Below are 72,089 nucleotides of genomic sequence, written 5' to 3' on the forward strand. Positions count from 1 at the left end.
CTGCTCCTACCTTAGGGCAGTGCACTTTCTGGCCCCTGTGCCCAGAATGCTTGTCCCCAGGCCTTCTCATCACTCATGTCTCAGCCACATAGCCTCCTCAGAGAGGCTTCCCCCACCTTCCACTGTTCCTTAGGTCTCCCTGTTTTGTTCCTTTGCAGGATGTAACGCTATGTGAAATTATCTCATTCATGTACAAATATTCAGTAGCCTTTTAGCTGGGTACATGGTTTTACAGAATAAAGACAGCTTTACCAGCTTCCCTTGCAGCTGGGTATGGTTGTGTGCCAAGAGGTTGTAATTGTGTTCTATGGCAATTTCTGGAAACTTTCCTAGATATTTAGCTGATGCCTGCCCTTTGCCCATCACCCTTCCTTCTCTATCCTGCCACCTGGAAGGCAGACATGAAGGCTGATGCTGTGGCCTCCATCTTGGAACATGAGAATGGGGGCCACACCCTAGGGATGGCAGAGTGGTGAACAGTAAGGAGCCTGGGACCCTGAGAGCTTTGTGGAGTCACTAAACCAGCCCTGAACTGGCTGTATCTGGACTTCATTCACATGAGAGAAAAACTCCTCTTTTGTTTATTACTGACTTTTTAAAAATTAAGTCTTTTATATTATGACTACATTTCTATGCCCCAAGCTGTAATATCTAAAATAAAATATAAGCTAGAATGAATGCTGGTCTTTTAAAGTATGGTTTATAGAGCTTGATCAACTCTGCCCAGGGTGTTACTTGGAGTTACCGGAATTGCCCTGGGCCAGAAATGTTGTTAAGTGCTGTCAAGTTGGCTCTGACTCACAGAGACCCTGTGCACAACAGAACAAAGCACTGCCCAGTCCTGCGCCATCCTCACGGTCATTGTTATGTTTGAGCCTGTTGTTGCAGCCACCATGTCAATCAGTCTCATTGAGGGTCTTCCTTTTTTTCTGCTTAACCCCTACCAAACATGATGTCCTTCTCCAGGGACTGGTCCCTCCTGATGACATGTCCAAATTGCAGGAAATGAAGTTTGGCCATCCTCGCTTCTAAGGAGCATTCTGGCTGTACTTTTTCCAAGACAGATTTGTTCATTCTTCTGGCAGTCCATGGGATATTCAATATTCTTCACCAACACCATAATTCAAATGCATCAATTCTTCTTTGGTCTTCCTTATTCATTGCCCAGCTTTCACATGCATATGAGGCAAATGAAAACACCATGGCTTGGGTCAGGTGTACCTTGGGCCAGAGAGGGGAGGCCATTTGCCTGAAGTTACACAGCAGGGGAAGGACAGAGCTGGTTTGACCCCAGGGCCCAGGATCTTAACCCCTGTCATGCATTGAATTATGTCCCCTCAAAATATCTGTCAACTCGGCTAGGTCATGATCCCAAGTATTGTGTGATTGTCTACCATTTTGTTATCTGATGTGATTTTCCTATATGTTGTAAATCCTACTTCTATGATGTTAATGAGTTGGGATTATTGGCAGCTATGTTAATGAGGCAGGACTCAAACTACAAGATTAGATTGTGTTTTAAGCCAATTTCTTTGAGATATAAAAGAGAGAAGTGAGTAGAGAGACACCTGGACCTTATACCACCAAGAAAGTAGTGCCAGGAGAAGAATGTGTCCTTTGGACCTGAGGTCCCTGTGTTGAGAAGCTCCTAGACCAGGGGAAGACTGATGACAAGGACCCCTCTCCAGAGCCAATAGAGAGAGAAAGCCTTCCCTTGGAGCTGGCACCCTGAACTTGGACTTCTAGCCTCCTAAACTATGAGAGAATAAATTTCTCTTTGTTAAAGCCATCCACTTGTGGTATTTCTGTTGTAGGAGCACAATGTAACTAAGACAACTCCCAACCCTCGTTTCTCAGAAACTCTCAGCTTGAGGTGTTGTCCGACTTCCTCTGGGGTGTGACCCACACCTACTCCCCCTTTAGGCTAAGACATTCTTCTTTTGTTTCTCAGGGGCCCCCAGAGCATGCTAGAAATGTAAGAGGAGACCCCAGGTGTGGGATCCAGTGGAGCTTAAATCCTGGCTCTGCCGCTGGCAAGCTCTGCACCTCGGGAAAGACCCCACCCTCTTTGACCTCAGTTTCCTCATCTAGCAACATCCCCCAGGTAGAGCAGTTGTCCAGCAGGTTCCCTGAGGTACTGTGTCTAGAATGTCTGACACCTCAAGAAAGGCAGAGCTACACCCCACAAAGTGGAAATTGCTGGAGCATAGGTGGTGTCATCAGTATTAAGAGGAGTTGGACTCCCTAGTGCAAACTTTGGCATCAATCCTGGGTTCAAATCACAGCCCCACACTTAACAACTGTGTGACCCTGAGCAAGTCACTTCTCCTGTAGTAGCTCTCCTGAGTGTCCTCGTTGGAAAATGGAGATTCATTCACGCATTCAACAAGTATTTACGGAGTATCTCTTCATACTGGGCCATTGCCAGGGGCTGGAGATTGGGCGTAGAGCAAGAGGGACAAACTCTGTCCTCTCATGGGTTGAGATTCAAGTGGGGAAGCCAGACAGTAAAGAAACAGATAAGAATGTAGCACGTAGGATGATAATAAGGAACACAAAGAAAACTACAGCAGGGTGAGGGATTCAGGTGGTCAGGGAGGCCTCCCTGAGGAGGGGACTCTGGGGCAGAGACCTGAATGGTGTGAGGCTTGAGGTGTTGTGGCAGCTGAGCCTGGTCCATCGTAAGACCCTGTAACTATTCATATGCTGAGATCTTCCTCAGAGCCAGAGCCACCAGCTCTGGGTCCTGAACACCAGCCCTGTGTCCTGAACACCAGCCCAGGGAAGACTGAGGGAGCTGGAATCTTAGCTCCCTCCTCTCCCACCCTGAGGACCCAGTCCATCAGCAAGGCTGCCCATGTAGCTTCTTCTGTCCGTCCAGCATCATTTCCTGCCCAGACTGTCGCAGGAACCCCTCCCTGGCCCCCTGATCCTGCCCTCACCCCCTATAGTCTGTTCTCCCTTCTGCATCTGTATGAGTTTTCTATCACTACCGTAACAAATGGCCACAAACAAGGTGGCTTAAAAAACAACGCACATTTCTTCTCTTGTAGTTCTGGAGGTCAGAGATCTGAAATCAGTTTCACTGGGCTGAAGTCAAAACGTCAGCAGGGCTGGTTCCTTCTGGAGATTTCAGAGGAGAATGCATTTCCTTGCTTTTTTCAGCTTTTATAGGTTGCCTGTATTCCTTGGCTTGTGGCCCCTTCCTCCATCTTCAAAGTGTTTTACTCCAATCTATGTTTCCATCATCACTTCGCCTTCTCCTCTTCTGCAGCCTGAACTCCTTCTTCCTCCTTCTCATAGAGAAACCTGTGATTACGTTTAGGACCCCTCCAGATAATTCAGAATAATTGCCCAATTTCAAGATCCTTATTTTAATCATATCTGGATTACCCTTTTGCCACTTACGATAACATTCACAGATTCTGGGGATTAGGATATGGACATCTTTGGGGAGCCATTATTCAGTCTACCAGAGAATCCAAAGAGATCCTGTTAGAACCTAAATCAGATCCTGTACCTCCTCTGCTCAGAATCCTCCCATGGCTCCCATCTCCCTCGGAGTAAGTGCACAGCCCTTATGTGGGCATACAGCCCTATGCATCTGTGTGCTCGTTACTTCTCCAACCATGTATCCTCCCCCTCTCCCCTTCTCTTACTTAGCTCCAGCCTCAAACGCCCCTCTCCAAATGGCTTCTCACTATGCCTCAAACACTCCATGTAAGCTCCTACTTCAGGGCCTCTGCACATGCTGCTCCCTTTGCCTGGAACCCTTCACCCCATCCTTTTCCCGAGACTGATGCCTCCTTACCCTTCAGGTCTCACCTCTTCAGGGAAAGCCTTCCCAGACCTCTGAAAACAGCCCCTCCCCCTCCCCACAGTTGCAGCCAATGATCTTGACTGTATATATTTTTTTTTTTGTTTTATTGTTCGTCTTCCCCACTAGACTGTCAGCTTCTAGAGGCCCACCAGGGACTGGGTCTGCCTTGATCGCGGTTGTGACTCCAGCACCAAGGAGAGTGCCTGGCACCTAGGAATAAAAAAACAGTAACCGTGGCCTTTGAGTCTATTGCGACTCATAGCGACCCTGTAGGACAGAGTGGAACTGCCCCATAAGGTTTCCAAGGAGCGCCTGGTGGATTTGAACTGCCGACCTTTTGGTTAGCGGCTGTAGTACTTAACCACTACACCACCAGGGTTTCCTGGCGCATAGTATGTACTCAGGAAATACTTGCTCCATGAATCTGTAGTGGTCCATTTCCAAGTGTACCTCGGTGCTGCTGCAGAGGGTCAGATGCAAACTCATTTAAAGGCACGCCTGCATTCCCAGTGGCCTTTTGTCTTGATCTGTTTTCTCAGTCAGTGGTGAAAACAGCGTCTTCATATGTAAAAGATGGTGAAACGTCACCCGTTGGAAGAAAGCAAGGGCTTAGAAGGGTGTGGAATGGAGGCCAGGGTCTCTTGAGGACAGGAGTAGCAGTGGGGTCTTATGGTGAAGAGCAGGAGCATGGAGAGGCCACTTGTGCAAGTGATGTCCTCTCTCTGCGCCTCAGTTTCCACATCTGTAAAATGGAGATCATAAAAGAACTCACCTCATAATAGCAGCTCTCAGTCTCAGCACTATTGACATTTGGGGCTGGTCGTGTCTTTGTACTGGCGGGCTGTCCTCTGCATTGGAGGGTGTTTCATGTCTACCTACAGGATGCCAGTCACACCTGCCCACTTGTGACAACCCAAAATGCCTGCAGACATTGCCAAGTGTCCCCTGGGGGTCAAAGTCGCCCTTGGCTGAGAATGGCTGCCTCACAGGATTCTCCTGGAGGATTAAGGATGATGCGTATGTAAATCTGGCCCTTAGGAAGTGGGAGCTGCTATCATGCTGGCCTCGTGGTGAAGAGGATGGGCCCTGGCATCGGGTGGCTGGATTGGAATCCCGGCTCTGCCACTCCTTAGCGGGTGGCCTCGGGCAAATGGCTTCAGATCTCTGAGCCTTGGTTTCCCCACCGGTCAAGTGAAATCATAATAACACTTAATCTCTTGGGATTATAGGGTTAAATGAGTTCATCCATGGGAATTGTTGAGGACCATGAGTGGGACACAGTAAACACTCAGTAAACAGGAACTCTGATGATGATGATAAAGGCTCCTGGAAAAAGTGCGAGCAGGAGAAAAGGACCTTTACCTTTGAAAGTGCTACCTGGGACCCCAGGGTGTGTGCCTCTGCCTTTGTTGAGGACACGCAGGCATAGCCGCCCACACCCAGGAAAGGCAGCTGGCTTCGTCCCTCAGCCTGGCTGAACCATTTAATAATTAAGCTGGATAAGGGGTGACGAGGATGGAAGGCCAGCAGTGACCAGGCCTGGCCTTGTTTGGCTTTGGTGACGTGATGTCCCGGGATCATGGCCTTCTCGAGCCCATAAACAGGGGGTTGGTCCCCAAGACTGGCAAGGCCAGGTCAAGGTCTGTGTTGGTGGCCTGAAGCCCAAGTCATGCAGGGGGTTGGAAGAGTAACTGTGGAACAAGAGGTGGCTTTGCAGGGGTCAGCTCCCCCCACACTTGTCTGGGCACCCCGTTTCTCGCTTTCCTTCCCTACTCAGCACCCTCTTCATTTTCACCTCCAACTTATTGAGCACTTGCTACCTGCCAGGCTCTGCAAAGAACTTTCTAGGGATTGTCTCCTTTAACCCTCCCATCCCCCATCACAAGGGGGTCCTGTGCCCCTAAATGAGCCAGGACTGTCCACTCCACTGTCAGTGTGTGACTCCGCTGCCCAGGGGAGGAGTCGGAGGCTCTGGGGGTGGGGTCACTGGCTCACAGGGGTAGAGCCTCACCCCAGCCCAGGTCTGGGATCCCCAAGCTCTTGCACTTAACCCACCTCCGCTGCTCATAGCTCCGCCTCTTCTCTCTAGATCCCTCTTCCCTTTTCTCTCTCTCTGGCTCTGTCTTTGTCTGAACATATTTCTGTTTGTGTTTTTCTTTATCTCTGTGTCTCTTATTTTCTGTCTGAATCTCTTTTTCACTTTATCTGTCTCTGTCTCTCTGTCTCTGTATTTCTCTTTACTCCCTGTCCTCTTTGTCCCTCTGTCTCTGTCCCTTTCTCTGTATCTCTCTCTTTCTCTGCCTCTGTCTCTCTCTGTCTCCCTGTCTCTTTCTCTGTCTGTCTGTCTCTCTCTCTCCCCCCTCCTCCACCATCTCCCGCTGCCTGCCCCGTCTCGTGGCCCTGTCTCCCCTGCAGCCAGCCCTTGTCCCGATGCCAGCACATTATGTCCCTGGTCAGACCTTGACGTCAGGCAAGGCCTGGCAGGCGGCCATGGAACGCTGCCGGGCAGGCAGAGGGAGTGCTCAGCTTCCCGGTCCCCACTGTAGTGGCCGCCTGCCCACCGCCCACGGCGTCCGAGCCTCGGAGCACAGCCTTTCAGTTCTCCCGGCCTGGCCTCAGCTGGCCCGAGAGTGGACAGCACCTGGTGGCCGCCTTGCCTGTGAGCCTGGACTGCAGGTCACCCCTGCCCCCTCAGCCACAAGAGACAACTCCTGCCACCACCCCTCCCCCTCCCCACCTAGAGGAGAGATGAGAGACCTGGGGTCAAGACCCACCCTGCCCCTCAGGCCTTTGGGGAGGGTCAAACCACACAGTGGGCCTGCATCCCCAGGAAGAGATCCTGGCCCCGGCAGGAGCCCAGTCGGCGTCTAAGCCAGCTGTCCTCAACAAGAGGAGGTCAGGGAACTCTGGGGGTCACAATGACGGGGACCACAGCTGGCATTAAACAGGCCAGACCATAGGGGGACAGGACAAAGGAGCACCCCACCCAAAATACAAATAGTCCCCTGCCAAGAAATTCTCCCAAGCCCAGTTGGTGTCAGACCCCATCAGAGCCTGAATAAGTGGTTTAAAAAAATGCGATATTTCTTGTTTGGTTTGTTTGTGTTTTTCCCCTGATTTTCAAAGCAACGGAGTTTCCTGAATGAACATTTTTAGGGCACCCAAGCATCCTAATTTAAAAACAGACGTTGCAGTCAGACAGAACTGGGTCAAATCCAGCTGTGTGACCTGGGGCCAGTGGCTTCACCTCTCTGAGCCTCTGTATCCTCAGCTGTAAAATGACGATAATAAATGCACACACCTTAGAGGGTTATTGGGAGGATTAAGCAAAACAGTGTTTGAAAAGACAGGATTTTGCCCAATATACAGCAGTCTTTTTTCTTGTTCTTATTTTAAATATAAAGGAGTTCTGGTGGCACAATGCTTAAGTGCTCAGCTGGTAACCAAAAGTTCGGTGGTTCGAACCCACCAGCCACTTTGTGGAAGAAAGATGTGACAGTCTGATTCCGTAAAGATTACAGCCCTGGAAACACTAAGAGGCAGTTCTACTCTGTTCTGTAAGGTCACTGTGAGTTGGAATCAACTTGACAGAAATGAGTGTTTTTTTTTTTTAATTTTAAATACAGGAAATATGTTGTTGTTAGGTGCCATCGAGTCGATTCCGACTCATAGCAACGCTATGTACAACAGAATGAAACATTGCTTGGTCCTGTGTCATCCTCACAAATTGTTGCTTTGTTTGAGCCCATTGTTGCTGCCACTGTGTGTAATCCATCTCATTGAAGGGCTTCCTCTTTTTCTCTGGCCCTCTATTTTACCAAGCATGAAGTCCTTCTCCAGGAACTGGCCCTCCTGATAACATGTCCAAAGTATGTGTGACGAAGTCAATAATAAAGGCCATGTAGAGAGAACCACTCTAAGATTTTAGTGGAAATTCAGCTCAGTTACATGTTTATATTTATATCCTATGCTTGCCTGCTTTTTCTTCTAAATCTGTGTCATAAAAATTAAAACTAACTCAAAGTGTTATTTTTAAGTATCTTTCCTTTTTTTTTTTTTTTTTTAAATAGGGAATACATGCACATTCAAAGGTTCAAAGGGTGTCCAGTGAGAAGCAAGGCCCTCTCCCACCTAGTCCCTAGCTTCCCTTCCCCAAAGCAAACACGGTTGCCTGTTCCGTATGTGTCCTTCTTTCCTGGTCTTAAATCATCTTCAGACACATGATTTCCAACCCTTCTGTTCACTTTTTTTTTTTAATTCACTCAATTACAAAGCATGGCATTGTTTAAAAAAAATGTGAACACACTCATAATCAGAAGAAAGGGGAAAATAAGGAAAAAGGAACCCTCTGAAACCTTACTACACCATTAACATTTTGGAGCACATCCTCACAGACTTTCTCCATTACAGGATGTACGTGCACATTCTTGTAGCACCAGGTATCTGCCCTTTTTGGCACTGACCAGTTTGTGATGATTTATTAGTGTACTGATTTGACCATCATCTGCCTTCCCCACTCTGCAATGAACTCCAGGAGGCAGGGACAGCCATGTCTGTGTCCCCAACACCCAAGAGAGCGCCCAGCAGGTAGGTCTGTAATGAATGTTTTCTGAATGAATGAATACGTGAATACTATTCTGTGACCTATTTTTTTACTCAACATATCGTGTATATCTTTCCACGTCTCTATGCAGCGGATCTTCATTTTTCATGTCTGCACAGAGGCACCACGATAAACATCTTTTTGATGCTGGCCAGAAGCTTCTGCCCCCAACTGGGAAATTCTTTTTCCAGCACAGATCTCTTAACAAATTCCATATGCTCCACCCGCGCCCCAGCCCTTTGGCCATTAACTTTCTGCCTGACACTTCACTGGTTACATGGGCCCATTGTTTTCCGGGACAAGTCAAGATTTACTGTCTGTCCCTGACATGTTTTCCCAGAGAAGCTTAAGAGCGAAGAACTCATCCCCCGCCTCCACCCTCCTTCCCCACTTCTGCCAGTTAAGGGTTCTTAGAATTGCTGAGGTCGGAAAACTCAGTGTAACTCTTGCCTCCCTGGCTGCCTCTCTGCAAAGGGCACACACTAAGCTCATTCCCACCTCAGGGCCTTGGCACTGGCTGCTCCCCCTGCCTGGAATATGCCTCCCTCAGATATTTGCTCTGCTCACTTTCTCACCTGCTCCAGGTCTCTGCTCAAATGCCACCTTCTCAAAGAGGCAGGCCTTCCTTAGCCATTCTTTCTCAATTAGCATCTCCACGTCACTTATTCAGTTTTACCTCCTTCATCAGACATTTATCACTACCAGATATGTTATGGTGGGGAATGGTATTACATTGCATTGTATTGATTATATTGATATTTTTGTGTTTTCATGTTTATCGGCCAGCTCCCCAATTGTGACATCAGCTCCCAGAGGGCAGGGACTTGTTCTGCCTTATTCATGTCCCCAGCAGCTAAATCAACTCCTGGAGGATTGTAGGTGTTCAGAACATGGGTTGAATGAATAAAGGTTATGTGCAAGATTCCAAGGTTCCTTCCAAGGCCATCATTCATTTATTCGACACTTATCTATTGAGCACCTACAGCGTGCAGGGCCTGTCTAGGTGCTGGGAACACCAGATGGACAAGGCAGACACATCTCTCCTCTTGAGGCTGGGCAGCGGGCAGGGAGACACACGGACATCAGATGACAGACAACATCCAGATGGCCTTGCTGGCCTCAGGTGGTAGTGCAGGAATAAGACTTGGAGTCTGGTGGAGGTGGGCCCCAGTGCTAACTCGGCCCTTTGCAGAGCTGGGTAAAGTGTGAGGGGGGCACAAATGAGAACGGCATCATCATTATCTTTACTTCTCCCTGTGGCTCTCTCACCACAACTGGACGAGAAACAAACCAGGGATGCTGGAAACCCTTTCGCATTCCTCCCACAAGCCCAGTATTTCTGGCTACCCAGCACCTTGTATACACCCTTTGTATCTTCAGGAAATTTCTCACCGTAGGGGTCCATACCTGCCCAAGGTAGACACCAGAAAACTTGCTTTCCAGCCCTTTCTTGCAGCTTGAGTGCAGGCATGTGACTCAGGCTTCATCAATCAGACAAGGTGCAGGAGAGACGACCTGGCCCTGGAGGATGCAATGGGAGGGGTCCTTGGCCCACCTTAGTAGTAGGTCTCTCTGGGCAGCCCTTCCCTAAAACTTGGGCCTTGCTCCTGGCTGTGTAGCCTACAGCCCTGACTCTGTGGCCCATCCGAGGACTCTGTGAACCACCCAATGACTTTTAATAAACTCATCATCGTGCAAACTAACTAGAATGGATTCTGTTGCTTGCAACTAAGATCCCCTGACTGACAAACAGATCATCCCAGTGCCCTAAGCTTTGTGGTTAGTGACTTCCTATCAATATATTTTATTCAAAAACTACCAAGAAATGCCTACCACTTGACTCATTTTTGACCACTGGAGGGAATGATTTGGAAGGTCAGAATTGTCACCCTGGCTTCCCCATGAATCCTCACATCCCCTGCCGAGGGCCATGATGTCAGCTGAACCATCTGGAAAGCGGTTGGTTGAGAGCTCTCAACAGCCTTAAGAATGTCCATGTCCCTCCTGTGGAATTCTGTCCAAAGGAAATAACCACAAATAGGGAAAATGCACGAAGATGTTCGCCAAGAATTATTTATAGTGAAAGACCAGAAATGACCTAAACACTGAGTGGTCAGGGAATGGTTAAGTGAATTAAAAGATGATTCCTGAAAGAATATTAGAGACAATTCCTCCAGTAAAAAAAAATAATAATAATTCATGTAATACTTACGATTACACTCCTTGAGTGTCAAAAAAGCCAAAATAACAGTGGTTTCAATGAGATAAAAATTCGTTTCCCTCATACATTAAAAGAAAGGAGGCAGCAGTCCAGGGCTAGTAGGGTGGTTTCATAAACTCATTAGGGACTCAGGTTCATTTTCTCTTGTTGCTCCACCATGGTCCAAGATGGCTCTTCAGATTCTGGCCATCATATCTGTATTGCAGCCACTAAGGAGGATGGGAGGAAGAATGAGCACTCTTTCCCTATCACGAATTGAATTGTGTCCCCCAAAAATGTATGTCAACTTGAATAGGCTGTGATTTCCAGTATTGTGTGACTGTCTACCATTTTGTGACCTGATGTGATTTTTCTATGGGCTGTAAATCCTGCCTCTGTGATGTTAACAAAGTGGGATTAGCAGCAGTTATGTTAATAAGGCAGGACTCAATCTACAATATTAGGTTGTGTCTTAACTCAATCTCTTCTGAGATATAAAAGACAGAAGTGAACAGAAAGACGTGGGGAACCTCATACCACCAAGAAAGCAGAGAGCGTCCTTTGAACCTGGGGTCCCTGTGCTGAGAAGCTCCTGGATCAGGTGAAGACTGATGACAAGGACCTTCACCCAAAGCCAATAGAGAGAGAAAGACTTCCCCTGAAGCTGACACCCTGAATTTGGACTTTTAGCCTCCTAACCTGTGAGAGAATAAATTTCTCTTTGTTAAAGCCATCCATTTGTGGTATTTCTGTTATAGCAGCACTAGACAACTAAGACACTCTCTTGAGGATGCTACCTGGAAATTATTTATATCCTATTGGCCAGAACTTAGTCACATAACACACCCAGCTGTAAGGGAGGCTGGGAAATGTGTTTTTTTCATGGGTAACCACATGCTCAGCTATAAATTTGGGATTTCTATTTTTTTTAATTACTGAGAAGGGAGCCCTGGTGGCATAATGGCTAACAGCTTGGCTGCTAACCAAAAAGTTGGCAGTTTGAATCCACTAGCCATTCCTTGGAAACCCTATGGGGCAGTTCTACTCCGTCATATAGGGTCGCTATGGGTCAGAATCAACTTGATGGCAATGGGTATTAATAAGAAACAGGGAGGTTGGGAAATTGAGGAGAATCAGGGGTCTCTACCACAATACAGAATAATTAAAAATCACGTCCAAGAGGATTTTGTAATAACATGAAAAATGATTTTGTACAGTTTGGGGAAAGCAGAATTTAACGTTGTGTACACTGTATGATTGCAACTTTGTAGCAAAATTTCAAAACGAAGAAAGCTACTTAGAGAATGAAGCCGCTAGAAAATTGGCCTTTGAGGGTGGCCCAATAAGAAATTTTATTTTTTATTTCTCTTCTTCTGTAGTTTCCAAGTTTTCAATAACTGAGCACACTGAATTTACTTCACAAAGGAAAGAATCCTGTGCAGATTACAGGATCCATCCAAGCTATAGCCCGCGCTAGACGAGTTCTGCCCTCCAATGTGCGAAGAAAGCCAGGCGGGAAACGGAGAACTAGAATCATCTCTAGCCACAGACAACATGGTTATGAATGGAGAAAAGTAAGGAAGCCACAAAACCTGATTAGAAAAAGAGGGACGTGGGACTTAACTGCTGGATTCAAGTCACGGGCTTTGTGGAAGAGTAGCTCCCTGACCTCGGACAAACCACCAGCCTCTGTTCCTGCGTCTGTTCAATAGAACCAACACCAGCACACACCCTCTAGGGCTGTGATGAGAGCTGGTAGGAGTTGATTTGGGTAAAGTGCTTGAAACAGTGCCTAGGGCAGAGAAAGTTCTAGACCAGTAATTCTCAACTGGGGGCAATTTTTCTCCCCTCCCCAAGGGATATATGGCAGTGTCTAGAGACATCTGTGGCTGTCACAACCGGGGGGGGGGGGGGCATTGCTACTCGCATTTAGTAGGTAGAGGCCAGGGACGGTGCTGAGGACAGGCCCCACAACAAAGAAGTAAGCATCCAGCTCCAAATGTCAGTGGTCCCAAGTTGAGAAATGCTGCTGTAAACACACCAGCCAAGACATGATTGGGGCTGCATCCTGGCTTTTGCTCTCGTGAGCTGCACTGCAGTGGTCAGTTGTGGACACACGTCTGCATACACATGTGCACGTCCATGTGTGAGTGTTCCGGCAGGTTCTGTAACCTGGGGATAGAATTGCTCCAGCACCCTGCTCTTCACCCTCAGCTGCTGCAGCTTCCTGCATTCCCACAAGCACTAAGCTAGGCGGTTGGGAAAGCCTGTCCCCAGGGGAGCTGTGAGAAGGAGCAGGATGGCCAATAGCCCCCAGCCTAGTGACGACGATACTGCTGCTGCTGAGAACAGTGGCGCTAGCACGTTTCCTCTGTGGGAACACTCTGCCGAGCAGACCGCGTGGACTAACTCATCTTGTCCTCTTGAAACCCCTTGGGGGAGGCACTCCCATCACCCCGTTTCAGATGTGAGGAAACAGGCTACAAGGCAGCTCAAAAGCCCAGGCCAGCTCTGCACCACCTGCATGCTCTCTGAAGACCTCGAAGCCTGGCTATGCATCAGCATCACCTGGGGAATATTGAAAACACAGATTCCTGGGTGCCCCACTCCACCAGTAAGGCCGAGCTTGGTCTGGAATCAAACAGATCTTGGCTTGAACCTTGGCTCTTCCATGTCTTGAGTGTGAGACCTGGGGGAAAAAGAGAGTGGCATGAGTCCCTACCTCAGAGGGTGGCTGTGAGGGCCAGTGAAATGCCCGACATCATGGACTAAGCATGGGGCCTGGTATACAGTAAGTGCTCATCATGTATCAACTTTTATTTTTAGTTTTGTAGCCTTCGTGTGTGTGTGTGTGTGTGTCTGGTTAAGCTCCTTAATTCAGATGTACATGGCTATTGATCCATTTTTCCGTCTATTCATTTATTTCTCCATTCATTAATCCACCCGTCTATCCACCCATCTAACAACCTATCTAGTGGCATTTACCTAGCAGCATCCATCCATCCATTCACCTACTCACCCACCCTCCCATTTCTCCATCTTTCATGGTTTCCTCTATCTAACCTTCTATTCGTCACTCCATCCATCCATCAGCCATCAATCCACCTACACAGACTTGCATCCACCTATCTTTCCATTTTCTATTCATTCACTCATCCATTCTTCCATCCTTTTTCTATCCTTCATCCATCCGTCCGTCCGTCCGTCCGTCCGTCCGTCCATCCATCCATCCATCCAATAAATACCTGCTAAGTTTCTCCTTTGTGCCAAGTCCTGTGTTGGACTCAAAGGAACTAGGGACAGATAAGACTTGGTGCTTAACCTCACAGACTTCCAGTACAGTGTAAGGGACAGATAACATGGATGGTAGGAAGGGCTCATTCATTCATGTGTTCTACACACGTTTCATGGTGCCACTTCTGTGTCAAGTGCAGTGTTACGCCCTGAGGAACAGAGATGAAGGAGACTAGATCCTTGGGCCCCATCTAGTGTAGGAAACGGAAGTACATATGAACCAAGGCAGGAAGTGCTCATTCAGTAATCATTTTGCTCGTTCAGCACATGTTTGCAGATGCCTCCTGTATGCCAGACGTGGGCTCTGGAGACACCAAGATAGAAAAGACTTGGCCTTCACCACTTGGAGCACAGTCCAGTGGAGGAATTAGTCCAGTAGAGAATTACAGCCGAGTGTGATACAGGCTGCAGTTGGGATGAGAACAGGGGACCCTAGAAGCAAGGAGGGTAGCCGGGAAAGCTTTCTGGAAGAGGTGGAGCCTGTCAGTTAGCCCTCCCTCAGGGTCCCCAAGGCCTTCTCGCCTCCCTTCCTACAGAGCATGAAGGTTAGATTCAGGGGCCCTGGGATACCCCCTCCCACCCAGCCAGTCAGCCCCCTTGAGACGGGGGAGTGCGGGACAGAGCGACCAGGCTCCAGCTCTGTCTCAGGGCAAGGCCCTGGGCAGCTGCCTGGCTGGACCTTGGAGACTGCCCCACAGGGACCAAGGTCCACTGGCGACATTGAGGTTGTTTGTGCAAATGTGCTTCATTTTTCTAGGCTGCTTTGTTGACAGGAAAAAAAAAAAAACTCAACTGACATGACTTATGGTGAGGTGGGGAGGGAGCACTGTGGGAGACAGAGACACGGGTGGTGAGAGTAGGGCATAAGCAGAGCAGAGACCGGACTGGGGAGGGTGGCAGCCTCCAGGTCACGCAGGGCCTCACAGCCTTGAAAGGACTTGAGGTCTGATTCGGAGAGCATTCAAACTAAGGGGTTAAAAAGACAAGATTCTAAGCTTCTGGGTGGCTAGTGATTCGTTCATTTGCTCATTTATTCATTCATTTGAACAATATTGAACACCTGACACTGTTCCAGACCCTGGGGAAACAAGATTGAGAACAACAGGTGGCTCCTGCCCTACTGGGACCAGAGGGGACACCGACCCTAAATCAAACAATCACACAGTGAAATGCAGGTGGAGAGAAGCACCATCAGAGAAGGCTTCTCTGAGGAGGTAGCATATCACCCATTCATTCAGCACCTCCTGTGCGTCAGGCACTGTGCTGGGCGCAGGAATGCAGGGTGAGCCAGATGGACTGCTTCCTGCCCTCAAGGAGCTTACATTCCAACGGAGGAGAAAAACTTATAAGCAAACAGCAATGAAACAGTGCGTTAAGTGTGATTGGGGTACAAGGGGGGTGGTGGCAGCAGGGAGGGCTTCCTGGAGGAAGGGGGATGAGTTAGTTAGGTAAGGGATTGTGTATAGGGGTGACAGAGTGGTGGAGGTGGGGTGTCTCTGGTGACCTGCTGGGCCAAGGCTGGGAGGCAATGCTATAGCCTGCCCTCCTCCATTCTTCCGTTTCTCGCTTCTGCTACCCTTCCATCTATCCAGCCTTGGACCCAAGCTACCCAAGCCTCAGAGGGCAGAGGGTATTTATAGGGCTCTCTGTCTCTCCATCTCTGTCTCTCTATCTCCCCGTGTCCCTCTTTGTCACTATCTGAAAGCCTCCCTGCCTCAGTTTCTCTTCTTCTGTCTCTCTGTGCTTCCCCTGGTCATCTTTGTGAGATGTCAGTAAGAGACAAAGATACTGGGAAAGCCCCCCGGGTGGGCAGAAAGCGAGGTCAGGGGCACAAGGACAACTGAACACAGGGACAGGCGGTGACTGAATGTTCTGTTTTGGAAAGACAGCTCTGGTCAGGGGTGAAGGTGGCTGACCACGAAACTTGATAACCTGGCCAGACTCTGTTCTCTCCACGCCTCTGGCCAGCAGCCGCGTGACCCGGTGGATGCTGTGCAGAGTTTTCCCAGAGGGAGGAAGAGAAGAGGGAAGATTGCCGTGGGCAGCTCCTCCTCTGGCAAGTGGGACCAACAGGAAGGAGTAGAAATAAGGGAACAGCAAATTCTCCAGCGAGACCTCAGTATAGTTTAGTATCAGAAAGCCCTGCTCATTTCCACACGTTTTTCAAAGGTTTAATAATTAAGCATTTACTGAGTCCCTGTGTGGTGCAGATAGTTAATGCACTCTCCTGCTAACCAAAAGGTGAGAAGTTCGAGTCCACCCTAAGGCACCTCAGAAGAAAGGCCTGCCATTCCACTTCTGAAAAATCAACTGTTGTATACCTTATGGAGTACAGTTCTGCGCTGACATACGTGGAGTCACCATGAGTTGGAATTGACTCAAGGGCAACTGGTATGCCAGGCACTGTGCTGTGTATGCCATTGCTAACCCTCACAAGGAGAACAGTGTGATTTAGGACCATGGACTCGGGAGTCAGGCTGCCTACGTTTGAATTCTGGCTTTGCTAGTTACTAGTGTGAGACCTTGCCTAAGTTCCTTAATCCCTTTCTTCTTGTGTAAAATGGAAAGAAAATATCACCTTTCTCATAGTTGAGGTAAAGATTAATGGTCGTTACTACATGCAAAGTGCTTGGAGTAACGCACAGTAAGTGATCAATAAATCGCACACTATTATGTTAGCCTGTGAGTGAGGAGCTAATGCTGGGGAGGCAGAGGGAGTCAGGTCCCAGTCCCTGCGCCATCACTGCCTAGCCCTGAGACCTTGGGTAATTCTCATAACCTCTCTGTGAGTCAGTTTTCTTACCTGTTAAGTGAAAATGATCTTAGTACTCACCTCACCAGGTGGTTGAGAGGTTGTAGGTGTATAATGTAGACAGAGAGCATTCACATTACAGGTGAGGAAAATCAGTCCCAAAAGAGGCCCATTCATAATTTCTCATATATCCAGCAGGCACTGGGCACCTACTGTGTGCCAGGTCCCAGGTCACCTATGACGTGCTGGGTCCTGAGCTCTTCCTGCCCTGGAAGACAGCAGTGAACAAGCTGGAGATGGAGTGAGTTCTCTTGGTGCTCACATTTAGTCCTGACAACAGCCTCGCCCCCATCTCACAGACATGGAAACTGAGGTGCAAGGAGGTGGGGTGGCTCAGGACGAAAGGTTTGCCAGTGCCTGTTCTCTGGGCTGCTCTTTATCTGTGCTCCTGTGACAACCCACCCCCTCTTCCTACCCTGCCAGAGACAACTATGGCCTTGACCTTTCTCACATGCATAGCCATGTGCTCCTGCCTCGGTATCCCCCAGCACTGGCCCAGAGCTGGCCTCAGCAGTGTTGGTTGCAACAGACAGAATTTGGTTGCCTGAAGAGTTGGAATCCAGGGCAACTGGATTTACCTCTCCCATTCTTAGCCTGCTTCCTTGCTCTGTGCCAGCCTGCTGAAAGAAAATGCAGCGTGGACATTGTAGGCGAAAAGCACGGGAGGTGGGGAGGATGGGGAAGAAAGGGTGGTGTGGCCTTGGGCATGTCACTTCACCCCTCTGAGTCTCGGCTTACTCATCTGTAGAATGGGCACAGTTGTCATAATGCCCATCTCTTCAGTTGATGTGAAGACTAAAGAGAGTATGCGCACAGTGCCAGGCAGATGTTCAGAAAATGACAGCTGTCCCTACCGTATGGAAAGAGTGGCTGAGGCCCTCTCTCCCTAGCCCAGAGCCGTCTCCTCCTCCCTCAAGCCAGCTTTGCTCCTCACAGCCAGTGTGGGGCTCCTCATTGTGAGACAGGCAGTCCGACTGCCAGGGGTCAAATCCTGCCCCTGCCACTTGCTAGCTGCGTGATCCCAGGCTAGTGACTTAACCTCTGTGGGCCTCAGTTTCTCCATCCATGAAATAGACATGGTAATAGTCCCCATCTCTTTGAATTGTTGTGATGATCACATGCATGAGCTAGTGTAAAGGGCTGGGACCCTGCCAGGCACACGGGGAGGGCCATAGGCATGTTGGCTGTTCTTCACCAAGGGGGAGAAAGGAACTGGTGGCTTCTATGTGGTTTACAGGGACCCGGGGCTAGTGATGTGACCGGGAAGGTGGTGAGAATCCCCATCTGAACCAGGAGGGAATTTGAGCAGGGACGGGCTGTGTATAGACGTCGCATGGCCCTGGAGAAGGGAGCATCACACCTGTCCTTCCACAGGACCCAGCATGGTGCCTGAGTCTTGCCATAAGCAGAAGCTCCACCTTTCCAGGTGCCCAGCCTGGGCCCTGGAATCAGCTCTGATTTCTTGATTGTTGTTACATCTGATCCAGCAGCAAGTCTCGTTGGTGCTGCCTCCAGAAGCTGAGACCATGGACTTCTTTCTCTTCAAGTCCCCACAGCCACTGCCACCCCTGGGCCAGGTCACCATCCTCTTCCACCTGGACAATTATAGTCACCTCCTCTGACTGACCCCCTGCTACCCGTGCCCCTGACAGTCCATTCTCCATATACAGCCAGAGGCCTTCTGTCAGAACCTAAGTCAGAAGATCATGCACCCCTCTGCTCAGAGCCCTCCATGGCTCCCACTTACCCCAGAGGAAAGCCCAAGCCCTTCCCGTGAGTGCAAAGTTCTGCAGGACCTGCCCCCTCACCTCCATGACCTCTCTTCCTCCCACGTTGCCCCTCATTCACTCGGCTCTGGCCACACTGGCCTCCCCACTGTCATCCTCACCCATGCTAGGCATGGTCCAGCCCCAGGGCCTTTGCATTTGCTGTTCCTCAGCTGGGAATGCTGTCCCTCCAGATAGCCCTTTTGCTCAGTCCTTCATCTCTTTCAAGTCTGGTTTCAACTGTTCGCTCAGTGGGACCTTCCCTGACTCCCCTTTCAAATACACACCTCTCTAGTTTATTTTTCTTCTTAGCACTTAACACCACTAAGCACTATGTATTTAACTTACCTGTTCACTGTTTATCCCCACCTGCTCCCCTCTCCATAAAGCCAGCGCCATGAGGACAGGGATTTCTGTGTTCATGGTAGTAGCCCACTATGTAACAGGTGATCGGTAAACATTGGTTGAATATATTACCTTAGGCCCCGGTGGAGAAGAGGTTGTTGGGGGCAAGGGTGGGAGCTGGAGACCGGGGAGGAGGCTCCTGCCGCGGCCCAGGAGAGAGGATGGGGCCAGACCAGTGTGGGGAGGAGTGGTGGCTTCTGTGTACATTTCGAAGGTAAGCAGCGAGGATCTGCTGGGCTGGGGTGTGGGGGGCAAGAGAAGGAGAGGAGTCAAGGCCAACTTGCCAGTTTCTGGCCTGAGCATCAGGAGGGATGGAGCTGCCACTGAGACAAGGACGCCAGCTGGAGCAGCAGGATTCCGGGGAAGGTCACGAGTTCAAATTTGCACACACTAAGTGGGAGCTGCCCTTTAGTGCTTGCTAAGGACACAACACTGTTCTGGACAGGCACTCGGGGCCCAGATGAGAGAAACACAGAGCCCCTCCCCGACTTCTTAGCCCTTTGAGGTCTTGGATTTGAAAGGCACTGCCACTTAATTGACGGAAACCCTGGTGACGTAGTGGTTAAGTGCTACGGCTGCTAACCAAAGGGTTGGCAGTTCGAATCCGCCAGGCGCTCCTTGGAAACTCTGTGGGGCAGTTCTACCCCGTCCTATAGGTTCACTATGAGTTGGAATCGACTCGACGGCACTGGGTCTGGGTTTGCCACTTAATTTGAAACGCTGGTGAGGTAGTGGTTAAGTGCTACGGCTGCTAACCAAAAGGTTAGCAGTTCGAATCCGCCAGGCACTCCTTGGAAACCCTGTGGGGCATTTCTACTCTGTCCTATAGGGTCTCTATGAGTCAGAATTGACTCGATGGCAGTGGGTTTGGGTTTGGTTTTGGGCCACTTATTTAAGGAACCCCAGTGGCAGAGTGGTTAAAGCCTTCAGCAGCTAACCAAAAAGTTGACGGTTCAAACCTACCAGCCACTCCATGGGAGAAAGACATGGGAGTCTGCTCCCGTAAAGTTTGCAGCCTTGGAAACCCCATAGGGCAGCTCTACTGTGTCTTATAGCATTGCTATGAGTCAGAATCAACTTGATGGCAATGGGTTCAGGTTTGAGGGGCATGGTGGTTAAGCACTGAGCTGGTAACCGAAAGGCTGGCAGTTCGAACCCACCAGCCACTCCATGGGAGAAAGGTTTGGCAGTCTTCTCCCATAAAGATTAAATCCTAGAAAGCCCTGTGGGGAAGTTCTTCTCTGTCCTATAGGGTCTCTGAGTTGGAATCAGCTCAACGGCACACAATGAGAGCCACTTATTTACCAGGAAACGTTGAGCCAGTGACATCATTCCCTGAGCCTCAGTTTCCCCATCTGTAAGTGGGATGATGATCCTTACCCTCCAGGGCCGTTGTGAGGCTCACTGAACTCACCCTGGAAGTGCTTGGCTCCCAGCAGGTACTCAGGCAGACCTTGCTTCTTCCCTCTCCAGCCCCCTTGCTGGCTGTCCTCCAGGGGGTTGTGCTCTGAGTGTTATTTTTAAACATTGCTCCAACTGGCTGGCCAGTGGCCCTGAAGGCCACGAGAAGACCACAGGGCTAGCAACATCACAGGGTCTTTGATGCCAGGAGACCATAGCATGAAAACATCAGGGGAGGCCACCCTGTGTTCAGGCCCTGCCTTGTAGCCCTTTATGCAAAATTATGTCATGTCACCTGACACTGTTTATAAAATTAGAGCCGACCTTTCCCAATCAGGGCAGTGGAGGCGGAGCTGCTGCCCAGCCTCCTCACTATCCCCTATCCCACCGGGAATTGTTGGTAACCCCTCCTGTTAACCCACATTCACAGAGAGCAAAGGCGGTGCGGCTGGCCTCTGGCCAGACTTTGCTGGGGCATTTCAACACCTCTGAGCACCTCGCAGCTGACCAGCCCTGGAGTATTTTTAAACCCTGGCCTCGGCCAACCTCTTCGCCACATTCCAGTCGGGGCTTGGATTTAGCAAGTGCCCCAGTTAGGGTAGCTGGGGGCTTGGAATTTGTTCTCTAACAAACATTTAAATCGAATTCCAGGACCTGGGGCCTACTGTGTGCCAGACTGTGTAGTAGGAATGGGAGGGTCTAGGGGACCCGGCTCACAGAGCTGCCCTGACAGAGCTCGCTGCCTGGTGAGGACACTATGTCCAGCCCACACCGTGACAAGCTCTAAAACGGAGACTAAGACAGCATTCACAACTCAAATACCTATGTATTTATATTACCAGCTGGTTATGTAAATGAGAGAAGTGGGCCTGTGTGAGACGACGGGGGGGCGGGGGGGGACTGTGGCAAACTGACGAGCTCTGTTACCGAAAGACACGATCAGGCCCAATGTGCCCAGGACACCTGATATTTCAAGAGAATCTGCAAATCAGGGTTTATGGTCAATTTCATGCAAACATCACCTGATTTCTAAATGATGGCAATGAATTAAAAAAAAAAAAGTTAAAAGCATTCTTAGAGGCAAATGAAACTTGTTTCAGAGCACAGAGTCAAGTTGGCAGTTTGTAAACACATGTGAACAGATGCATTATAAAATAGTCAACAAGCACGGGCTGAGCACCTATTATGAGCACCTTCTACTATTCTAAGCCCTGGGGAAACAGCAATGAACAAGATGGACAAAATCCCTGCCCTCATGGAGTTTATAACCAGTGGTGTCCTGAAGCCAGCTCATATTGCTGGCAAATTCCACAGGCTGATTGTTACACATAAACCCATTGCCGTCAATTCTGACCCACAGAGACCCTACAGGACAGAGTAGAGCTGCCCCATAAGGTTTCCAAGGAGTGGCTGGTAGATTAGAACTGCTGACCCTTTAACTACTGCTCCCTACCATTAAAAATTAAATTATACGAACTTACAGTTAAATCAATTACAATAAAAATGAAAGCAATGGCTACTCAAAACTCATTATTTTCTAATTATTTTCCTATTATCTGTGTTCTGGAAGTTATTCCTATCTCCTGTATCTGCGTGGTGGAAATAGTGTATTGCAGCATACCACTGCACATTTCCTCACCATTCCACGATAGGTGAAGTCAGCGCTGGTAGTTTGAATTGGCCATGGTGGGAGTATTTAGACCACAGAAATTGGCAATGTAAAAATCAGGGCTCTTCCTTGGCTGAGAGTTAAATATTTAGTGGCACACGGGATAAAAACAAATAAACCGATCAATCTGTAAAATATAATGTCAGGCAGTAACAATTACCATGAAGGAAAATAAAGCAGGTGGAGGGATAGATGGTGATGGAGGAAAGCATTTCAGATGGGAGGTCACGGAAGGCCTCTGCGAGGAGGTGATTCTTGAGCAGATGCCTAAATGAAGCGAGGGAGGAAACCAGGCAGATACTTGGCAGAGGACAGTTGAGGCTGAGAGAACAGTTTCCTCTTGGGGGCAGGAACAAGCTTGTCAGTTCAGGAATGGGGAGGAGGCCAGCATGGCAGGAGCAGAGTGAATGTGGGGAGAGAGGTGGGGGATGCGGGTGGGCAGGTGGGCAAGGGTCAGATCATGCAAGACCTGTAGATCATGGTGAGGAGGCTGGTTTTTATTCTAAGAGGGATTTTTGAGCCGGGGAGTGACATAACTTGATGTACCTTTTAAAAAGTTTCCTGTGGTGGGTGAAGCACAGGTGGGGAGCCAGAAGACCAGGGAGGAGATAATCGCCACCGTCCAGACAAGCCAGGGTGATGGCGGCTTGAACCACGGTGGTGGGTAGCAGCTGTGAAGGTGGCCACAGGGACATGGATCTGGGGTGCACTTGACAGCTGAGCCAGCAGGACTTGTGGTGGATGGGGTATGTGGATGAGGGGGAAGGGAGTTAAGTTTGTCGCCTAGGTTTTGGCCTGAGCACCTATGTAGATGATAGGGCCCTTTTCTGAGATGGGAGGACTCAGTGGGCAGGAAAATTGAGGACGGAAAATTGAGGGTCTGTGTGATGCCTATGTGGAAGTGCCCAGTTGTCAGTTGGACACACTAGTTGGGGGCACAGGGGAGTCCTATGTGGCTATGGCAACCCCAAGGCAGGGGGACAGTGCTGTTGGGAGGGTAGGAGGTTCTGGGAGGCCTCCTGGTGAAGGAGCTGCCTGAGCTGCACCTTGCAGTACAAGAAGCAGTTGGCAGGTGGAGAATGCAGGGAAGGCATCCTAGGGAGAGGGACCAGCAGGGGCAAAGGTCTGGAAGCAGAGAAAGCCTAGCCTGTTTGGAGGATGGTGTGGGAGGGGGTCCAAGGGTGGGAGAGAAGGTTAAAAAGGCCAAGGGGCAGATCATAAGGGCTGTCTCTCAGCTGAGGAAGCTGAAGCGTACCCCCAGGGCACTGGCGGGAGTGGGGGGGAAGTTATAGGCTGGAGCGGTCCATGAAGGGCGCTCTAGGAAGGCAGTGCTGTATCCACTCCTGGCCTTGGGTGGCCCTGGTACACAAGCCCCCTGCCACCCCCGCATGTCACCCACCCCTAGCCTATACCTGGGAAGATTCCAGAAGCCTCTCAAGTCAGCCTAGTGCCTTTGCCAACTCAGCCAGTTTCTTGCAGGTGTTTTTGGAACAAGCCCAGGAAACAAAATGACCCTGAGGGGAGAGACTAGGGTCAGGGGAATATTTGAGAACCTTTGCTCTCTGGATTCTCATTATCAGGAAGTCCCAGGAGGTCACCTCTGTAGACTGAGAGGGTGATGCTAGTGACTGAAGTAGAAACTAGCATGGCAGGGACTCTGGTATTTATAAGACCTTTGTAGCTAGTCCTTTTAGGAAGGGACCTGGGGGACTTGAACCTCAGCTCCGTGGCCAGGCCTGTCTGTCCCCTCTGTGGCCCTGAGTTCAAATGCTGGTTTTCTACCACATTCTTGCTATGGATCTTAGGCAAGTCATTAATCTCTCCAAGCCTCAATTTTCTTATCTGTAAAAAGGGATGATAATGGCACCTACACTAGTGTCACACATTGGCCTCCCGGGATTGCTGGGGGATGAAATGAGATAAAGCCTGTCAATCACTTAGCCCAGGGCCAATAAACGTCAGCCGGTCACCATTATTGGCAGAGTTATTAATTACTGAGCTGCATGAGTGATCTAAGTTAAGCCCCATGTCCACCCTGCGAGGGAGGATTATTGTTATTAAGCCCGTTTTACAGACAGGGAACAGCCTGGAGTAGACCAGGCACACTGGCGTAAAATCTCCAGAAGGGAATCCACCTGGAGATTGAGCTCGCCTCTGGCCTCAAAACTGGTTCTTGTATAAATTCTCGGCTCTGTATTCATTCTGTGACTCAAATTAGGCTCCAGAATTTTGGGAAAAGGTAGACGGTGTGATCCCGGCATCCATTCACAGCAGCAGCAACCTCTGCCTTTCCTGGAGCCGGCCAGCTCGGGCTATACCCTGGGCTGGGGTGTAGACAAGATGTTCGGATGGTGGCTGCCCCAGGGCAATGACGGGTCTGGGAGAAGCAGAGCCACCCCGGCCCGCCTGAAGCCTTCCTCTTGAATCAGGAGTCCAGCTGGGCGCCTGTGTCCCATCAATAAACGTGCCCAAAAATAGTTTGCTGGGCCCAGCCAGGGCAGGAGGACCAGGACATCCTGTTCCCGCCAGCTGTGGCCAGAGAGTGACCGTGTACTTGGCCTTCCCCGTCGGAGGCTGGTGGGAGGGAGGGCATCACTCACCCTGCCCGAGGCCGCCTGGAAATGAATAGGTGCCGGGCACCACCATCCCACCATAGCTTCCTGAACACGCTGCTGGCCCGTGAGATGACTGTAGGTGGGACTGGGCCAACGTCTTCTACTTTAATAGACAGTCTCTCTGGAGGTTAAGAACATGGGCTCAGAGTCTGAGACGTGTGAGTTCGACTCTCGGCTCGGCCACTTGGGCAAGTCACATCCCTTCTCTGAACCTTGGTTTTCTCATCTGGAAAATGGAGATAATAACAGTAAATATTTCATTGTTGTCATGACTCAGTGAGTTTGTGTGCCCAAGGAACAACTTGTAGACTTTGCCTGTTTATTTATTTTCTGTTCTTCCTCCTCCTGCATCCTCAAAGTGTGTGCCCCACCAGAGCAAGGATCTGTGTTGTTTACTGATGAGTTCTGAGACACATAGGAGGTGCCTAGTGGCTACTTGTTGAATAAATAAATGAATGAATGGATATGCCAGGCACATAGCAAGTGTTCAAAAACTTAGCAATTCTTATTGTCTTAATGTGCATTTATAAAAAGAAGCTAGAGCCTCAAATGTAACTTACAGGTGGCATTGGTCAGACGAGAAACGTTAAAACAAATCAAGCAAAGGGCAAACATACGTCAAGGGATAGGACGCACGTGGAGGGCCAACACTGAGGTGGGCTGAGAGGCCTGAGCTGGGAAGCATGGGGACAGCAGACAGCTGTTCTGGACTTCTGAGTCGGCATGGCGGAAGTACCCGCCTCTTGGCAAGACATCCCGGCAGGCAGGTGGTCCTCACCCCATACATCCTCACTCTTTCCCCTGAACCAGTGGGGCCTCCAGAGCGTCTACACTGGAGGAGCTGGCTGGAAGGGGAAGGATCAAGGAGGCTGGACCACACAAAGCTTCGTATCCATAGTAATAAGAACACCAACACCAGTCCACACTCACCCAGCCCTCCCTGTGTGCCAGGAACTGTCGTTTCACATGTGAGTACATTAAATCCTCAGGGCTGCCCTGGGAGGTGGGTACTGTCATTACTCCCATTTTATAGATGAGGACATGAGGCCAAGGCTATGCAGACAGTGAGTGACAGAGTGGCTGACTGGCCAATGACCTCTTGACAGTTCCTCTCCCCCAACACTCAACTCTCTAAGCATATGGGTACCCACTCGCCCGGGGCCTTCCTTGGCTGCCCCTCCACTTGGAACACCCTGACCAGCCCTTTTTGTGGTGCCAATATCAACACTTCCTCAGGCCTCTCCTTAGATGGTCCCTCCTCAAGGAGAACTTCCTGGACCTCGCCATATCCCCCAGGCGCCTGTTGTCCTGTGCTGGGCCGTGACAGCCTGTAGACTCGCCTGTCTCCACCACCTTGGGGGCAGAGGAGGGATCTGCAATTTCTCTGACCCAGTGCCTAGCACAGAGTAGGCACTGCTGAAAATTGTGGAAAAAACACACCCCTGGGTACAGCTATGGCCGCCAAGATCACACCTGAGACAGGTGGCAGGTGGAGGTGAGGTCCTGTGCTATCCCTGGGCCCTCAGCACTGCTATCTAGTCTGTTTACAGAGGCAGTGGATCGTAGTGGTTAGCACTCAGGCTCTGGCCCCCAACTGCCTGGGTTCAAATCCTGTGGGACCCTGGGCAAATGACTTACCCTCTCTGGGCTTCAGTTTTTCCATCTGAAAAATGAGGTTGTTGTGAGCATTATGTTAATTTAATATGTGGTTAGTGCTTTTTTTTTTTTTTAGTGCTTAGAACAGTGCCTGGCACATGCCAAGTGCTTTATAAGTGCTAGCAGATATTATCTTATAATATTGTTAGGCAAGGAGGTTCACACAGGGCCATGTAAACCTCGATAAGAAGTGTGGACTTTATCCTGGAGGGCTGGGGAAACCTGGGAGGGTTTTTAAGCCTGCTCTGAGCTGGTTTCAATGACAAAGATGTGAGGGGGGGGGGGCGCGAAGACCAGTGGCCTCAAGCGTGCTCAGGGTCCAGAGCACATTGTGCTGCTGGGGTGGCTCACAAACGCCCCCTGAGGGAGATGTTTTCAGGTGGGGAAACCCAGGCTCAACAATAGTAAGACATTGTCCAAGGGCACCCAGCCAGAAAGGGACCTAGCCAGGATTCGAATCCTCCGTTAGTTTCTATCAGTTTCCTCTTGCTGCTGTAACAAATTACCACAAGTTTAGTGGCTTAACACAAATTCATTACCTTACACTTCTGGAAATTAAAAGTTGGAAACGAATCCTCAAGGGGCTAAAGTCCAGGTGTCGGCAGGGCTGTGGTCCTTCTGGAGGCCCTAGGGAAGAATCTGTTCCTGGCCTTTTCCAGATTCAAGAGGCCACCTGGAGGCTTGGTGGCGAGTAGTTAAAGCTCTCAGCTACTAGCCAAAAGTCGGCAGTTTAAGCCCATCAGCCCCTCCATGGGGGAAAGATGTGACAGTCTGCTTCCTTAAGGATTACAGCCTAGGAAATCCTATAGGGCAGTTCTACTTTGCCCTGTAGAGTCGCTATGAGTTGGAATCAACTCCATGGCAACAGGTTTCAGGTTTTTAGAGGCCAGCTGCATTCCTTAGCTTGTGGCCTCTTCCTCCATCTTCAAAGCCAGAAATGGTATTGCTCTGGCCTCTGTTTCCGTTGTCACATCTCTTTCCCTGACCCTCCTCCCTCCCTCTTTGAAGGACCCTGTGATTACATCCAGCCAATTCAAGATTCTTAACTTGGTCACATCTGCAAAATCCTTTTGCATGTCAGGTGACATATTCATAGGTTCCAGGCATTAGGACGTTGACAGCTCCAACTCAGCCTTTTTTACTTTCTTGGGAAGCGCCCCAGGCTGCAGGGCTGCGAGTGGGCAGAGGAGGCCCTGTGTGATGGCTAGGAAAGCAGGTGGCACAGGCCTTTCCATGGCAGCCTTGGGGCCTTTAGGTGGGGAAGATGCCGGGAGAAGGAGGGCAGGCCCAGGAGAGAAGTGGGCACCGACGGTGAGAGCTGCTGACTTTGCTGAAAATAAATAAATAAATATATTTTTTTTTTTTTGCTGAAGAACCTGGAAATCCTGGCTTTTATGTGAATTCTCCAATTTTTAAGTGTGGGCAAATGTTTCAAAATTACGAAAAAGAAAGAAAGAAAACCACATGTGGTATGTGGGTCACACATCTGTGAGTTTGAGATCAGTGCGTACCAGAGAGAAGGGGGGGGAGGGGAGAGTCCTGCAGAGGGCAGTGGAGGGTGGGACTGCCCTGGAGGAGCCGGGACAGAGCTTTGGGTGCCGGCTCTGCTGGGGGGTGCTGGGGGGAGCCTAGGCAGGGTGCGGCCAAGAAGGGGACAGGCAGGCTTTGCCAGGGTGAAGGGGCAGAGCAAGGACTGGCTGGGCCAGGCTCAGTTCAGTCCCCAGTTCCAGCTCCACCTCCAGGCTGGCAGACAGGCCACGTGGCCTTGGACAAGTTTCACGGCTTTTCCCTAAGTGGAGGTTGTCTTCCCAGGTGTCCAGATGCACACATTCACTGAATAAATATTTGGTATGTGCCAGGCCCTGTTCTGGCCCTGAAGACTCGCCCTGCCCCACAGGACGGTGCTTAAAGGTACCAAGAGGTTGATGCGGATGGATTAGGGCCCGGGGCATGCTCGGTGAGTACTTGAGGGGTAAGTGCTTAAGTTCCTCATCCACCAACCACACCTTCTGCCTTCCTATCCTTAATGTAGCCACCGCGACTTTTGCTCATTTATTGAGCACCAACTGAATGCCATATGGTCTGTCCTCAAAATCCATGAGGTCAGTGTTATTATGGCCCCCATTTTACAAATGAAGAAACTGAGGACACACAAATCACATAGGTGGGAAGGGGCAGTACTGGGAGGAACTTCTGAGCCCAGAGACTGTTCTCTCAACCCCTCTGCATCAGCCCTTAGCTATTTAGCAGTCCCTGGGGGAACGCTGGTGGCGTAGTGGTTAACTGCTACAGCAGCTAACTAAGAGGTCAGCAGTTCAAATCTGCCAGGGGCTCCTTGGAAAACCTATGGGGCAGTTCTAGTATGTCCTATAGGGTCGCTATGAGTCGGAATCGACTCGACAGCCATAGGTTTGGTTTTCTGGTTTTCGGGAAACACTGGAGTCCTGGTGGCACACCAGTTAAACACTTGCTGCTAACCAAAAGGTTGTCAGTTCAAACCCACCCAGCACCTCCAAGGGAGAAAGATCTGCTAATCTGCTCCTATAAAGATTACAGCCTAGAAAACTCTATGGGAGCAATTCTACTCTGTCACATGGGGTCACCATGAGTGGGAATCAACTAGATGGCATTCAGCAACAACTGGGGGAACTCTTAGGGCAATCTGCCAGGGGTAACATGGAGGAAATGCCTTCTGTGGTACCAAACTTTGTCGTAAACATACCTCTTCCCAACCTCAAACAGGCCCTGCTTCCTCACCTTCTTGATTTTGTGGCCCTTGGTGCCTGTAGAGGCTCCTTGGATGGTGTAAATGGATTGTGCTTAACTACTAATGCAACAGTGCCATGGGAGAAAGGCCTGGCAATGTGATTCTGTGATGATTACAGCCAAGAAGACCTTATGGGGCAGTTCTACTCAGTCACATGGGGTCGCTATGAGTCAAAATCAACTCGAGGCATCCAACAACAACAACGGCTTTAGATAAAGGGCTTTATGGAGCACAAACCCTGTGGAGCAATTCTAGTCTGTAACATATGGGGTTGCTATGAATCAGAGTCGACCTGACTGCAGTAGGTTTGGGGTTTTTTTGGTTGCTGCCTTTAGAGATTTCAAACAACTGATTCACTTTCATCTTTCTGGATTCCAGGCCTGAGAATTTCTGGTCTTTCTGCCTGAGGTTGCCCTAGGAATCCCTAAGCCATTTTATAAGAATAGTGTCCAATCATGAGCACCTACTACGTGCCAGGCACTTGATAGGCATGACCTCATTTAATGCTTAACAACCTCGCAAGGCAAGTGCCAGGGCTTGCTCCTATTTGACAGATAAGGAAAATGAGGCTCAGTGGGGTGAAATCAGTAGCCCAAAGTCACATAACCAACTGTGTGGTGTGGGGTTCCATTGTGGGAAGTTTTCTCCATCTTTCTCCCCATTGTTGGAAGGGGCAAGAAGGGGACTAATGATGGCTATGTGGGCAGGGTGCAGGCAAAGGCTCTGAGGTCCCAGATTCCAACCCCAAGAGAAAGGCCAACCAGGAGGGTGGAGTTGTCCAGTTAGAATCTGGCTGGCTCTTATCAGCTCCTGAGCTCGGCTGCAGGCGCGGAATCAAAGGCTGCCAGCACTGCTTATTTGCTTTTTTCCCTCCTTTTTTTTTTTGGGCAAAAGGAGATCAAAGGTAAAAGCAGATCCTCCTCTCAGTCCAGCCCCCTCCCCCCTTCCTCTTCCCCTTTTCCTTTCCTCCCTTAGAAGCCCAACAACTAAAAGCCCTCAATTTGGCCGGGAGGATTTTTTGTATCACAGGGCCATTTCCCTGGCAACCGCTCTGGGCTCTGCATTTCATGGGACCAATGGCGTGGATTCCTCCAAATACCCTGATTAGCCCCATTTGACAGAGGAGGAGACTGAGGCACGGTGAGGGGAAGTCGCTCTTCGGAGGCCACATGAGGCTGTCTGACTCCCAGGTCCATGCTCTTTTCTTTTTTTCATAATTCATTTTATTTTTTGTTTTTGTTGTAAATATATGCATACACCAACCGAACATACACCAGTTCAACAATGTCTACATGTACAGTTCAGTGACATTGATTACATCCGTCAAGTTGTACAACCATTCTCACCCTCCTTAACTGAATTGTTTCTCCCCCAGAGCCCGCTGCTCCCTAAGTTTCCTATCTAACCTTTTGAGTTGCTTTTGTCAGTTTGAACCCATATAGATAGTTCTTTAAAAGAGCACATTCCTCAAGGCAGACATTCTTTTCTAATGAAGCTAAACTATTGTTTGGTTTAGAGAAGACTTCAGGGGATATTTTAGTTAGTTTAAGGTTTAAAGATGATCTCAGGGCAATAGTTTTGGGAGTTCATCCAGCCTCACTGGCTCCAGAAAGTCTGGATTCCATGAGAATTTGAAATTCTGTTCTTTATTTTCCCTCTCTTTGGTCAGGATTCCCAGGTTCATGCTTTTAACCACTCCTCAAGTCACATCCCTCCTGCAAATACGTATTTCTGCCAAGAAAAATGAAATGAGCACAAAGGTAGCTAACAGCAGAAATCCAACTTCAAATATTTCTTGATCTACAGCAACAAAATAATAATAATAAATAAATGTTCCTTGAGCCTCTCCACCATGCCCAGCTGAATTCTGGGACCACCTCCAGTGACTGAAACATCCAGGCAAAACATGTGGATGATTGAAGGCAGCCAGGTGGGAGGAGACAGAGCATGGTGGGGGCTGTGGTGAGCTGGAGAACCCCTCCTGACCTGTGACTCAGCCCCAGCCCATGGCTGCCTTGTGCAAATTAGAGCCCGATGTTGTCAGAGGTTTCAGGTAATCTGGAACTCCAGGTGTTCCTTGTGAAATATCTGGATTTTTAAAAAATATGGTGGAAGATGGGGTTCTATTTTTACCTTCTTACTGATAGTGTGTTACGCTGGCTTCCTGAATTAAATATCCCACTCTTTCTCAGAGAGTTGAAATACCACCTTTGTCATAGTCCTTCCTACTGTTCTATTTCATTCTTTTTTTCTGTAAAGTCCCAGATTATTTTATCCAATTAAAAAAAATCCTATTGGGTCACTTACTGAAATTGCATGAAACTTATGTTAGCAGAATTGTCATTTTAAGGATATGAAGCCTTCTCAGCCATTTACTCTCATCTTGTTTCAGTTCCTCCAGGAAGATTATTTAGTGTTCTTCCAAAATCTCTTGATTTTTAAATAATGGCAAAATTCCAAGCTGCTTGAACTGTGTGGGCCAAGTAACACCTCCGTGGGCTGCGATTGGCCCGGGAGCTTCCTGGTGCCTCCTGAGATTCAGGGCGGCCTCACCCCATGGGGGAGACTGAACACGCCGTCATTCAAAGATAACCCTGTTCCAGGCAGGGAGATCTCCAGGGCCAGGGAACTCTGGGCAGGCTCAGCTGAGGAACTCTGGGATGCTTGCTGCTTGACCCACGCTGTGGGGAGGCTGGGCTCCCACTTCCTTCGCACTCTGATAAACCCACCGAGGCAATGCCTTCCTTTGGAGGCTCAGCCGGCTCATTTTTGACCATCACTTAAAACAATGGAAAATAACCTTTAGTGTTTGCTTAAAAGCAAATTGAAAAAACATCTAAGAAAACACAATCATTCGGACCAGAAACCTCTCTAGGCCTGTTATTGCTGGACGCTGCCTGGGGAGCTGTGTTCCTGCTCTCATGGGTCCTGTGCCCCAGCCAGGCGTCCCTGGGGGGTGTAAATGGTTAACACCCTTGGCTGCTAACCGAAAGACCGACGGTTCCAGTCTACTCAGAGGCACCTTGGAAGAAAGACCTGGCGATCTACTTCTGAAAAATTAGCCACTGAAAACCCTATGGAGTGCAGTTCTAGTCTGACACACATGGGGGTGCCATGAGTTGGAATCAACTCAACAGCAACTGGTTTATGCTCTAGTGGAGAACACAGGTGATAAACCCCAAAACAGGTGCAAAAAACCCGGCATAGTCCAGTGACGATTGGTGCAATGCAGAGATGAAAACAGGTGGCGAGGGAGGCCCACTTGAGATGGGATTGGAGAAGATCTCTTGGAGAGGTGACACTTTGCTGAGACCTGAATGATGGGAAAGAGACTGCTGTGGGAACGGCAAAAGGAAAAGGCAGACCACGAGCCATTCTGAAACCCAGGGAAAACCACCATGACAGTCGGAAGGATATCCTGCCGAGCTTTTTGGCTTAAGTATATTTTTATATTGGTAGGTTTTATTTTTTATTTATTTGATTTATATTTTACGTGTCTATATTTTCTAAAAGGAGCCCTGATGGCGCAGCAGATAAACACTTGGCTGCTAATCAAAAGGTCGGTGGTTCGAGTTCACCCAGCAGCTCTGCAGGAGAAAGTTCTGGAGATCTGCTCCCATAAAGATTACAGCCAAGAAAACCCTATGGGGAAGTTCCAGTCTGTCACATGGGGTAGTTCTAGTCTGTCACATGGGGTAGTTCTAGTCTGTCACGTGGGGTCGCCGTGAGTCAGAATTGACTCGACGGCATCCAACAATAGCCACATCATTTTCTAAAAAGCTAAAAGTGGCCACGTAATGTTTTGTGACCACCTTCTTTTCCTACTCAAAGCCTCAGTTTCCCAATATGTAGGTTGGAGATGGTCCTAGGAGCGACGTCATGAGGCTCATGTGAAGATTAAACAATAAAATGGCCTGGAGAACAGGACTGATCTGAGGATTAATCAGATCAGTCAACCAATACCAGGACTGGTATTATTATTTTTAAAAATCACTTTTCAGCAGCAGCTGAGAGATGGGGATCATGGTGTCCATTTTGCAGGTGAGATTTTAAGGCTGCGATGCAGGCAGGATGTTCCCCAGTCCCCCAACCTCCACGTAGTGAAACCTCAGCCAGTGACGGCCCCATCTCCTGGGAGAGGAAGTAGAAGCAGAAACCAGGGGCTTCTTTTTGCTTGTTTGTTTTCCTCTCTGTGATGATGTTCGTTTTTGTGAACATCACACTTATCTGATGTCACAGGTTTTGGGAACCCAAACCACAGACATAAATACACCATGTTCTTTGAGGGATTGTACAACGAGATAAGCGAGCTTGGGGCCGGGGGATGATGTCATGTGCCTGGACGCGAGCTGGTTTCTGTAGAGGTGAGCATCAGGGTTTGTTCTTGGGTTCAAAGGCATCGGCATCTTGGGAACCCACTGGGCCACCATGGCCCAGGGCACACTGAGCCACCCAGAACCCTCAGTGGTAAGTTGGGGGAAACCCACCGGCAGGCAGAGCAGCATCACCGTGCCAGCTTCTCCTGAAGTTGCTGCAGAAAGGCGTGGTGAACCTGGGCCTCAGGGCTAGGGCGTGTGGGTACTTTCCACCTTTTGGCAGATTCTGGGTTAACCTGAAAATCCTGTTTGGTTTTCCTGTGCTTTTTGAGTATGTCACTCAAATACCTGAATCCCCTTTCTGAGCTAAGTGTCATGAGGCCTGCAAACCCCATTTCCTGCTTCCACCCCAACCCCCGTGCAGACTGTTATCCACACACAGCCAGAGGAGTCCTTGACTCCAAACTCTCCCAGGGCTCCAGGTTCACCCAAGGTCAAAGCCACTCCTTACTGTGGCCCACTAGGCCCTGCAGGATCCTCTTCCCCACCCACGTTCCCCTCTCTCCCCTTCTGCCCTCACCTCCTCCGTCTCTTCCACTCATTGCATGGACTTCCACCAAGTCCCCTTCTGCCTCGGGGCCTTTGCACTTGCTGCTTCTTTGCCAAAGTAGCATCTTATCAGAGAGACCTTTCCTCGCCCCCACCTAAAACAGTGACTGTTTCCCGAAATAATTATCTCCTCAATCTGCCTTATTTTTCTTCTTGACTCCTTGTCATCACCTGACATGTTAGCTATTATTTTGTTTAGTGTCATTAGACCTCAGTTCCCAGAGACTCTTGCACTTCCCTGGTACCTGAAGATTGCCTGGCATGTTGAGTGAGCTCAAGAACTTCTTTTTTTTTTTTTTAATGAATAAATGAAAGAATATTGGGGCCAATCACTTCAGATCAAGAGGTTTATCTCTGGTCTCCAGGATAATGAAAATCATAAAGGATTTTAAACTGGGGACTTATATGATCGACTGGTTTAGGACTGCAGCTTCTGAGAGGCCACGTGTCCCAAGTATGGAACATGCACTGTGGGTGGGATGCCAGAGAGTGTCACAAGGAACATCAATCAGAATCAGGGCTCCCTCGTGGGTCTGCTCAGGGATTAAATGAGATGAGGTCTGTATGAGGCTTTCATCCTGTGCTTGCCATATAGTAAGTGCTCAGCAGATGGTCCCTGCTAGTATCAGCTGTAGTATGGAAGAGGAGACTGGAGACCAAGGGACTAGCTGACATCCAGGTTTCTGGATTGGGTGACTGCATCGATGGGGGTGCATGAGATTGAGAATAGAGGAGGAAGTCTTGGGGCAGAGCTGAGGCCAAGGGTGCTGAGGTCAGAACAGGAGATAGAGTCAGGGGTTCCGTGAGATGTCCAAGTGGACTCAGGAGAAAGGCTAAGGCTGGAGCCATCAGTGCAAAGATGGGGACTGACAATACAGGAATGGGTGTGACAGCCCAGAGAGTACATGTAGAGGAAGAAGGGAGCCGGGAATGGAACCCAATATTTCAGGGAAAGAGAAGAGAAACCCATAAATGAGACAGAAAAGGAGAAATCAGAGAGTTAAGAGGAGAACCAGCAAATAGTGGCAATAGGGAAGCTGTTGTGAGTTGAATTGTGTCCCCTCAAAAGATATGTTGACATCCTAATCCCCAGCGCCTGTGAATGTGGCCGTATTTGGAAATAGGGTCTTTGCAGGTGTAATCAAGTTGAGATGAGGTCATTGGGGTGGGTTCTAATCCTATATGACTGGTGTCCTTATAAAAAGAGGAGAAAAAACAGGGAAGATGGTGATGTAAAGACAGAGGCAGAGGTTGGAGCAATGCAGCTACAAGGCAAAGAATGTCAAGGAACATCGGGAACCACCAGAGGCTAGGAAGAGGCAAAGAAGGATCTTCCCTTAGAGTTTCAGAAAGAACATGGCCTTGCTGACACCCTGATTTAAGGCTTCTGGCCTCCAGAACCGTGAGGCAATAAATTTATGTTGTTTTAAGCCCCCCAGTTTGTGGTACTTGGTTACGGCGACCCTAGGAAATGAATACAGAAGCCAAGGAATTCTTTATCCTTCCCTGTATCCACATCTTTTGACATGTGACTTTGTGATTCCTCCCACAAAAGGGACAGGATATATTTCTACACCTTTGACTTGAATTCAGCCATGTGACTTGCTTTAGCCAATAGGATGAGGTGGAAGTGACAGTGTGTCAGTTTGAGACTAGGCCTTAAGAGACCTTGCATTTTTCACCTGGCTCTTGTGCCTCTACCATCACTATAAACAGACATGCCCAGAATGGCTCACTGGTCCCAGGAGGAGGATGAAAGACATGTGTAGCAGAGGGGAGCCACACCAGGCCAGGCCCAGCCTAGACCAGCTGACCTCCAGCAGAAGAGTAGACATAGGAACAGATGCATCCAAGATCAGCAGAGCTGCCCAACCAAGCCAGACCAGATCGGCCAACTACAGCCAACTCCATATTCAAGAGAACAAAAGGTTTGGGGGCAGTTTGTTATGCAGCATTATTGTAGCCACAGATGACTGATACATGCAGTGAGACTGGAAATGAGATTGTGGTGAGTTGAGGAGAGAAGGGGATGGGGTCAGAAAAGTTCTGGGTAATAGAGGTATGGTAGACATTGTCAATTGCTCAACCATAGCCATTTTCAACTCTTCTCCCTGGCTGAGAAAACCCTCTTTTGCTTGTGCTCAAAGAAGAGCACCCCCTTCCTCATCCTGAGGGGACAAATCAAGCCTCAGGACAGGAGCCCACAAACTGATGTTGATAGAAGGGACAAAGAGAAAAAAAAGAAAACACATGTCCTCGATAATGTCTTTGAGCCGTTGTATAAACAACCCTTGAACTACTTGTGGCAGACACTGTTCAATGCCTGCCCAATACCCACTCTCTCTTTCTTCCTTGTTTACAGAACCCAGATTTTATTTGGGATGGCAATGTGCCAGCTAGAAACACTCTGTATCCTGGACTCCCTTAGAGCTAGGAGTGGCCATGTGATCCAGGCCTGACCAGTGAAAATTAAGCCATATTCACCAAGTAAGGCTCCTGGGGCAAACGTTGTGGGCATGTTCCTCGCCCCTTGCACCTGAAGGTGGAACAGTCATCTTGCAACCACAACCAACCATGAGGACACGAGCCACATGTTCAATATGAAAGAGCAGAGACTTGGAAAAACCTGGATCCCTGATGGCATCCCCGAGTCATCCTATCAGCATTAGATGCCTACCACTGCATTTCTAGAAGCAAGAGATGACACAAATCTGCCAATGGTCAGGCTTTGTGTTACTTGCAGCTGAACACATTTCCAAAAGATCCACCACTCCATGTCTAAATTTCTGATGAAGTGAGAAGATAAGTCACTGTGAATTGATTTTTCCTGCTCCTTGTAGCTGAATGCTTCCTAGCAGACACCAGAGGTTGGCAGTCAGTTGGCTTCTGATAAACTGAGGTATTCCTGATCTTAGGCTTGAGTAGGATGGAGGGAGAGGACTGCAGTCTTGCTGTTCCTGGAAAGAGATGATGAAAGAGAGGCAATCTAATTTCTTGTGCATCTTTCTGACAGGATCCTTTGGTCTAAGCTAAGGACTCAGGGTCTACTTCCTCTTTAGATACAATCAATCCTTGTTATTCATGGTATGTTCTATAAAGTCACCACAAATCCTGAATTAGCAAATACAGAACTACTGTTTCTGGGGGAAATAAAGAATTAGGTTCTTGCGAGCCTCTGGTCACAACATTTTCATCAACTAGTCCATACATAACCTTGTTTTATGTGTGTTTCTGATTAAAGGCACCTTATTTAATATATATTGTTGATTCGTTAGCGTTGAAATCACGGCCAAAGGCAGTATAACTTATACCTAAACAAAACTTATCTAACGTATTTTCTCCTTAATACATCACCGACTTCTCGTGCTTAGCAACACTAGATAGCATTCCAGCACTATAGGAGCCCTTTGAGACAGTGAAATCACCAACAAAAAGCACAAAAATGAGAAAAACGTGGCCCTGAATAGACTGTGGAAAGGATACTTGTTTACAGTATGGGAGCTGAAACAAGAAGGCAGCACGTTGCCTTGTTCGACCTCACCTGGGAATGTGCACGTTGGGCAACTCGAATTTTTCAACAGCTCTGCGTATGTCTGCAAATGACCACAAAAGCAGGGCCAGTATTGATTTGGGGGTTACAACCAGGGCTTTGAACCAGTTTGTTCTGGTTTGAGCCCCTGCTGAGAATTTGCATGTCCACCACAGATATACTGAATCGGAATCTGCAATTTAACAAGACACCCAGGTGATTCTTATGTATAATACATTTTGAGAGCCACTGCTCTACTAGTGGTTCTCAGAATTGGTCCCCAACCAGCAGCATTAACATCAGCATCGCCTGGGAGCTTATAAGAAATGTAAATTCTCAGTGGGGGTCCAAACCAGAACCAACTGGCTCAAAGCCATCCTTACGACTGACTTTTAGCACGTAGGCAAATTGGCTAACGTGGACTACACAAATAATGAGGATCAACTGTATCTGTGACCAGTCCCAACTAATCTGGTATCTTTTTTCCTCCTGGAGGAACTCAGGGAGGCAAATTTACTCCCTGAAGCCCTCAGCTGAAGCCAGGACTCGAACCCAGGCCTGCCTGACTCTGGGACCATTTTCTTTTTTTCCTCCTTTCTGGGCCCCATCTCCTCATCAGCAGAACGAGAAGGTTACACAAGATTAAAACTTTTCAAAAATTTTGTTTCAAAGCAGACAAACCCCGTTTACAACTGAACTTATACTTAGCTGTCCAACCTATAAAAAAGATAAAAGAGAAACCACTTAGAGTGATCAGGGTCAGCAGGCTTGCAGGTTGCCTCCCCAGCCCCGTGGCCCACAGGCACCTCCATGCAATCCTGGCGGGGGAGGAGGCTTTTAGGAAACCACCAGTCTAGATTATCTCTAAGGCCTTTTGAAAAGTCTCTGAGCCCGAGAGGGGAGTCTCTGATCTGTTAAGCATTGCTAAAATGTTGTAAGAAAGACAAAGGAGCCCGGCAGGCACTTGACAAAACAAAAGCAAAACCAAAAGCCTAAAGCTTTTCCATAGGGCAAGAGACCATGGAGCCAAAAGTCACTCTCTCTTCCTTTTCTGACTTGCTCTTCCCTCCCCAGAACAACCACTGTGACCATGGCTTGGGTCTCCCGCGGACTTGGTGGTCTACCAGCAAGTGTGTAAATATGACGTCCCCTCCTCTTTCCTTAAAACACACACACACGCACACTCACACACACCCACACACACGCATTCTATGATCATTGTTTTGCGTCTTGTTGTTTGGGGGGGTAGCATTACGTCTTGGGGTTGTTCCAGGTAGTCCATAGACACCTGCTTCATTTACTTCAGTGGGCACACAGCTTTGGAATACAATTTAATTTGTATGGTTAGAAAGCCACCTATTCTTGGATATTCAGGTTTCTCCCCATCTTTTGCTATGTTGAAGAACGCAGCAATGAAGGCCCTTTATACATTGTGCACATGTGTTCATTTATACCAGTTGCTGTCAAGTCAATTCCAGCGCTAGGCGACCCCATGTGTGTCAGAGTAGGAGCATGCTCCACGGGGTTTTCAGTGGCTGGTTTTTCGGAGGCAGATCACCAGACCTTTCTTCCAAGGTACCACTGGGTGGACTCAAACCTCCAACTTTTGCTTAGCAGCTGAGTGCATTGACCCTTTTCACCACTCAGGGTCTCCTGTTATTTAAATGGTTTTCTTTTTTTTCTCTCTCCCTTCTTTTCTTGCTTATTTGCATTTTCAGATTTTTATTTCATGAACATGTCCCATTTGTGTAATAATTAAAAGGATATGTTTACAGCCCTTCAAACTTCAGCCAAGTTAGATAAACAGCCCCACGCACGAGCACAATTCCGAAGGAAAAAATTCGGCATCCGGTGCTGAGGCCCATTGGGTTGAGAGGTTGCATTTCTGGAGGGTGGCATGCCAAGGCCCAGCCCCTGCCTGCTGCAATGGCTCTGGGGTGTGGGCGGGGTCTGGTCTAGTCCTGGCTGTGTGACCTTGGGTAAATCTCTGAACCTGGCTACGCCATCATGGACTGATCACCACCGACCAGCCTCTGCTACATACGGCACAGACATGGGAGAGGCTGCTTAGTACCCCATTTCCCAGATGAACAAAAAGACTCAGGGAGATGAAGGTCTTGCCAGTCTCCTCCAGGTCAGTAGAGGAACGTCTGTACACTCAGGGCTCAGGACAGGCTGGGAGGCGGTGCAGGTTCCTCCCCATCTCCCCAGCAAACATCACTCTACCCACAAGCCCTTTCAGCTCTCCCTCACGGTGTATCCCCCATGTGGCCGCCTTTCTCCTCTACAGTGGTCACCCCAATTTGAGCTACTGCTATCTTTCACCATATCCTCACATGACTATCCAACCCACGACATTGTCTTATTCTCTTCATCACCTTTGTTACAAAGTTGTTCCATTCCGTCTATGCCCAATAGAATGTAAGCTGTATGAGGGTGGGGTGTCTGCTTCATTTCCCCAGCTCCCAGCATGGTGTCCAGCATTCAGGTGACACTTCATAAATATTTGTGGGGTAAGTGAATGAATGAATGGACTGGAAAGTGGCAGAGACAAGATTTGAAACCAGGTTTGCCTGACCCCAAAGTCACTCCTCTCAACCTCAACTAGGAAGTCGAGTGTCGGGGGGTGGATCCGATTGGCTGGGGGACTCTTGACTGCAGTTTGTGTCACAGTCTGTCCTGCTGGGAACCCTGCATCCCAAGGACAGACTTCCTGCAGAAACTTCTAGTAGGGGAGGGAGGCTAGCTACCTTCTCTCTCGTCACTGGGGGGCTTCTCTTGGCCTCAGGCCTTTGTTGGGGCCAGCTGTGCCCCTCCCCCTCCATTCTAGTTTTTATTTTTAGCAGCGAGGTTTTGGGTGCTGCAAACTGTCCTTAGGAAAAGTCCAACAAGCGGACACCGGAGGTGGTTTTGAAATCCAGTGGGAAAGTAGGTCAGGCCGGGCTGCTGGCTGGGGTCCAGGCGATAAAGTCTCCGTGGAAGCTTAATAACGTGAGCGGCTGTATCCATGACATAATTCATAACTGAGAGGAAATAGCAATTAAGGGGCAATTGTGCAATGGCGGGACAGCCTCCTTCGCAGCTCATAAAAGCAGGAGGAGGAAGAGGCGAAGCTGTCATCCCGGGGCCACTTGGCCAGGCAGGCGACCTGTGGGGATCTGAGGCTGAGTGAGTCTCCACATCTAGGTGTTTGTACCCATCTTTCCTCTCCTCCTCAGGGCTCGGGAAACTGGGAGGATGGGAAAGCCAGGGAGCCCCTTCCATGAGCACCTACTATGCGCCTGGCTGGGCTCAGGGCAGGGGCTGAGGCTGGGAAGGTCGTGCATTCCCCTGCGGCTGGAAGGTTTGGACACAGCTGCACTGTTTTGATGCTGCCTTGTCAAAACGGAAAACTGCTTTGTCAAGCAAACTGCACACAGACACCCCTGATCCTGATTCCATCTCTCCTCCTCCCCCTCCAGTTGCTGTGGATTTTCAGTTCCTCCTTTATTCACTTCTCTATTGTTGGAGCTTTCCACAAGCACTGTTTGTGTTTATGATTAGTTAAAATAGCGTGAAATCCACATCGACTGCTTTTCTCTTCCTAGATCAGAAGAGGCACGTACCTACCACAGGGTCTTTGCACTTGCTGGGTCCTCTGTCGGGAATGCTCATCTCTGCGTAGCCACGTGGCTCACCCCTCACTTCCTTCAGGTCTTGCTCAAAAGCCTTCCCATTGAAGTTTTAGCTGACCAACCTTTTTTAAAACAGCCAACCCACCTGGAACTCTATTTACCTTGACAGCTTTGTTTTTGTCTACAGGACTTAGAAGCAATTAACCCTCTACCTCTGCTATTCATTTATTGTGTTTGTTGTCTGCTTCTCCCCACCAGCATGGTAGCACCACAAGCAAATAGATAATGTTTGTTCATCTTGTAACATACCATGTTCCCAGGGCTGGGAACTGTGCTGGGAATATAGTAGATGCTCAGTAAATACTGGTGAATGAATGGGTGAATGTTATTATTATTGAATGATACAAAAGCTAACCATTTACTGGTTTGATTTGGGGCTGCCTCAGAATGCCCCAGGGTCCAACCCCTCTTGGACACCACCAGGGAGCAGAAGTTGGGGTCACCAGGGTGGGTTGGGCTAGCCCAAGGATTTGTAGCTGGCATCTGCTTGGACTGGTCAGTGCTCAATTTGAATATCAGTCTCCCCAGGCCCCTGCCTGGCCCATTGCCTTTCTGGAGCGCATTTGACCTCTTCTACTAAGATTTTAGACTCACTAAACCTCTGACCCCACCAAACCATGCTGGCACCTGAACTTATGGACATGAATCTTCTAGAACAAGTGAGGAGTGCTCTGCAGGGAAAGGGGTTCCTTGCCAAACTTTTCACAAAATTGTGCACACACACATACACGCAATCAGGAATACACACATCCCACACACACCCTACACTCACACCTAGACCTCAACCTGCAGACCCAGGAATCTGCACTCACACACTCAGACACGTACACACTCGTCCTGTCATTCACACACCCAGGCACGTGTCCACACACTCAAACGTACTTACACACTGAGCGATACACAAGTCTCCCCCACACCCTCACACTCACAGCACACAGACACCTACTCACTCATGCTCTTACACACACACACTCACTCACTTCTGTAAAGTCATGCATTCACACGTTCACATGTAGCCACTCCCACCCCTCCACACATGCACACAGTCCACTCCACAGTCACAACTCCTTGCACACGCACTGCCTACCCTTCCTGCAGGTGGTGGCCCCAGGGAGCTGGCCCTGGGCCGGGTTTGGGGAGGGGGGCCCAATTGTCTCACTCAAGATGTGCCCTCACCCTGTCCACCCTCTCCACTCTGATCTGGGCAGCCACGCAGCCACTCGGTGTGGGAAAACTGGACTTGGGCCAGCTCTGTAGCAGCGAGGAGCATGATGCCCACGTCAGCCCTGACTGTGCGCCTCCAGGCACGTCTGTGTGGCTCATCTGTCCCCGGGGCCTCCGCCCACTTCCTCCCTGTCAGTGGGCGGGCAGACCCTGCTGACATCAGGCAGTTTCTGGGCCTGCCTGGTACCCACAACAGAAGAAGGAAGCGATCTGTCCCAGCTGTGGGGAGCTGGCCCAGGAGCCCAGGATATAGCTGGTGGCCCCTGACCCCAGGTCCCCTGTGGATGGTCAATAGGGCTGTACAGGGGACCAGGGGCTGGGGCTGAGATAGCAGTTCAAGAGGGACTGGGCTCTCTGAATTAGCCCCTGAGCTAGGAGCAGCTTCCTCTTTTATCCTTGACCATAATAACAGTAACAACAACATAACTGATAGTCACTGAGCACTATTCTAAATGATTTCCATGGATGATCTCATTAAACTCTCTACTATTATCCATGTTTTACAAATGGGGAAACCAAGGCACAGAGAGGAGCCTGTGTTTGTCGTGAGCCTCCACTAGCAGCAGTCCTCACTCTGTGCCTCTGGTCTTTGTGAATCTTCACAGCAACCTCATGAGTGAGGCACTGGTGTGAGCCCCTTTAACAGATGAGGAAACTGAGGTACAAATGACCCAGCCAGGCCAGACAGCAAGAAAGAGGCAGAGCCAAGTGTGTACCTGGGTCCAAGGACTCTGTCTGCAATGCCAGGCTGTCTCCACACATGCTGAGGCTTTTGACAGTGGCCAACAAATCCATGTCCACTGAGTTGATTCTGACTCATAATGTCCCTATAGAACAGGGTAGAACTGCCCCATAGTGTTTCCAAGGCTGTTATCTTTATGGGAGCAGATTTCCAGGTCTTTTCTCCCACAGAGTGGCTGGTGGGTTTGAACCAGCAACCTTTTGGTTAGCAGCCGAGCAGTTGACCACTGTGCCACCAGGACAGGGGCAGGTGTGGGGATAAATCAGCCCGAGCTCAGCTCTGAGTCTCCAATGGCAGCAGAAGAGGCGCTAATGGGGGTCTTGGTGGCCATAGAACAGTCAAGAGAATAATACATTTGTCACAACAACAAACCCTTTTTACTATGTTAAAGTCAGTGGACTGCTGAATGCCCGACAACAGATGAATGAATAAACAAAACCTGGTACATACATACAATGGAATACTAGTCAGCCAGTCAGAGAAGTGAAGCCTTAACACATGCTACAGTACGGATGGAGCTGGAAGACATTATGCTGAGTGAAATAAGCCAACCACAGAAGAACAAATATTGTATGACTTCACTTATACAAAAAGACAAGACAAGGCAAATGTGTAGAGACCAAAGTTTATTAGTGGTTACCAGGGGCAGGAGGAAGGAGGAAAGAGGGGGTTACCAACGATGGAAAAATCGCATTGATTAAGGGTAGGGTTGCACAGCTGATTATTGTAATTGCTGTCAATAAGTTGTATACCTGTAAAAAGCTGAACTGGCAAAAGTTGTGTGATAAATTTACAGCAACGACAAAAAAAAAAAAAAAGAGTAGCTGCTGAGGCTGCTTGTGAATAACCAGACACTTCATGAGGTTTGGTTTCTTGGTTTGATGGCTTAGCGTCATGATTTCATGGGATGTCCCAGTTAATTGGCCTAATAATGTTTTTAGTGCTTCAGTGCTAACTCCTAGGTCATTACATAGTGCCTAGGGTCTTAAAAGCTTGCAAATGGCCATCCAAGGCATGGCAATTGTTCGCTATTCACCAGAAACAATGAGGAAGAAGGAACATTAGGAATAGGAGGGGGATATGGGCTATGCAGCTAACTGCCTCCGTGAATGACTGCCTCCTTTGCCACGAGACCAGTAGAACTGGATGGTGCCCAGCTATCATTACTAAACATTTTGATCAACGATTTCAGAGAAGAATTTCAAACCCTCATGGACTCTAGACTTTCTGGAGCCATGGAAGCTGGATGAACCCCTGAAACTATTGCCCTATGATAATCTTTAAACCTTAAACCAAAAAATCCCCTGAAGCGATCTTAAAATCGAACAATAGTTTAGCCTAACTAGTAAAAAATGTCTGCCTTGAGCATTATGCTCTTTTAGGAACTATCTACATGGGATCAAATTGACAATAACAACCCTGTAGATAGGAACCTTAGGGGGCAAAAAGTTCATGTTATGAGGGAGGAATGACACGGAAAAGGAAGGTGAGGGTGGTCACACAACTCGAAGGATGTGATCAATGTGGCTAAATTGTACATGTAGAAACCATTGAATTGGTATATACTTCGCTGTGTATATTCTCAACAACAACAGGAAAATAAATAAAACTTAGGGGAAAAAAAACAGAAACAAAGGAGAATAGGTAACAGAGATCATACACGGCCCAATGGCCTGAAATATTTATTTTGCTGATCACAGATATAAAATGTATACTTCTGTGTACAACTTGTTCATTCATCTTGACTACGTCATGACTGAGACCGATAAATGTCTTAAAAATGGAGCATAAATAAATAAGTGGGGTACAATGAACATACAAAAGAAGTCCTGGTGGCAAAAATGGTTAAGCACTAGGCTGTTAACCCAAAGGCTGGCAGTTCAAAACCACCCAGGGGCTCCGTGGGAGAAAAACCTGGCAATCTGCTTCTGTAAATATTACAGTCAAGCAAATCCTATGGGGCAGTTCTACTTTTTCACATGGGATATCTATGAGTCAGAATAAACTCGATGGCACCCAACAACAACAACAATGAACATACACCCAACAACAATGAACATACACCCAACAACAATGAACATACAAAAAAAAAAAACATAGTTCAGTTTGATGAGTTCTGATGGATGCTGTCAAGAAGCCACAGACCGAAACAAGATACAAAACATTTCCAAGACCCCCTCGCCGCTCTCCAGACAGTCCAACACTATGTCCAGCGCTGGGTAACCACTGATCTGCTTTCTGTCCTGTAGGCTGCTTTTGTCTCTTCTAGGGTGTCAAGTAGAGGAAATCACACACTACGCACTCTTTTGCCTCTGGCTTCTTTCACTCTGCTTCTTTTACCACCTGCAAGATTCACGGGGTTGTTGTTTAGATCAGTAGTTTGTTCTGTGCAATTGCTGAATGGTATCCCACTGCATGAATGTTCCACGGTTTGTTCTCCAGCCCGAGGTTGATGGACATCAGAGTTCTTGGCTGTCGTGAGTGTCCATGGACACAGAATGCCTACCTTGCACCAACTGCAGTCATGATGGTGTCTTTGCAGGCTCTGAGTCTGCTAATCCCACCACAGGTGGGCAGCACTGTCCCCACTTTGGAGTATGAGGAAGCTCAGGCTCAGAGAAGTCCCAGCAAGAAGCTTGAAGACACATAGCTGCAGCGGTCGAGGTGGGATGGGGATAGATAAGGACAGCAAGGGACGGATGAGGACAGAGGGAGCTGGCAAGGGTCCCCAGCCTCAGGATGCACATTTAAGTGGGACCTAAGCTGGAACACCTACAATAATAGTGGTAGCTCACCTTTATTTAAAAAAACAAACAAACAAACAAACCCGTTGCCTTTGAGTTGATTCCAACTCATAGCGTCCCTATGGGTCAGAGTAGGACTGCCCCATAGAGTTTCCAAGGAGCACCTGGTGGATTTGAACTGTCGACCTTTTGGTTAGAAGCCGTAGCACTTAACCACAATGCCACCAGGGTTTCCTCAGCTTTATTAGGCACCTAGTATACTCCTGATGGTGTTTGTTCTGCTAAACGTGGGCTTGCTATGAGTTGGAACCAACTCGTCCTTGGCTAGCACAAAAGGTAAGTGCTTGGCTACTAACCAAAATGTTAGCAGTTTGAATCCACCCAGAGGCACCTCGGAAGAAAGGCTTGATGATCTACTTCTGAAAAATCAGCTATTGAAAACCCTACGGATCATGGACTCCAGATATCCTGGAGCCATGGAGGTTGGATAAACCCCTGAAACTATTGCCCCGAGATAATATTTAAACCTTAAACCAAAAATATCCCCTGAAGTCTTCTTAAAACCAAACAATAGTTTAGCTTAACTAGTAAAAAATGTCTGCCTTAAGCATTATGTTCTTTTAAGAACTACCTGCATGAGATCAAATTGACGACAGCAACTCAAATGATTAGATAGGAACCTTAGTGGGCAGTGAGTTTATGTCAGTGGGGGAGGAAAGACTCAGAAAAGGAGAGTAAGAACGGTCACACAACTAGAAGAATGTAATCAATGTCACTGAATTGTACACGTAGAAACTGTTGAGTTGGTGTATATTTTGCTGTGTATATTCTCAAAAAAAGGAAAACAAAAGAAGAATATTGAAAGGTGAATTGATAACACTTTGCTGTAATGGCAGAACACAAAGTAAGAAAAGTTTTAGACGGTTTGTGACCATCTCTTTCTGATAAGCTTCATAAAGTAGGTGGATTTAAATACACTTTGAATCCTAACATTTTAGAACTCAGCTCTTGAATGAGCTGATTTGTTTTGTTATGACTTGAATGAAGAATTTGTATTTAAAAGAAAGAAGAAAAAAAAGAAACCCTACGGAGCACAGTTCTACTCTGATACACATGGGGTCACCATGAGTTGGAATCAACTGGATGACAATTGTTTTGTTTTTTAACGATGTTCCTGGCCTTGTCCTAAGCACTTTGCATGGATCAGCCCAGTCAGTCCTCCCAACAGTGGGCATTATCCCATTTCACAATTGGGGAAACTGAGTCATGTCTGGGGCCACATAGCTGGTAAGTAGTACAGCTGAATTTGGAGTCAGGCAGCCTAGCACCATATCCCTTTTCTTAACCACTAGGCTGTGTTGCCTCACTAGCCCCCATCTGTTGAGTTTGTGTTTCTAATGGGGTAGTTCAGTGCCTGGCTCAGAGTGCTTGTCCATGTTTGTCAAATGCGTGAAAAGAGATATGCAAGAGATTAAGGAACTTCCCAAGGCCACCAGGTTGGGACTTGGCGGAGCTGGGATTTGAACGCAGAAGGCTGAGTCCCAAGCTACTCCCTTATCCTCCCAGGTCCAGAGAAGGTGACTGTGACTGTCACGATGTTTAGGGCTTTGGTATGAAATATTCCCATCCTTCGCCACCCACAGGGGAGGGCTGGGGGCAAAAGAGATAGGCCAGGCCAGCCAGTGCCCTCCAGCCAGCAGGAGATGACTCATCAACCCCGTGATGACAGGTGACATTCCATCCCCTTCCCCGGGGGACTTTGGCCTGAGATAAAGGGAGCATCCTGCTTCTGGGAACAGGAGGGCAAATAGGTGGGAGAGGCAGGCAGGTCACTGCCTGGGGGGTTGCATGTCTGGGCAGGAGGGCCATGGGTTTCGGCCATCAAGTGGCAGTCTAGGTTGAAAGGGCTGGACTGACCCTCAAGCCTCACTTCTGGGGTTAGAGGTGCAGGCCTGATTGGGGCTTTTTCTAAGAAGCTGATACCCCTAGACTCTTCCACAGCTGGTCAGGGAAAAAAAACCCTTGTGCCCCTCCATTTTACCTTGGCATTTTTGCATGAGTCAAGAGGAACTTGAGTCAATCATCAAACACTCTTCAAAACGAGGTGTGCAGGGGCCCTGTGGACACTAGCCAAATCAGCTGTATTTTACTTATTTTTCATAACTTTTGAGTTTATTTTTTAATTTAAAAGAAGCCTCAACTATAGGAATAATACTTCAATATAGTTCTGTTGCAAATGACTCAAGCTGCACACTCCCCACTGTGAGCTCGCTGCATCTCCGGAATTGCATTTGGCTGCAAGTAACAGAAACCTGACTTCTGCGGCTTCGCTGATTTTTCCTGTGTAAAAGGAAGTCCAGAGATGAGCAAGTCAGGGCTGGTGGAGCCACTCAGGTATGTCACCAATGACCAGGCATCTTGGCCCCCCATCTTAATAAGTGACTTTCAAACTCATGGCCAAAGAGGGCCATTTCACTGTCTGGCATTATATGCACAGCCCAGCCAAGAGGACAGGGAAGGGGCAATGTGTGTGTACAACTGAGTCTGCCATTTTGATCACAAATGTTTCTCAGAGCCCCACCTGGTAAATTTCTAGTTACATCTCATTGGACAGAACTGAGTCATGTGGCCACCCCAGCTGCAAGGAAGGCTGGGGAGGTGATTATTTAACTTGGGTACATTGTTGCCCCATTCAAAATTAGGGCCCTTTTAGTGAGAAGACGGGGCGATGGATAATGGGGAAGCACTAATGACATAAGCCTCAGACTGGTTTCGTCACCTGAATAGAAACAGACTGTAAATATGGGTTTACTACTTGTCTTTTTTTCCCCGTCCTTTTTTAATAATATATCAGGGGTCTTGGTAGTACAGTGGTTAAGCCTTTGGCTTATGACCGAAAGGCTGGTGGTTCGAATCCACCAGCCACTCCTTGGAAATCCTATGGGGCAGTTCTACGCTGTCCTATAGGGTTGCTCTGAGTCGGAATTGACTCCATGGCAATAGTATTTTTTTTTAATAATTTTTTTTTTCAAGATTTGCCTTATCATTATTTTGATCTGCTGTATAGTATTCCATAGGATGGATATACTATGGTATACTGTATTTTTATGCAAATAACACACACGTTATACATTTTTCAAACCACACAACTCCCCCACGTGTTATTTTCACGAGCACACTACACCAATATTTTTTTTACATGTTGCTGACTTTAATTTCAATTTTTTTTCTGTCCAACAGATTTAATGTTACCAGGACAAAGCTGATGTCACGGAAACTTCATTTGAGGTAGGTATGTTCCTAAATCAAGTGCAACCAATGGTGAACAGGTTCATGATGGAAATGGGACGCCATGGTGAAACCAAAGAGTGTGGATGCACGAACAGCTAGAAATTAGTAAATAAGAAATGATCCTAGGCCTAGAACTACAAGAACAAGATGTCATTTATATTTTTTGTTTTCATAAATCTTAAACTGAAGCAAATTTTGATAATCAATGTCTTTGACATCAACAAATAAAAGCCATCAGAAGAAATTGTTTTCATCTTAAAAATAGGCCATTTTAGTTTATTCCTTCATTATTATCATCACCATTCAACTCCCAGAACGCTTCAAAGTCCAGTCTCTGATCACTATCGTTGAAACATCTCAGAGCTGCGTGCAGATGCTCTTTTGTGACTTCTGAACTGATGTCATCATCATCATCACTGCCTTCAAGGTCTTCATCTTCGCCATTGGTAATCTGCTAGTACACGATCCCAGCCTTTCTGAACCCATTGCGGATGGTTTCTGGTGTTATTTTCCCCTAAGCAGAAGCCACCAGCTTGCAGACTTCTTAAATGTCACCTGCTTCAGTCTTCCTGATGTTGTGAACTTATGAATCCCAGACTGCATCCATTCATCCAACTCTCTTCTCATGAACGTCTTAAACAAGTAGTTGACTGCTTTACCTAGCAGCTGCAGCTTGAGATAAGGCCACCAGGTATACGGGCACCAATTGAGTTAATATAATTTTGAACGTTATCTTTGTGACCATCTATGGCTTCAAAAATTAGTAAAGACTTCTTTGAAAAGAATCCCTCCTGCCTGGCCCTATAACATTTATCTACCCATGCTTTCATAACATCACAGTCCATCCATCCCTGCCTATTACAGTAAACAACCACACTGGTGGGCAGTTTTTCACGGAGTATCATAACTCTCTTGAAAATCACCATTGGCTTTAATTTTACCCCACTTGCAGTGCAACCGAGGACTATAGTGAAGCAAGCCGTCTTGTGCCCAGTGGTTGTAACGGCTACCGTTTTTGTACTGGTCCTGGTGGCCGGAAGGTTGAAAGATACCGGAACCTTGTCCATATTAATTACACAGCAGAGACACTGAGTTCAGAGATTCTTGGTGACGAGTTCTGCAGTAGTTTAACATCTTTGCCTCCCAGTCATCTGGAAGTTGTTGGCCTACAGTGGCTCTCATTGTCACGGAAAGGCCATTCCTTTTCACGAATATAGAAATGTGGGTGAAATCCACCTTGAAATCTGGGATTCCTCTTTCATTGGCCAGAAGCTTCGCTTTGATCTGAATTGTGTGGTTCTCCAACTCAGGCCATTTCACTTGGGGCCCAAGACCTGGCGCATTTTTACGGATTCACTTTTTCCACCGTCTTTATTTCCTTTTCTCCATGCGCCAGTGGCGGACTCTCCAACCCCCAACTCTAGCTGAGGCTCTGTTGCTTGTTTCTTCCGCCCTCGCAGCAACTTTCAGTTTATAGTCGGAGCTGTAGGACTTGCATTTAATTCTGCCATGATCCTAAAGGGGTCTAGGACTTAGATTTACAAACTGAAAAAATGTGCACAATATAAGCAATAACGGACTGGTTCTTAGTAAAGAGATAGAAAAATTCAAATATGAGGCGTCCAAGAAGCAAGGGTCTTTTTATATGCTGCAAGCATATGATCACATGATCAAGGTGACTTACAACCCCTGATCAAAGACATTGGTGCTAATAAGACATAATTAGACTCCGAAATAAGGAGACCTAACAAAGCTTAATGGTTTCCGCTTAAGATGATCTGATAAGGTTTCCGAGAGCGACCGCAGATCAATTTCGCTTTTTTTCCCCCACGATCAAAAGCCAGAGTCGGAAGACGACCGTGATACTGTGTCAATCAAATCGAACGGAGATTCCTGTTGATAGCCACTGGAAGCCATTCTTGCTGTGCAGGCTTGGCTTTGTTTATGCTTCCAATTGATAGCCCGTGATTTAAGGACAGGCTTCAGGAGGTTCAAGGTTCCGATTGATGACTCGAAAGCAACGGGAATGTAATTATCAACTTAAATGAATAGAAACAAATGCACAGTTTCAATTGTTTATTTTCTGGTTACCGGGGTACTACCAAACTCAATCCATGACTTTTTGACCATGGCTTATACCTATAGGAAACCCTGGTGGCGTAGTGGCTAAGTGCTACGGCTGCTAACCAAGAGGTCGGCAGTTCAAATCCGCCAGGCTCTCCTTGGAAACTCTATGGGGCAGTTCTACTCTGTCCTACAGGGTCGCTATGAGTCGGAATCGACTCGATGGCAATGGGTTTTTACATATATATAATCAATAGTAACATTTTGAGACTATTGAATGAGGGTGAACGAGGCCGCAGTTCAATTCTGGAAATGTCACGAGTCTGGTGCGGTATATGCCTGGGTGCACTATGCCAGAACTTCTTACACAATTTCATCATTTCTTCGAATTGTGTGTATGCGTGTGTATGCGCACACTATTTGCGAAAAACTACAGTAATTACCTAATGCCATGTTCAGGGATAGTTATTTTCCCCCCAAATCTTCATTATTATAAACAATGCCCCTTGGGCCTGGGCTTGAGCCTGCAGCGCTCCATCAGGTGTTTCTCCCTTGAGGTGAGGCTCGGGCTCCTGGGCTGCCCACAGGGGAGGAGCCCTCCCCCTACTCCCAGGAGAGCAGGGAAGGGCAAGTCCTCAGGGCTGGGCCCAGGGCCAGATAAACCTGGGGCAGGGCAGGAAGTGCGGTGGGCCCAGGGCCAGATGGGATTGGCATACCAGACTTGCCCCACCTGGGTACTGGCAGGGCCTCCTTCTGGCTCTGGACCCCACCCTGTCTCTGAGCCAGTCCCTGGGACCTCTCAGGTCCCCCATCAGGTGGAGTACCCCTGACCTAGTGCTTGTTAGGATACTGCTGGGCTAGACCAGCCTCACTGCCCCATGGACACTTCGACCAGGCTGTGAGCCCCAAGATCTTAGGTGTCATAGGTACCCAGAAAATGGGTGTGGAACTGAACACAACCTGCCTTAGTTTCCCCAGCTTAAGCTTCTGCCCTCCTCCATTCATTCCCAACAAACATTTATTGAGCACTTGCCATGTGCCAGGCACTGTGCCGGGAGTTGGGGATGCAGTGATGACCGCTGTCTTCTGGGAGCTTGCAGGCTGGCAAGCAGGTGGATGGTAACCAGACAACACTGTGCTCAGTATTGTGAGGGTGAGAATGGTAGGTATCACCAGTGTCCAGTAATGTGGACCCAGCAACGTCCATCATCTTCTGCATAATGAGAGAACTTTGGAGTGTTAGCAGGGCACATGGCTGCCCAGATAGTAATTACATTTCCCAGCATCCTTTGCAGCTAGGTGTGGCCATGTCACTAAATTCTGGCCAAGGGGATGCAAAAGAAGTGATACGTACCACTTCTGGGTTATGCCCTTAAAAGAAATCCCTTTCCCTTGTTCTGCTCGCTGGATTGTAGATGTGATGGGGGAGCTGGAGCACCCATTTTGGACTTGATTGGAAGCCATGGATTTAAGATGGCAGAGCAAACTAGATAGAAGGAACTCAGGTTTCTAGGATGCCCTTGTGGAACTAAAGCAACCGATGAGTCTTGGACCTTTCACCTCTGTACTGGAAATACAATACAACCCTTTTTGAGCCATTGAGGGTGTCTTTTATTACAGCAGCTTAGATTGTAGCTAACTCTTAAACCAACCAAACCCGTTGCTGTTGAGTCGATTCTGACTCATAGTGACCCTATAGGGCAGAGTAGAGCTGCCCCATAGGGTTTCCAAGGAGTGGCTGGTGGATTCGAACTGCTGACTTTTTGGTTAGCAGCTAACTCTTACAGAGGGGTAAAAAACACATGGGATGGGAGAGTTGGGGGTGGGGAGAGTTCCAGGCAGAGGGAGCAGAATAGGCCGTAGGAGCCCAGAGAGACAGCAGGGAGAGCAGGGAGGGTCCAAATGGAAGACAGTGGAAGAGATGGAGAAATGTGGGTGTGGATAGCGAGGAGAGCAGGGAATCTCGAGGACCAGCCAGCTTCTGGCTTGAGCAAGGTGAGCGACAATGGAGGAGGATGAGGCTGGGGATCTGATCTGGAGAGAAGACAATGAATTCAAATATGGTATGCTGGGTTTGAGGTTCCTATGAGCCATCCAAGTGTAGATGTTGAGTGGGTGGCTGGACGTGGGGGCCTGGTGCCCAGAGAAGCAGCTGTGATCCTCCCATGTGGAGTACTACATGTACTTCCAGGCCAGAACTCGCCAAATGCTGCCATTTGGCACACTTCTGCTGTGGTAGGCACAGTGGTTGCCCGTCTGTGTCTTCCTTACTAGCAGGGTTCAGTTTTGTTGGGTTTGCATCCTCTCCAGTGCTCAGGGACAGGAGCAGTACACCTCCTCAGCCTCAGAGTGAGTTATCAGAGGTCTAAGCCAATTGTGGTCATTCTCATTTCCCTCATCAGTGATTGGTTTAGAATTGGACATGCGATCCCATTTTGGCCAAGAGGAAGTCTTCAGGAGGGCTTCTGGGAATAATTTTCTTCCCTTATGAAAAGAGATACATGGGAGGAATCACCCCACCTCTTCTTTGGTTGATGCTGTAATGTCTGTGTGTGATGCCTGGAGCTGCGGCAGCCATTTTGAAGCCATGAGGAAAGGCTAAGCATGGCAGAGCTGGAGAATGAAAAGAAGGTGAGTGTTTGATGACATCTTCATGGCTCTGAATTAAACAACTATTAGATGAAATTATAAATCCCCCTCCTTATTTGCCACTGTTAGATAAGCGTTTTGTTCCTTGCACCTGAAAGTGTTCTAACCAAGAAAGTGCTTCATCTGCATTATCTCATTTAATCCTCTCATTTAATGAGGTTGGTATACTATTATAGCAATTTTACAGATAAAGAAGCAGGGGCTCAAGACAGTTAAGTAACTTACCTGTGGTCACAAAGACAGTAAGTTCCAGAGTTGGGATTTAGTCAGGCTGGTCTGATTCAAGAGTGCAACTGGGCTAAAGCCACAATCTCCTTTTAAGAGTCTTTCCCTTAACACGTTTTTAGTAGGAAACCATAGCCTTGTTCTTATTTTGCCCTGGAAAACTGTTATTATGGTTGGTGGGAAATTTAGAGTGGGCTGCGTTTCTTTGTACACAGTTAATGGCTTTGATTATATGTTTCTGGCTTCTTCACTCTGAGAAAGGCTGCCATTGGTTGTACAATATAATCAAATCATTTCTTATGTAAACAGCCGTCTGGCACAGAGTCAGCGGCAGCTCCATCAGCGAGAAGGTGAAAATGAAAACTGTGTTCCCAGCTCCGGAAAGCACTCAGCTATTCAGCAGGAAAAGATCAAGGGTTAATGACACAGAGTTGGGCAAAGGCTGCTGCTGTGACTCTGAGCATTATCAGGAGGCGGGAACAAAGAATGGTTGTTAAAAGGATTTGTTACAAAAGTTATTTCCTAATGCAATTTATGAAATGCTTGCCAGAACACTAGGCATATCCTTCGAAAGCACAAGAGAACTTAAGACAAAAGAGAGAGAGAGGCTCCTAAAGTCAATTTTAGAAAGGGTTAATATCCTTAATATGTCAAGAGTTCTTGCAAAACAATAGGAATAGGTAAGCACTTTATTATAAAAATGACAATTTTTATAATAAAAAGTACAAAAGGCCAGCAAACATATGAAGACAAGTTCCACCTCGTCAGTAATCAAGGAAATGCAAATAAAAACTACAGCAATGTGTCATTTTCCACCTATCAGATTGGCAAAGACAAAAAAAGATCAGCAGTTCTCAGTGTCACGAAGAGTGAGGGGAAATGGTGCTCATACTCTGCTGATGGGACTACACACGCGTCTCTAAGGGGCAGTCCTGGCAACGTGCACCATAATTTTCAATGGGCAGAAATTTTAAAGCAACGAGAAACTTAACTTTGGGGCATTTGTCCTAAGAAAATAATAGCCCAGCTATCCTCTATAGGCAAGGGTGTTCATTGCAGCATTGTTTATGTTGTTGTTGGTTGCTGTTGAGTCGATTCCGACTCACGGAGACCCCATGTGTGCAGAGTAAAACTTCCCCCACCCTGAGACCCCCTCTCTGGCTCTGGATGGGGAGCCTTGTTTTCTGTAAGCTGTTTTTTCACAAATGTGAGTTCTTCCTGCTCCCAAAGGCAGGAAGAGTTTCTGGACTACCTGGTCCTGGTGTCCCACCCCTTCCCAGAGATACTGAGTGTAGACCAGGAGGCTGCCTTACAAGGGGGTCCCAGGGTGGGAGTCAGTTTCAACTCGTGGTAACCCATGTGTGCAGGGTTTTCATGGCTGTGACCTTTCGGAAGCAAATGGTCGGGCCTGTCTTCTGAGGCACCTCTGGGCAACTTCTAACTGCCAAACTTTTGGCTAGTAGTCATGTGCTTAACCAACTGTACCACCCAAAGACTCCACATTGTTTATATTAGTGAAAAATTGCAAGAGAAACTAGAAATGTCAAACTGCATAGGATTTATCAAGTAAACAAGGGTAAGTCCATATAATGAAATACTGTGCATCTGTTTAAAATAGCAATAAAGAGATGTCCAGGATGCATTGGAGAGAAAAAGTTTTCATGTGCATAATCCAATTTGCATTAAATTGTGTGTGCACACACATGTGTATTAAAGAGAGTATTCTAAAGGATGTCCACCAAAATGTCAGCAATGTTTATTTCTGGATAGTTCAAAATTTGGGGTATTTTTCACTTTAAGTCAGGGTTTCTCAACCTTGGCACTGCTGACATTTTGGGTCAGACCGTCCTTTCTTCCGTGGGGCTGTCCTGGGCACTGAAGGATGTTTAGCAGCATCCCTGGGTTCTACCCACTAAATGCCAGGAGCACCCCCACCCCCTACCCCGAACGGTGATAACCAGGAATGTATCCGGATATTATCCCAAGTGTCCTGGGGGCAAAACCGCCCCCAGTTGAGAACCACTATTTTAACTAATTTTCTGCATTGTTTACAGATTTTAACAACAAGCGTGATAGTTATCATAATCAGAAAAACACATTTTAAAAAAATATTAAGTCATTTGGGGGTCAGTGAGTTGGCTGTGGATTGGTCAGTGGAGTTCAGCTGAGAAACAGAGAAATCCGTTTTTGTCTTGCTTTTGATACACAGTTCTGGTGAAATCTCTGGGCACTTGGGAAAGTTTTTCCTGGGTTGGACTTTGCTCAAAGAACAACCAGTTTTTTTTCCCTCCAGGTTGTAATCCAGTTAAACTCCTGGAGTAGATATTGGCCGCCTTCCTCTCTCTCCCTTCTCTTGGTGACTACTCCAAGTTTTGGGGGGATAACTACACCTCTCTCATGCAGCCCTCCTTTGCAGGACAGACTGTCTTCCTGTCTGTAAACCTAAGTGAATTTTCTAAATCTCACCCTCTGACTCAAGAATGAGCATGTAACCAGTTTAGTCCATTGAGCCTAGAGGAGACATATGTTGGCAGGCTCCTGGAAAAGATGCATTCCAAGTGCTCTTTAGAAGTCATTAAAGATACCTTCTGGGTCTAAACAGAGTGAGCCCTGGGATTGCTGTACCTATTTTAATAGCATGAAGAAAACCAGCCAGAGGAAAAAGTCAACATGCAGAAGGGGGCACAGCTAGGTGAAACACAAAGAAAAAGAGTTGGAGGCCTGATCAAACCAAGCTTGAAGCTCACCCTACTGCTCAGCTTTTTGTTTTATGTGAGCCAGTTAACCACTTATATAATTTAAGTCAGTTTGAGCTGAGTTTCTTTACTTGCAACCCAAAGCTAACTGTTACAACCTCCTTCGATGACCCAGGATCGGGGAGTGTCCTTATGCCTGGAGCAGAGCACAAAGTGTCTCAGAGCTTCTCCGGGATTCCCAAGGCCTCTGCTTTCATTTCATTTCAGCAAATACGTGTTAGACATTTACCGTATGCCAGGTTCAATGCCTGTTCCTGGAGGTGCAGGGATGACTCAGGCAGGCTCCCTGCCCTTGAGGATCTTGCTGCGTAGTGCAGCATCAAAGAAGAATAGCACAATATTCCAATAGTCTTCCCTTTTCCAACTATATGCCTTTGTAAGGCCAGATTTTCTTCAGCTTCTTCAACCAGAACAACATATCACAGCAGATTGAATGCAGAAGCAGCTAGGAGAGGCCAGCTGTCTTCTATTAGGCCAGACATTAGAGAGAGTTGCAAAAATGTCAACAATGCCACTTGGCTCGTTATGTTTTTTTGTTTTGAAACACAGTTATTTATCATAAAAATGTTCTTTATGTAATGTAATGTATATATTATGTGCACATATAATGGCTTTATTGTTATTTTTTTTAAAGTAGTTAATAAATAAATCATTTTTACTTTTCTTCATTTTAATTTCTAATATGAATATCAATTGATACAACTCCCCCACCCCCCCCCACACAAACTCCTTGGGGTCCTCAATAGTTTTTTGAAATGTAAAGGAATCCCAAGACCAAATTGTTTGGAAATCGCTGTACGAACTATTTCTTCCTTTGCCCCCACCCTGTGAGGCCCTGGCCCCTGGTTGTCTTCCTTTCTCCCTGGTTTCCCCCCTGGTGGGGCGGCCACCACCAGGGATCCCAGGAGCCCTTCCCAGCTTTGGGAACAGGAAGAATCACATTTGTGAAAAAGCGGCTGGCAGAGAACAAGGCTCCCCCATCCAGAACAAAAGTGGGGGGGGGGGTCCCAGGGTGGGGGGGAGTGCCCTGGCGCCTGAGGCAGAGTACAGAGTCTCAGAACTTCTTGGGGATTCCAAAAGGCAGCCCCCAACCAGTCCCTGGAAGTGGCCAGGAAACAGCCAAATGACCCCCAGGATGCAGGGGTTACGAAAGACCCCAGGGGATACAGGACAGCCACAGCACCATTCTAGGCCTCCTTGTTGGTGGGAACCAGCCTGCCTCAGGCAACACCTGGTGGGCAGATGACACCCAGGACCAAAGCTCCTGCCCCATTCCTGCCCCCAACATCTCGGCCTCACAAAAGGCCCCAGAGGCCAGGACCCAGGGGAAGCGGAAGGAGAGATGAGTCAACCAACCACCTGATGAAGTCTCCGCCACCTGGCAGAGAAGCGGCACAAAATCAAAATTATGTTCAGCTTACCAAAAAGTTTAAAAAAAATACTGTCCTCCCCACCCCCCGCCCCATTGCTCCTGTTCACTTGGCTGTTTATGGCCACTTCAAGGGCTGGCTGGGGACTGCCGTTCCAGGTGCCTGAGAAGCTGTTTCCACCTGTGGGTCTGGTCTCTTTGGGCTCAGCCCCAGCTCTAGCTTGTGAACTGGGACTCACGCCCACTCTGTGTAAAAACCTCCCTATGTAGGGCAGGACCTCCAGGCCAGGCCTCTTTCCTTGGACATCAAAGAGAAGGCATCAGAGAGGTTGAGTCACTTGCCCAAGGCTGCCCAGCTGGAAGGGGCAGAACTGAGATTTGTACCCAGGCCCCAGGCTCCAGCCCCCATGCCCTTGACTGCTCCCCTTCATCGCTGGGGGAGGTCATTCATCCCCAAAGTCTGGGCAGTCTCGGCCAGAGTGGGGCTCAGGGTCCAGGCGGAGAACACACCTTGGGGTTACAGCCCCTGGGATTGGAGGTTTGGACCCTAAGGGGCCCCACCTAGGTGCATGAAGGGCTGGCCACCAGTATAGGGCATGGGTGGAGTGGGCCAAGGACTCTCGCCCAGGTCTTGCCTGGTGCCCTTTCGCCAGCTGGGTACCCTGGAATTGCGGGTGGCATCCACAGCCTCCATGTGGCCGTGTGGCTGGCAGGACAGGTTCTTCAAGGTTCTCTTTCTGGGCTGATGGCTTCCCACACCCCTTATCCTCCTCCCAGAAAGGGGGATACTCAGATGCTCCTAAAACAGGGCCCAGAGAGGCCAAGGAACTGGCAAGAGGTCACAAAGGGTGTCAGGGAGATAAGGCCACACTTGAGGGGAGGCAGAGGCCCTGGGGGAGAGCTGGGTCCCCTGCTTCTGCCCCCATTGGAGGGCTCTGGGGTAGCCGCAGGCCAGGTTCCCAGATAGGTCTCTGACCAGGCTGCTGAGACGTTGTCTGGGAAACTTCTTCTCTCACTGCTCACACCCAAATCATCATCACGCTGACAGTTTTATGTCCTAAATCTCTCTCAAATCTAACCACATCTTCTCATCCCCGCAGCTACCCCCTCAGGCCAGGCCACGGTCCTCTCCCACCTGGACTGTGGCAGTCACCTCCCCTGCTCTCCCTGCTTCATTCTCATCCACCAACAGTCTGTTCTCCACACGTAGCCAGAGGGATTCTACTAGAACCCAAATCAGATTGTCTTCTTCCTTTGCCTACAACTTTCCTTGGCTCCCTACTTATTCAAGAAAAAATACAAACTCCTCACCATGGCCACAAGGCCCCTGCCAAAGTCTCCTATCTCATGGCCCACCATTCACTGCCAATACCTGCTCCTTCTAAACCATGGCTCCAGCCGGATGAAATGACCTGCAATGTCTTTATGCCCCATGCTCTGTCCAGCCTTCAGCCTTTTGCACATGCTGTTCCCTCTGCCTGGAGCCTTCTCCCACTATTTTTGCTGATCATCCTATTCATCTTTCTAGTCTCAGCTTAGGTATCACCTCCCCCAGGAAGGCCATCTTGACATCCCCACTGTAACATTGACCCCAAAGGTAGTATTTACCTCTTTATGTGTCTGTCTCTCCCAGCAGAGAGAGTGGGAGCTTGCTGAGGGCAGGGACATGTCAGATTCATTTCAGTATCTCTGGCACCTGCACATTACGTGCACTTGGGACATGTTTGTTGAATGACTGAATGATAGTCGGGGTCAACCAGCAGAGAGGCAGAGAAGGGGTAAGAGAATGAGAGATGTGGGTGCCAGGGACCCAGCAGTGGACAAAGCAGACGCGGCACCTGCCCATGTAAGCTGACCTCTCACTGGCAGGGGAGTGGGGGGCAGCAAGCAATTGACCTGACGATGACAATATATCATCTTCAGGGTTCTGACAGTGAAAGCACAGGACATTGTGGGAGTACCAGGAAAACCCCTAATGCAGCCTGGGGTTGGGGAGGCTCCTGACATGGCACACAGAGAGGAGTAAGTGGGCTGGGAGCAGAGGACCTTGGGAAGTGCTCCTGGAAGAGGAAAAAGCAAGGCTCCCAGCTGGGGGTGATTTGCCCCCCAGGGGACTTGGCAAATTCTGGAAACGTTTCTAGTTGTCATGACTTGCAGAAGGGTCCTACTCATCCTACAGTGCACAGAACAGTCCCCATGTCAAAGAATGACCTGCCCCTGCGAATGAGAAACCCTGGCGGTGGCGCAGTTGTTAAGTGCTCAGCTGCTAACCGAAAGGTAGGCAGTTTGTACCCATCAGTCATTCCGAGGGAGAAAGATGTAGCAGCCTGCTTCCGCAAAGATTACAGCCTTGGAAACCCTGTAGCGCAGTTCTACTCTGTCTTATAGGGTCGCTATGGGTTGGAGTCGACTCAATGGCAACGGATTTGGTTTTAGTTTTTAGAGGCAGGCTCCCTTCTGCTGGAGCTAGGATAAAGGGGGAGGTTGGAGACAGGCCAGGCAGCAGGGCCTCATCCAGGGCTCTGGGCTTCGGGATTAGGGAGATCCAGCCAAAGGCAAGATCTAGGCAGGGGAGGGCCTTGCTGAGATTTGGGGTTGGAAAGCTCACTCTGACTGCAGTATAGACTGGACTTTAGGGGTGTTGGGTGGCAATGCGGAAAAGAGGCTGTACCTTAATTAGCTCAATGTCACCCAACTGTCAGTTTGTCACACTGTGGTGATTTGCATGTTGCTGTGATACTGAAAGTTATGCCACTGATATTCCAAATATCAGCAGGGCCACCCATGGTGGACAGATTTCAGTGGAGCTTCCGGAAGAGGAAAGACTAGGAAGAAAGGCCCGGCAATCTACTTCAAAAAATTAACTAATGAAAACCTTATGGATCACTACAGAACATTGTCCAACTTGCTTGCTTTGGACACGTCATAGGAAAAGACAGCTGGAAGGGAATATTGTGTTTGGTGAAGTCAAGGGGCAGTGAAGGTAAGGGAGACCCTCGGTGAGATAGATTGGCACCATAGCCTCAACGGTGGACTTGAACATGTTGTTGATTGTGAGGATGATGCAGGACTGGGCAACATTTTGTACAGTTGTCCGTAAGGTCACCATGAGTTGGAGTCAACTCAATGGCACCTAACAACTACAGTATCTTAGCTCAGGGGTCTGGGAGGGCCTCCCCACGGAGGTGGCATTTGAGCGAGGAATGAGTTGGCTGTGTGACCTGGGGCTAAGAAATCCAGACAAAGGGCACAGAGAGTGCAAAGGCCCTGAGGTGGGGCCCAGCTGAGTGGGCTCTGGAAGCAGGAGAAGCCAGTGCAGGTGAAGTGCAGCGTGTTAGGGAGCACCCCGTGAGGGGCCCTGGAGGCTGCGGCAAGGACTTGGAGGTGTGTTCTGACAGCAATGGGGAGCCCTGGGAGGGTTTCTCACCAGGGGCTGGCGGTGAGCTGACTTCAGTTCTCACAGGATCCCTCTGGCTGCTTGTGGAGCATGGTTCGTAAGGATGAGGGCAGAAGCAGGGCCACCTGTGAGGAGGCGCCTGCAGGGGGCCAGCTGGAGGTGGGAGAGAAGTGTGGTTTGAGGGGAGACAGACTGAGAAAGAGCTGCTCTGAAACTCTGGCTCGTGACAGGCCTGGGACACAGGTTCCTGTAGCCATTTCCTTTCATGTCACAGCTCCGACAGGGCTGAGGCCCTCCATCTTTCACATCTTTCACCCCTTCTGGATTATTCTTCCTTCTCCACAGATGTTTCCAACCCAGACACCTGCAGGAGCCAACCCAGAACCTTGCTGTTGGGATTTCCCCAGTGCTCCATCCCCAGGCTCTATCACATCTGAAAGTAGAATCCAGAGCACACTGGCCTCATAAATAATCAGAGAGGATACTGCCAGGGAAAGTCCCAGGTTCCAGAGTCAGCTCTCAGAAGCATGGGTCTCTGCTGTCTGACAGGCCTGGGTTCAAATCTTGCCTCTATCACCTCCCAGCTGCATGGCCATGGGTAGTCCCTTCATCGCTCAGCCTCGGCTCCTCATCTGTGGAGTGGGGGGTGACAGAGCCTCCTTCATAAGTTTGGCGTGAATTTGAAAATGAGGTGATGCGTGGAAAGTACCTGGCACATAGACTTAGTGCTTAATAATGGTCACTTAGCCCTGTTATTACTATTATATCATTTTTGTTATTATTCAGACATAGGAAACGATTCACATTTGCTCTCTTCCCTACCCCTAAGGGCAGGATCTGGCATCAAACTACCCAGGATGTTATAGCCTGCCCAGGCCCACAAACAGAGCCCCGTGTGAAGCTCCACAGAGGGATAAAACATGGGGTGTTCCCATCACAACTGGCGGCCTGCAAAAAAGTGCTGTCTGGGAAGCTGATGGTCAGCGTGGAAAGGGAGAGCTTTGGAGCTGACAGAGCGGAGTCTGACCCACTCCCTTGCTCAGGTGCTGCAGGACCTTGGGCATACCCCTGAGCCTCTCGGAGCTTCGCTCTCCCCATTTGCTAAATGGAAACTCCACCCTCCTGTACAGGCTGCTGGGAGATGAGATTGCACCCTCTAGTGCAGCCTTGAGACTCAGTAGGTGCCAGTTCTGCCTTCTGGGGATGGGCATCCTGGCCCCTAAAAGCACTGCCTAGTGCCACTTTAGAGCCTAGGGCTGCTCTCAGCAATGCAGTGGCCACTATTGTCTCAGACCCTCATGCAGTCCTTCACTGTCCTCCCAACTCTGCAGACAAGGACCCGTTCACAGAGCTGAGGCCACGCCAAGCCTGACACCCTCCAGTCATGGTGCCCTCTTTGCCCCTGGCAACTCTCGGGGGATAGTCGCTGGGCCCCGTCATCCCGCACTGCTAAGTGGGGCCAGATGGTGGCCGACCCAGCGAGTGTCTGTCATATAATTAAGTGAGGGCGAAAAACGTTGTTTGTAATTAAACAAGAGAACCAGGACAGCAGCCACCTCCACAGCAGCTGGGACGGCTCAGGGAGGGAGAGCTACCCCTCTAGCGGCCTGGAAGATTCCGGCTGGGGGGGCAAAGCCTGCGAAGTCGTGGCCCTGGTGTGCCTCCTCCTCACAGCCCACTCCTCCCCATCCAGCTGTGTGGCCTCGGGCCTGTCCCCTCGTCTTTCCATGCCTCCGCTTCCCAGCCAGCCGCAAGAGCAGGGCTGACCCGGTTTCTCTCATCAGTTCCCCTCGCAGGGCCTTTGCAGTGGTGGCTCTCCTGCCTGGAATGTGCTTCCCACCCCCAGATCTGCCCGGGAGTCTCCTGCTGCTCCTGCAGGTCACAGCTCAGAGGCCCCTTCTTCTTGGAAGCATCCCGACCACCCTGTCACCCTGTCACTGCCCCGTCACCCCATGCTAGCTTCTCCGTAGCACTCACCACCTGCAATTGTCTGGTCCATTTACACACCCATCGAGGCAGAAGAATGGCAGCTCCCAGAGGACAGAGAGCTTGCTGCATTCACTGCTGTGTTGCCAAAACCTAGCTCAGTGCCGAGCACACAGTAGATGCTCCAAATGTGTTTGTTAAATCAATGAAGGTCCCTGTTTCTGCTTTGTCCCCTTTTTGCCTGTCCCTCTCTTTGTTCCACAGCTGTGATGCCATTTTACAGATGAGAAAAACTGTGGACATATCTTGCCAGGGGCAGCCTCCATACATAAAGCACTTACTATATGGACAGCTGCTGAGCCTTATCTCATAAGTCCATGGTGCTGAGGCTCTAAAGTCAGACTGCCTGGGTTCATATCCCAGCCCTGCCACTCCTTGGCTGGGTGGCCTGAGGTGAGTGACTTTGCCTCTCTGTGCCTCAGTTTCCTCACCTGTAAACATGGGTTGTTGTGAGGGTCAAATAAGTTAATAAACACAAAGTATTGAGGCTGGTCATACCCAATAAATGTCAAATACAGTGTTCTATATGTTTGTTTAATCAAGGAGATGAGCTAATTATCCCATTTCACATATGGGGAAACTGAGGCACAGGGAGGTAAAACTAAGCAGAGGGGCTGGATATCAAGCCCATGTCTGTCCAACTCTAGAGGCCTTCCTCGAGCAAATAAGGCAATGCTGGGGGAAATCTAGGCCTCAGGACTTCCAGGTGTTGGAGGAGCTGTGACTACCTGGGTCCTGGGGCCTCTCCCAGGGAAAGCCAGACAGCAGATTTGACCTTGCCATGGCCCCCATTGGGGAAAGGCTATGCCTGGCCAGCCCCCAGCCCCCCGCTTTCTGATATTCTATGAAGGAGCCTCTCTCCACCACTCTGAGTCCATAGAGTTTGAGCAGAGCTAACCCACTCCCAGCTTCAAGGGGTTTCACGGGGCCAAGAATTTGGTTGTGGGCCACAGGGTATGGCCAGAGATGACCACATGATCCAAAGAAGACCATGAAGCCAGTCCTGGGACTTTTATTGGAATAGTTGAGAAAGAGCCCTTGCTTTCATCTGGTGGTGCTGGACTGATAGGGTAATGTTAGTATTATTAGGGGTAGTAATAATAAAATATTAGCTAATACTTCTACAGCATCGGGTATGTTGGGTGCTGGTTAGCGCTTCACATATAAAAATAAACTCAATTCTTCCTTCTAGGAGTAGGTAAACCTGGAGCAGACACATGAGAAGAACCTGCCTGAAACATGGAAAACCGATGATTTCATTCAAGCACCTGGATTTTTTTTTTTTTTTTTACGTGACCCAATAAATTCCCTCTTACTTAAACTGGTTTGGATTGAGTTTCTGTCCCTTACAACCGAGAGAGCCCTGACTAATCCACCTGCCTTCTGGACATTATCTAAGCTTCTATCTCTCCATCATTACTGTAGCCGAGGCGGCGCTCCCATTAACTGTTTGGTGCCTGTTACTGACTCATAGGTTTCCACAATAGTTCTCGGTTCATCCTTCCCAGACAGAGGCTGCAGTTCTGTCCTTTTTTCCCAGGTGCCCTGCGCGGGAGAGTGGGCGTACAGGTGTATGTACACGCCCTTGTTCCAGGAAGGTGCTCCACGGGGCTTGCTTGGCCCCAAAACAGACCTCGTTATTAGCGTGATGACTGTTGATAAATAGTCCTGCTCCCAGATCTGGCTCCAGGCCAGGCCAGCTGCTTTGCATACAGGGTGATCTCATCCAGTCCTCCAAACAACCCTTTGAGGCAGGGACTGTCATCCCCATTTTAAAGATGAGGAAAACGGGTTTAGAGAAGCAAAGCCTGAGTCGCACACTCATAAGTGGCAGGGGCTGTACTCTACAATGCCAGGACGAGGCTCACTGACCGTGTGTTAGAAGTCAGGGCTGACTCGGTTTATTACTATGTGTCAAGTCTGTGTGTGTGTAGAATCTATGCGTGTGATATGGTTGTCAAATGTATATGTATGTAGAATATTTATATGTGTATATTATATGTGTCAAATCCATATGTCATAGATATGTATATGTGTGTAATGTGTGTAGAATCTATATGTATATAGAATCTATATTGAATCTATATTTGTGTAGAATATGTATATATAATGTACATGTAATATGTGTGTAAAATGTATTACAGAATTTGTATATATGTAGAATGCATGTATATGTGTATTATATGTGTCAAATCTGTGTGTGGATCAAATATATATGTGTGTCTAAATATATGTATAGAATCTGTGTGCCTAAACTCACATGTATGTAAAATATATGATGTATGTGTAAAATTTATATGTACGTAGAATCTGTATGGAGCCCTGGTGGCGCAGTGGTTAACAGCTAAGGCTGCTAAGCAAAAGGTCGGCTGTTCGAACCTACCAACAGCTCCTTGGAAACCCTAGGGCCAGTTCTACTCTGTCCTATAGGATGGATCACTGTGAGTCAGAATCGACCCTACAGCAATGGGTTGTGTTTGGTTTTTGGTAGAGTGTATATGTGGGTAGAGTCTGCATGTAGTATATGCAAGTGTGTATGGTATATGTGTAGGAGCTCTGGTGGCGCAGTGAAAAGAGCTTGACCACTAACCAAAAGGTCAGCAGTTCGAATCTACCAGCAGTTCCTTGGAAACCTTATGGGGCAGTTCTACTGTGTCCTATAGGGTCGCTATGAGTCGGAATCAACTCGACTGCAACGGGTTTGGTTTTTTGTTTTTGTCATTTTTTATAGTATATGAGTAGAATCTCCTTAGTTTCACTTGTCCTATCTATCTCAGCAGCACGTACATTGTCCACCTGAGAGGAAACAAGACCCACTTCTCCTCCCTCAATTGCTGCCGCCCTGGGCCAGCCACATCACCTTCCTTCTGGACTATTGCAGTCGTCTTCTCGCTGGCTTCCCTGATCCTGCCCTTCCGCCTGTCACCCCCATAGTCCATTCCCCCTACACAGCCAGAAGGATCCCGTGAGAACCCAGGTCAGAGCCTATCCCTCCTTTGCTCAGAACCCTCCATGGCTCCTACCTTACTTGGAGTAAAGCTGAAGTCCTCACAACAGCCCGCAAGGCCTGGCCTGGCCCCTGCAACCTCCCTGACCTCATCCACCTCCACGCGCCCTCTCTCTCGCCCTCCCTCAGCTCCAGCCATTCTGGCCCATTTCACTGCAGGCCCACTCCAGCCTCAGGGCCTTGGCACTTGCCATTCCTGCACTGTTCCGCTGCCCTACATGTCACTTCATTCAAGTCTCAGCTGAAATGTCACCTCTCCAGGTGACCGCTTTCAGAGGCAACCCTTGATTCCCCTCCTTCTTCCCCTCCTTTGATTTCCTCAGGATTCTCCCCTTGTGACATTCCATGCTGGAACTATTGCTTGTCTAGCTCTTCCATTAGAACATTGACTCTATGAGGGTGGGGACCGTACTTGCCTTTTCCCACCTAGCACAGTGCCTGGCACATAGTAGGTGCTCAGCCAGTGTTTGGTGAATGAAGGACTATTAGCCACAGCTTCCTAGGTGTCAAAGAATCAGATCTTTGCCAACTTGGTTCTGGAGCATGGGGCTGCCGTTAAGGTGTGCCAGGGGAATGTGGTCGACACCCAACCTGAGGGGACAGAAGAATAGGACCTGCCAGGGCTAAGGGGGTGGGGTTGCCACTCAGATGGACTAGGAGAATGGGGCTGCCAAAGGAACAGTCAGAATTCAGGTCCTGTGTGAACTGTGTCTTGACTTTATCCTGTGAAATCTCCCCTCAGGCGGCACAGCGTTTTCACAGCGTCACTTGTCTCTCCTCTCCACCTGTCTTCTCTCCACAGCCTCCTCCCACAACCATATCCCCAGAAAAGGCTCAAACTTCCTCCTGAGGCTTCAGATGTCTTTCCTAAATCCACAGCTCTGGTCTGACTGTGAAAGGTTTTATGTCTTCAGGTCATCCCTGTCAGAGAAGTGACAGGACAGCAGGCCTTCCAGCCCACCTCCTCTCCTGGCACCATTGCGATCACTCTGATGCTCACAAGTTTCTATCTGCTTACTCACTTCACCTCAAAGAAGTGAGGCGGGGAGAAGGAAGGGGGCAGGAGGGCAGTCCCAACCCTGCCACGTGCACACACAAGATTCCGGAACCTTCCCAGATGGGCATGGAGGAAGATGCTGGGCCTAGGCCATGGGACTCTGAACCACAGGCTCACCCTGATCTATTTCCTTCTTGTTTGGGGCTAGAAGTTACAAGCAGAGCCTTTTTCTGCTTGCATTTAACCATTTATTTTTGAAAGGAACAAAAAGGGAAGTGTCAGAAGCAACCGCCCAATCCAGGGGCGCTTCTCCACCGCTGCTGGTCCCCATGGGGAAATTCTGCCTCTGGGACAGTCCCACGTGGTTTGCGGGAACTGGGTGTTCCGGTGGCAGAATGTTCCGGATAACTGAGGATGACCTCCTCAACCAGGACCGGAAAAGCAGGTGACTCTGGCCAACGGAGGAGCCCTGTCAGGCCAACCAACGCTTCTGTTTTCTGAAAACAGCTTTATTGAGATATAGTTCACATAGCATATGTTGCTGTTATTGTTAGGTGCTGTCGAGTTGGCTCTGACTCATAGTGACCCTATAGGTCAGAGTAGAACTGCCCCATATGGTTTTCAAGGGGTGGATTTGAACTGCTGACCTTTTTGGTTAGCAGGCAAGCTCTTACCCACTATGCGACCAGAGCTCAAATGCACCCTTTTAAAGTGTACAATTAAGTGGTTTTTAGTATATGCGTGGAGTTTTGCAACCATCACCATAACTCCCCAGGCCCCTTCTCCAGTCCCTGGTAACCTTTAATTTGCTTTCTGTCTCTGTGGATTCGCCTATTTGGGATATTTCATATGAACAGAATCCTACAATACGTGTTCCTTTGTGACTGGCTTCTTTGACTTAGCACAATGTTCTCAAAGTCCATCCATGTTGTACTGAGTCTAAGTGCTTCATTCCTTTTTATTGCCAAATAATATTCCGTGTTACGTATATACCAACCAGCTGCAGTCAAGTTGATTCTGATTCATGATGACCCCACGTGTACCAGCGTAGAACTAACTGCTCCACAAGATTTTCAACGGCTATTTTTTTGGAAGTAGCCAGGCCTTCCTTTTGAGGAGCCCCTGGGTGGACTCTAACCTCCAACCTTTCAGTTAGCAGCTGAGCGTGTTAACTGTTTGCACCACTCAAGGGCTCCTGTATGCATGTATATATCACATTTTATTTATCCATTCATCTGTTGATGGATATCTGGATTGTTGTCACTGGACATTATGAACAATACTGCTATGAACCTTTGTGTACAGGTTTTGTGTGGACATGTTTGCAATTCTGTTGGGTGTATACCTGGGAGTAGAATTGCTGGTTAAATCACGTGGTTTAACCATTTGAGGAAATGCCAGGCTGTTTCTAAAGTGGTTCTACCATTTTACATTCCCACATCAGTGTATGAGGGCTCCCATTGCTCCAAATCCTTGCCAACACTTGTTATTTTCTGTCCTTTTTTGTCATAATCATCCTGGCAGGTGTGAAGTGGTAAACCAATGTTTAAAAAAAAAAAAAAATCAGTTGGAAACATTTAAAAATTTGGAGTGTTCATATCAAAATCTGGATTTCTGTTTTTTTTTTTCTTGAGGAAAGTGGCTTTCTGGCATAACAGGGACATATTTCTACAGAAGCTCAGTTGTGGCTGCTTCTCCAGGTCACCACAGTCCTCATCCAGCCTCTTCCCTCATTGAAGGGACCTCCTGGCTGCTTTGCCATTCAGGTCTGTAATAATCATTACAGCCTGGATGCACCGTGCCTGGCACACATTAACTACTACAAAAACATTTATTTCATGAACAAATGAACTGATGATACATTTGAAAATAGAATTTCTGATTTTTTTCTTCGTAACTTTTTTTCTACAAAGGTGATTTGTTAAAGGTCTAACTAAGCGTGATTGAATTTCTATAGTTTGCATCAGGTAAGACTTTCAGCTGCAAGAGACAAAATCCAATTCAAATAGCTTTGGAGGGTGCATTTATTGTTCAAGTTAGCTGATTTGTCCAAGGATTTCAGGCATGGTTGGATCCAGGAGTTCAAAAAAAGCATGGTAATGCCATTAAGTCTTTCTCTCTCTCTCCATCTGTTGACTCTGCTTACCTCTGCTTGACTTTATTCTCAGACATGTTTTCTCCACTTGGTGACAAGATGGCCACCAGCAGCTCTTAATGGGCACCATTTTTATAGCTCACAACTGCAACTTCCAGAAGGGATTCTGATTGGCCTGGCATGGGTCATATGCTATCCCTCCAATAACAATGACTAGGGGGTGCTCCGAGGTTCCCTGATTGCCCAGGCTTTGATCACACGTGTGGGATCAAAGGAGGAACTGGGTGAGTCCCCGAGCTACATGCTGAGCAGAATTACTATGGGATGGGGAGCAGGGACAGATTCTGGAACTAGACTGCCTGAGTTCAAATCATGGCTCCTCCACTTATCAGCAAGTTACTTAGCCACTCTGGGCCTCATTCGTTCATCTAGAAAATGGGAGTAAGAATGGCACCAACCTCAGAGTCAGTGCATGTAAAGGACCAGAGGTGCTGTTGGAACTGGTACCTGTGATCATTGTTATTATTATTTCTGTTTCCATCTGAGAACCAGGCTGGGGGCTTCTGGTGAATGAGAAGTGACCCTCGTTGCTCTCTTGGGTGACTCAAGTTCCCAGCTACACTGTGAAGGGTTCACAGGAAGGGTCACAGTATCCCCTGAGAAATGACAAGGGACACAACTGATCAGTGAACATGAGGGGAAGTGAATGAATAGTGGTTAACATGAATAGAAAATGTACACTCCGGTAGAGTTGCTCAACCCATATGGTGACAGGGCTCGCTGTGGAGATGCTGTCAGAGACAGGCTGGAGGAGGCAGGAGGCCTGTGCCTGACCCCTGGAGGGGCTGGGAAGCATGGGAGGGAGCCCCTTGGCCTTGAGCTGGGGGACCCCTAGCCTTGGTGACATCGTGGGGATTTTGGAAGAGGAAGAACAAACACTTCCTTGGCTGTTTCTGACTTAATACCTGGATGTCCCTGAGCATCCCACCTTCCCAAGACTCTGCTTCTTTCACTTCTAAGTAGAAGGGTGTGTTCCCCTCAGGATGGGAAACCTGGCATTCTCCCTACTCCTCAGGAGATTCTCAGGGCTCATACTTCTCCTCACAGCTTCTCTGCTTGCTTTGGTTGAATTCTTAATTTCTACTCTTGAGGCTGCCAGTCTCCCTCTGTACCTGCCACCCACATCAGGCCTGACCCAGCTCCTTCATCCCTCTCCCTAAGCAATAATACCAATGGTAATAATAGTAATAGCTCACATTTATTGAACACTTACCACATGCCTAGGACTAGGAAGGAAGGCCTGATGATCTACTTCTGAAAACCAGACAGTGAAAACCCTATAGATTACAATGGTCCAATCTACAACCAGTCATAGGGATGAGGCAGGACCAGACAGAGTTTTGTTCCATTGTGTGTGGGGTTGCCATGAGTTGGGGGTCAATTTGATGGCAGCTAACACAACACCACCACCATGTGCCTGGCACTGTGCCCATTGCTTTAGATGGAATGATGCATTTCATCCTCACAACACCAAGACCTCTTCCTACCAAAGTCTCAGACTTGAATTCTATTGGCTCTGATTAGGTCATATGCCCATCACCAAACCAATCAATATAGCCAGGGGCCTGGGATGTTCTGATTGGCTAGGCCTGGGTTATGTGTCCACTCCTGGGGTGGTTCAGCTCACCTGGTCCACATGGACTAAGCAGTGGTGGCCCCCCCCAGGGAAGAATCAGTGTGGTCTCCAGAAAAGGGGGACAGGGCTGGGTGGGCCCAGACTTCTGCAAATGCAGTGTCTTCAACAGCTCACCTACCGAGTCTAACCAGGATCTATTCAGAGCCTGGCACCAAGCCCGGAAATGAAACTGACACCTTTCTGCTGTCTGGGAGGAGAAGATATAAATAAATGTAATTCCAATGCTGTGCGATATGTTCTGGGAGAAAGAAACAAACAGAAAGCTACAGACTTGAGAGGCAAGGTCTTTAAACTCATCTCCGAGGTGAGGTGAGAAAGGTTCTTTCCAGCTGGCAGGAATGGCCTGAGCAAGGGTGTGGAGGTGGGAAGGGACAGCGTATGTTTGGGGAACTGAGGGTCACCTGCTTGGCTGGCTACATGGGAGACAAGGCTGCAGAGAGGTTGCGGTAGATTGTACAGGGCTCAGGGAACCCAGCCAAGGCATTTGGACTTTATCTGGGTGGCAGTGGGGAGTTATTGACAGATTTAGATCAAAGTAGAGACAGAATCTAGAGTTGTGCTTTCTGGAAATGAGCTTGGCAGGCATAGAGGAGGAAGGACCGGAACAAGGAGAGTCTAGGAGGACAATTGGGCACTATGGAAATTGTCCTGGGGCAACCACTGGGCGTCAGAACAAGAGCAGCGGCAGTGGGCAGGTGGTGGCTTTCCTTA

General features: G+C 48.5%; 1 long non-coding RNA gene across 2 annotated transcripts; it reads left to right on the top strand.

Moving 5' to 3' along the window:
• Positions 1–46,756: 46,756 nt before the first annotated feature.
• LOC126067231 (uncharacterized) lies at positions 46,757–54,677 on the top strand. Of its 2 annotated transcripts, none has more exons than XR_007515364.1 (4): positions 46,757–48,642; positions 49,087–49,134; positions 53,604–53,832; positions 54,385–54,677. It is a non-coding gene; the product is annotated as an uncharacterized LOC126067231 (long non-coding RNA). The 2 variants fall into 2 exon arrangements; XR_007515365.1 differs by having other exon boundaries at positions 46,757–48,240.
• Positions 54,678–72,089: the final 17,412 nt, after the last annotated feature.

This window comes from Elephas maximus, chromosome 25 (genome assembly GCF_024166365.1).
Source record: "Elephas maximus indicus isolate mEleMax1 chromosome 25, mEleMax1 primary haplotype, whole genome shotgun sequence".
Lineage (NCBI taxonomy): Eukaryota > Metazoa > Chordata > Mammalia > Proboscidea > Elephantidae > Elephas > Elephas maximus.